General features: G+C 39.9%; 1 protein-coding gene and 2 pseudogenes across 1 annotated transcript; all 3 read right to left on the bottom strand.

Moving 5' to 3' along the window:
* Positions 1 to 45,173: 45,173 nt before the first annotated feature.
* Positions 45,174 to 47,985, bottom strand: LOC148938058 (uncharacterized). The gene has a single exon (XM_089073809.1). It carries the CDS (start codon positions 47,983 to 47,985, stop codon positions 45,196 to 45,198), a length of 2,790 nt encoding a protein of 929 aa, XP_088929935.1. The 3' UTR covers positions 45,174 to 45,195.
* An 81-nt stretch (positions 47,986 to 48,066) lies between these two features.
* On the bottom strand, positions 48,067 to 49,647 carry LOC148938057 (uncharacterized; annotated as a pseudogene).
* A 19,959-nt stretch (positions 49,648 to 69,606) lies between these two features.
* On the bottom strand, positions 69,607 to 70,946 carry LOC148938056 (uncharacterized; annotated as a pseudogene).
* Between the last annotated feature and the right edge of the window lie 1,143 nt (positions 70,947 to 72,089).

Here is a 72,089-nt window from a genome sequence, read left to right as displayed (position 1 = left end):
TCAGTACGAACAGATACATCACCAGTAAACGTACGACCTTATCGTTTACCGGAAAAACATAAAGACGAGGTAAATAAACAAATTCAAGAAATGTTGAAACAAGAAATTATCAGACCGAGCGTCAGCCAATGGAATGCACCACTATTAGTCGTGCCCAAAAAGACAGACGCGTCAGGAAAAACAAAATTACGAATTGTAATAGATTTCAGAAAATTAAATGATCTCACAATCGGAGATTCATTCCCGTTGCCCAACATAATGGATATGGACTTGATCAGCTGGGCAACGCGAAATACTTCGCAACACTGGATCTCGCATCAGATTACTAGATATCAATGACGGAGCGAGATAAAAATAAAACGGCATTCTCTACACCACACGGTCATTATGAATTTAATAGAATGCCATTTAATTTAAAAAACACACCTGCAACCTTCCAACGACTAATGAATTCAATTTTAACGGGATTGCAAGGAATTAAATGTCTAGTGTATCTTGACGACATTGTAATATACTCCTAGCCTTATAGAACATAATAAAAGATTAAAATTAGTTCTCCAAAGACTAAGAGAGAATAATCTAAAGCTCCAACCGGACAAGTGCGAATTTTTACGAAAAGAACTAGTTTATTTAGGACATATAATTACGGAAAATGGAATTTCGCCAGATCCATCAAAATTGCATTCCGTAAAAAATTTTCCTATGCCCAAAAAGGTAAAAGATGCAATCATTCATCGGATTAGTCGGATACTATCGAAAATTTATCGAAGATTTCTCACGAATAGCAAAACCATTAACAAAACTCACGAAAAAAGGAGAGAAATTTGAGTGGACCGAAACACAGCAAAATGCATTTGACATACTAAAAAATAAATTAACGACGGCACCGATATTAAAATATCCCGACTTCACGAGAAAATTCCTCCTAACCACGGATGCATCGAACTATGCAATAGGAGCCGTCTTATCGCAAGGCGAGGTAGGTCAAGACCAACCCGTCGCGTATGCCAGTCGTGTACTAGCTTCACGAGCAGGACAGAATTATAATACAACTGAAAAGGAATTATTCGCAATAGTATGGGTAGTAAAACACTTCAGATCTTATTTATATAGGACAAAAATTTTAAATAATTACCGACTATAAACCGTTAATATGGTTATTTAACGTAACAGATTCCGGATCACGTTTAATCAGATGGAGATTAAAATTGGAAGAATTCGATTACGAAATAATATATAAAGCTGGGAAAGCAAACGCTAATGCTGACGCATTAAGCCGTAACGTGACAGCAATAACAGAAGAGCAACAAACTGACTGTCGCGTCAGAAAAGCAGTATAAAGAAGAAGAAAAGAAATAAATATTATACGAATACCACAATGCATCTATAGGACACCAGGGCGTTGAACGAACAATAAATAGAATACGATTACACCACAACTGGCCAGGATTAAAACAAGATGTTGAGCAATACATCTCAAAATGTGAACATTGTCAGAAAAATAAATTGCAACGACGCGCTAAAACACCGTTAATGATAACAGATACGCCAACAAAATCATTTCACCAGAGAAATGCGCGTTAGATATCGTAGGACCATTGCCTGACGATGGGAAACAAATATATATTAACATTTCATTTTCATTTCTTTAATTTAACTAAATTTAGCAAAGGAATACCAGTACAAAATCAAGAGGCGACAACAGTAGCGAAAGAATTTGTCACAAAAATTATATTAGAATATGGAATTCCAGATAAAATATTGACCGACCAAGGAACAAATTTTACAAGCGAATTATTTAAGAATACGTGCAAATTACTAAAAATACACAAATTACAAACGACGGCCTATCATCCAGAAACAAACGGAGCACTCGAAAGATCACATCGGACATTAACCGAATATTTAAGACATTATATTAATAATGATCAGACAGACTGGGACGAATGGATACCGTATGCGATGTTCGCATATAATACGACACCGCACACCGCTACGGGATTCACGCCGTTCGAATTGGTCTACGGGCACCAGGCACCACTACCTACAGCCCTAACTAGCTCACCGAAATCATTGTACACATACGATGATTATGCGCAAGAACTCCGTGAAAGAATACGAGCCGCGAATCAGATAGCGAAAGAAAACGTAAAAGAGGAAAAACAAAAAGCAAAGGAAACCTATGACAGAAAAACAAAAATACGCACATTCAAAATAAGAGATAAAGTCCTATTACACGATGAAACAGTTCGACGAGAGAGATCGAAAAAACTAGACGCGTTATGGATCGGACCCTATACAATTTTAGAAAAAATAGGCGATTTAAACTATAAAATAAAAATGGACCGCCGAACAATAAATGCGAACCGAATTAAACCGTCGTCGAAAATTAAAAAAAGATAAAAGAAAAGCACATAATACAAAACAAAAATATAGAAAAATAAAAATAAAAACATGGGGACTTACCGAAGAAGAATCCCAGCAGGTCCGGAAAATAATCCAATCACCAATATTTCAAAGTTACACTTGTTGTGCGGGTCGTTTCGAAGGATCGGTCCAGGAGTCGGCGGGGAAGACACATTCACTACTTCTTCTTTATTTGAATAAATTTTATTAAAACTTAATACAGTTTGTCTTTACTAGTTCGGACCGCGACAGACGTGACGGCACACGGATCTCGACGAGTCCTCTCCTCATATCGGTCTCCCGTTTTTATCCTATTCCGGGCGGCCGGTCCTTGCCGTGTCGTCAACTTGGTTGTCAGCATTCGCGGTATATTTCTGGGTCGCGCGGTGGTTTTCCGCGTAAGGGCCGCGCAACCCGGTTAACAGTTGCTTCACGTCGAACGATTACATCATATTTGCGCGATTAGCACGGTAGCGTTGGTAATCGCCACCGCTTAGTAAAATAATAATTCATCGGATAAAATATCGCTTGCCGCAATCCGCTTTGTCAGCGGTGGGCGCGATTGCATTCTCGGCGCTCGCGACACACTACAAAAAATCACTACAACTAACAACTACACTAGTAAATAACTAAGTACACTACAAACTATATTACACTACGAGTGTACGAGTCATGCACAATATCAGGCCCCAGGAGAGCGGCCCCTCGCCTGCACGGGATTGGCCGCAGGGTCATTCCCCATATCGTCCTCGTCCAGATCGGCGGCTACCTCGATCATCCGGGTCTTCCAAGTCATCGACCTCCACGTCAGCGAGAACAGCATTAGGCATGGACACGAGTAACTCGTAAAGTTCCACGGACCACGGCAACTCAAAGATCCTACCGGGAGCATCATCGGTGGCGAACCAGATATAATCGCCACAAACATGGAACACACCGTTAGAATAAAAACGGTTGACGATTGACAACCACTCGCGCACGAGACGGAAATGGGCCTGAGCGGCAGAGTTGTCCATAAATTCGTCGACACCATCGTCGATTTCGATGTCGAAGCCTTCGTCATCGGACGATGCTTCCGCCGCGGCTCGATCGTCAAAAACCGGATCGCGTCTATAATTCCCCTGGGAACCCATTATGTCGACACAAGAAAGGTACTTCGACAACTGATGAGATGCAGCCAGAAAGCTCATCGCAAATGAATAAAATATTAGAAGGGTATATCTAACACCGATATCACACGGAATATCTAATACCGATATAATAAATAGGACACCAAGAGAAATGATAAACGTTATAAAAAACAAGCTCAACAGATTCACAGGAGAATCTTTTTAACTAAGATAGTGAAATAAGAATAAAGTAATATTACGCCAGGGAATATGACAAAAAAGAAACGCCGAATTCGAGCACCGTAAAATTTTCAAAAAAAATAAAAATTTTTTATTTTTTTAACATTGCAGAATAAAGATATGGATAACCAATAGAGAAGAAGAAGAAAAACTACCATTTGAAGTAGAGAACTTCAAACACTACCCCGGAATATACTTCGAGGAAATAGGAAAACTAAACATAATCGAGTCATTCTGGAAAATAGTTATAAAAATAGATATCTCACCAATCGAAAAACGAACAGAGCAAATAGAAGAATACATTCTAAAAACGTAAAACATATGCACTATGTTACACTTCGCAAACAAGGGGTCATGTCATAACTATAATATCATAGTTGAAAACAATTACCAGCGGTTAAAACATTTAACAAAAAGAATAAACTTTCTGTATAAAGCACAAGATACAAAAACGAAACGAGGGCTGATAGATGGAATAGGAACTATTGCCAAAACATTATTCGAAACAATGGACAATGAGGATAGAAAACTAATCAATGAACAATTAAGTATCTTACATAACAAATAACAAACAACAGAGCATATAATAAAAAAATCAAATTAAAATCATAAACGCGACGATAGCGCATATAAGTAATCACGAGAAAATAATCCAAAATAATGAAAACATTTTAGCTAACGCAATCAAAAAATTAGAAATGGCACTAACAATGGAAATAAGTAGCGAAAATATAAAAGAACACTTTATAATCACCAACGCAATACTTGCCGCTGTGACACAAAGCGCGGAGGACACACTAGAATACCTAACTGCGATAAAAAATGGAATACTACACCCACGACTAATACCGTTAGAAGAAATAATGAAAAATCTTAAAGAAGCAACCACACAAATACCACAAGAATCATATTTTCCATTTAAAATAAGGGAAGAGGATTGGCTTACAATAGAAAAAGTAACGACAATGAGCGCGCACTGCGACAAAACAAACGTCTACACAATCCTACATTTCCCTAATTTCACTTCCACTATACGAAATATTAAACATAATACCACTACCGGTACCATACAAGCAAAACATATCCGTATTAATTGAAACGAACAATCCATTAATAGCTTTGGATACTGACAGACACATGTACGCAAAACTGACTCACGAAAAGTTAAGACAATGCAAGCAAATAAATACAAACTACTTGTGTGAACAAATCTTTCCAATTAGAAATGTAATATGTCAATCTGTGTTATCGTAAGCTTGAATCTCCCCTCCTCTCGAACCCGGACACCGACGAGCCGATCCGAGGCGTCGAGGTGACCGCGTCACAATGTAAAAAAGCGAAAACTTCGTACCTCCGTTTTTTTTACTAACGGGGGAGGATGTTGTAGCCAGATCTACAACTAATAATAAAAGTAATCCGCATGGCAACAAAATTAATCTGCATGAAATTCGGAAAAAGTCTTTCGAAAGACGACACAAATGCGATCGCCAAAATTGCGATCAGTCTTTCGAAAGACCGCAGAAATGCATCGCGCGAGAATATTGCGAAAAGTCTATCAGCAAATTCCTCAATTTGTTGATCGAACCAGGCGTGATATTGAGCAATCAATATCACGCGATCAATCGACGTAACCGATCAGAATGCTGATCGGGCATCGACCAGTCTATATAATCGACCCTACAAGGCAGAATTGGGAGAGTCAAGAATAACGTGTCGTTCGGAATCATTATTATAAATATCGCGCAAGATATTACAAAAGCGCGACGAAGTTCACGCCAGCCGTACTATCAGCATCTCAAGTGACATACTCGGTCGTCGGCCGCCAGAGGAACGCGATACGCGTCGAGCCGCCCGCCGACGTTTAACCGTAAAATAATAAAATAAGAAATACTAATCTCAAGAATTTGTGCATTTATTAAATAAACCAATTAAAATAAAGAAAGTATTAGTGTATAGAAGAAGATCCCTACATTCTTTTGATCCTGCTCGGAGTCCCAACTCCTTAGGCTTAACGAACTCGACTATCCCTATTATTATCGTTGTAGCCCATCCAGGATACAACAATATTCAGATTGATGGATTCCATTCCGGACAGCAACCAGAATCCCGCATGCAAAGCCATAAACCTATCCTCGTTCAGGTTCTTAATGCTTCATGATGGAAAATACTCGAGTGATCTAGGGATATTTTTATTTTCATAGGAGATTTTCATAACAATGGATTTATCATCTGACCCATTAAAGTCATCCAGGATCTTCCATTCCGAAATCAAGTTCATCAAATTTCCGGTGCATCATGCCAGATCTACCGTGGATTCTCTCTGCACCCTACAGCATGTCCTAATTCCGGGGTTGTTTACCAAAATCAGTCCAAGACCGCAGGTCCAATCAAAAAGTAACTTTCCGCGCATATTATTGCACTTGTCCCATGCATAAAAACGGGCATTAAGGTCCCCAGCCAATAAAATTCGATCATCCCCGACAGACGCCATGATGTCCAGAAGATTGTCCAAATATTTTTCAAATTCCCTAACTGATCGATTAGGAGAAAAGTACACACTGAATAAAACAAAACCGATGATTCTAATTGCTACAACATCAGGAGCAGAGGCCAGCAAATGCCAATTAAACAAAAATTTATTGTTAATATATAGAGCAGCCAAAGGAGGACTATCATGGGAAGTGTACCAGCAATCATCGCGACTACAGGTTAAATATGGCTCCGAAATTACAGCCACGTCAATCTTTTGTTCATTAATCGTATTCATAAGTAAGTCTTGCGCCACCGAACATTTATTTAAGTTGATCTGTAAAATTTTCATCGCTATTCTAAAGGAATAGTCTCCATATTATTATCATTACCAATGGTATTATTCTCTTGTGGACTATTCAACTGACTTCTTTGAGATGACAGAGAATTATTAAATGATTAAATCTGCTCTGAGATTACATAAAGGACCAGGCAATACAGGCGAATAAAACTCACTACCGGCTCTGTGCCCGCAAGATAAGCCTCTCTTCTTACATATAGGACAATGGATTTGGACGACTATTGCACTTATTTAACTTGTTGAGAGATGAAGCATGAGCCAGATCTGTCCACATTACTAGGACATCTATGCCTGGTGTGGCCCCTGGCAAAATATTTGAAGCACCTGATCGGTCTGACTGGAAGCAAGTCCACTTTCACGTATTTTACCCAGCCAAGTGTAATGCCACCAGCATCAGCGAGCTTCGTCGCAGCCTGGAGAGAGCATTGCAGCCAAACGATTCCCAGGCCATTTCTGGCAATCCTGATCGGACCAATTCTCACGCTGTCACGAGAACATCCTCCCAACGAAGAAACCTGTTCCCTATTTCGTTTGCAATTACCGAGTCGTCGAATCCGGTAAGCCTGATGTCCGCAGTCCTATTAGGTCTACTAATCTTCATCTTTTCGTCGTTTATAACGTTCTTCATTTTATTCACTAATAAATCCGCTTTGTTAGAAGAGTCGCTGCTCCTCACCTCCAGCAGCACCCCTCCAGAAAGTACCTAACTCTAGTGTTCAGTGCACTGAACTCCTCCAGCGGGATTGCCTCTTTCGCTCTTTCGAGGATCGACGCATAAGAGGGTCCTCCATCCTCTACGACAATCGAAATGGCCGCAACATTTGGTGAGTACGCTTTAGGCTTGTTTCTCTCATTAACTCGAGAACGTGTAACGCGCTGCGTTCTCGCATAATCACTATCCTCGTTTCTTTCAATCACTTGGACGCTCCTTCTGGCAGTATCGTTTCCTAACTTCCTACGCTTATTCCTTCTTACCATCTCCCATCTCTCTGTGTCATCACCTCCAAAGTCCGATGACGATGCAGGTATATTATCCGCCAAAAAGGACACTAGACGTGACCTTATGAAACCTTCTCTTTCCTCCTGACGAATTTCCAAAGATCTCCCTGTCTCACCTCCTCCACTCACACTAAATCATCCGCGAGTAATGCTTTCATGATATCTGTAAAACGTACCAGAAGTTCATTGGCTGCCTCCCATTTCCCTCTCCTTACCATGTTTATTCTATCCACATTCTTCCTCTTCTCTTTACTAATATTTATTTCTTTTTCAGGTGCATCACCTGCTGTATAAGAAAAATTTCTAGGAGCGTTCCTTTTTAACTGAGTCCCGCCACCCGCGTCTAGTCGTCGTCTCAAGGCAGCAGAAAACGATGGTTGTCTTGTTTGACTCTCTTCGATGGAAGATTTCCTATTATTCAGTTTGTCAGTGAGCGACTTAATGGATTGTCTCAGCATCCTATTTTCTTCTTTAATTTTGTTAAGTTCCTCCTTTAGCTCTTGATAATGCTTGCCATGTAAATCTTCTTTTTTCTTACTATCTTTTCTCGCAATCAGGTCTTCAACTGCTTCCTTCGCCGACCACAGGTTGGTTTTCATCGCTTTGCTGACCAGGCTCTGCAAAGAGCTTGACTTTCTTCGACTATTTTCTATTTCTAAGCCATCAGCAGACTCAAACAATTTTTATAATAATAACAGTTCTGCAGTATAACACAATGCAAGTTCAATCAGCAAAGAAAAGCACAACGTAATGTCCGATGAGTGCAGGATTCATTCGTATAGTCTCTTCCACCGTAAGATAAGGAAAAATAGTCATTGCCTGATATAGATTATACAATGGACACATCACACTGCAACAGGTAACATATATTAATTGGCTCATTTAATAAATATGACTACAAAATAAATAAAATCATTTACTATCGATGCACAAAGAAGATCCACAGATAAATAATCAAAATACTAAATAGAAACATAACAAACATTCAATTATAGCTATAAGCATGGAAGTCAAGATGTCTCACTCATATAAAATCACAAATATCTAGTGATAAAACACTTTCTCATAATAGATCAATCAAAATTACGACTTTAAAGTCCAATCTCCAAGTCGATTCTTGAGTGAGCGTAATTAAAGTCAACTATTTCATAATTAAGGTAAATAAAACGTAATAAACTAAAATAAATATTAAGTATTGAATGAATCAGTGCTACATAGCCCATCGAAAAAGACGAGTTGCAGTGTAAAGTAATAAAGATACAAACAGAACATTACATATGAATGGACATAGAGAAGTATTGCAGGTCAAAGTAGAAAGACTAAGTCGAATGATTTAAATCAGAAATTAAATTATAGTTCGAAGGTAACTTTCATATGATCCGCAATACATAAATGCGCGATCAAGTGAATCAGAGCTACCAATTACATAGCAAAAAATTTTTAAATATTAACTTGTCCACAATATGGATATCGATTCCGGTATAACACATCCCAGCACGATATCCCAGGAAAGGTGTACTCATCTGCACTCAGGGTGATCAAACCGAACAGACTCATAATTAATATCTTACATCCTAGAGGACGTACCTGGTGTAGTGTCATCATTATTACGAACAGATTCATATCATGTTCGAGGAATCGATTTACATGGATACTCCTAGATGGTGCTACCTGTATTTCATTAGCATATGCCTTCTCTTGTGATCAAAAATTGTAAAATTTATACTATGCTATAGCTAGCACATAAACTAGCACATTGTGACATAATGACTCATTTAAATATTAGTACTCAATAATCGCTCATTACTTACAATACAATTATTTCAAAAACATGATATATCCAAATCAAATAGGCTTTACTCAAAATTATTATTCAACGTATAAAATCATCTTATCAGTTATAGTCATTATTTAATTCTCATATGAAATAACTCATGACAGAGAATACTGAATTAATATTTGAGACGACGTGATCAGCTATTTTTCTTAACAAACGCTAACCAACTAAACAGTGACACGTGGTGCGGATACGGGTATAAATACCCGACAAATTTTGGGAAAAGAAACCAGTCCTATCCGCTCCTCCGACCTGTCCGTCACAAACAACCGTTCCGACCAGAACAGCGAGAGAAGATTCTCTCATATCTCTCATGAATACCGAGCGTTCTCCGTATGCCTGTTCTATCCTTTCTCGAGAAATCGGAGTGTTCTCAACTTTCTCGCTCCGCAACGAATACTGAGCGTTCTCGATATTCTTGTTCCTTCCTTCTGGGGAAAAATCGGAGTGTTCTCAGATTTTCCTCCTCCCGACAGCGTTCTCAGTATTGTCGCTCCATCTCATCTCGAAAGTCGGAGCGTTCTCGGACTTTCCCGCGACATCCGCCCCACACGGCCAGCGTCAACGGTTGCCTAGCAACGCACACGCGCGGACCCGGTTGCCTGGCAACGCGCTACCGATACTCCCGGCATCCGGCATACCCGCAATCGAATCGCGTTACGAAGCGACCGGCGAAAAAAACGATAACGAACGACCGCGCAGCGAGAGGCGTCACGAATTACTGTAAATTAATTAAAGCCCGGCGGCCGCAACGCATCTCTCGAACCCGGCATCCGACGAGCGATAACCGAGCGCACGTCCCCGCGTCCGTGTCCGAGGAATAAAACCCGAGCGCGCAGGGACCGTACCGTTCAATACCGTACAATTCAACGTATCAAAATCATCCTATCAGCTATAATCATTATTTAGTTTTCATATAAAATGACTCATGACAGAGAATACTGAATTAATATTCAAGAATTAATATTATAAAATTCACTATACTGAATAAACAATATACAAAATCTGCAGCGGAATTTCTATGCAACACAGTATATCCAACTGTCAACATAACTTATAAGCTGAAGTATTATTAAAGCATATATAAAATATTAATTGAATACTATGTAATAATTATGTCTGTCAAAAATAGTATAATAAAAAAGGTATTTAATAATAGAATGTTGTAACCCGGATGGGCTACAACGTTAATTTTTAGAGATAGTCGGGTCCGTTAAGCCTAAGGAGTTGGGACTCCGAGCAGGATCAAACGAATGGAAGGGAATCTTGAAATCACTAACACACTTTCTTATGATACTTGATTTATTTAACAACTGCACAATTTCTTGGTTTTAATTATTGCTTATATTATTTCTTTCACTCACGGTTAAACGTCGGCGGGCGCGTATCGCGTTACTCTGGCGGCCGTCGACCGAGTATGTCACCTGAGACGTTGACAGTACGGCTCGCGTGAACTTCGCTGTGCTCGTGTAATATCTTGCGCGATAATTATAGTAACGATTCCGAACGACACGTAATGTTTGATTGATTCCCGACTCTGACTATTCCGCCTTGTGTAGCCGGTTATATAGTCTGATCGATGCCTGGTCAGCATTCTGATCGTTTGCGTCGATCGGTTGCGTGATATTGATCAATCAATATCACGCTCGATTTGATCAAATTTAGGAATTTGCTGATCAGCTTTTTCGCAATGTTCTCGCGATGCATTTCTTCGGTCTTTCGAAAGACTGGTCGCGATTTCGGCGATCACACATTTGTGTAATCTTTCGAAAGACTTTTCGAGGTTCGTGCAACCTAATTTTGTTGCCATGCGGATTACTTTTATTATTGGTTGTAGGCCTGGCTACAACAAGAATTTAATAAGCAAAAACAAAAAGTAATATCGATATCATCTTATAATAAGAAGCATATACATATCTTCATTAACCTACCACTGCAGAAACAAAGAACACAGAACATAAACAAAATATATGCGATGCAAGCGATAACATTAATTAACATTGTAATTGCTGTAAATACAATCCGAAATATATTCCAATAACCGCATCATCAAATGTATGCCAATCGCTCAGAGACACACTCGCGTGAATAATCCTTGCACCACATATATCTGCATTTAAGACACACGTACACACAAGAAACATACTGTTCCGAAAAAATAAAATAAATAAAAAATCATGGCAATCCATGCAGCTAACACATTCCGGATAGACGGACTTTAGAATAAAACAGAGCAGCCATCCAATACATTACACCATAGCACTCTCCGCCATATAGCTATTCCATGCCATATTTAATTTTTAGGAAAAAGCACCGCTATAATGTAAAGACACTAGATCACAGCATATCGTTCCAGAATATATTACTATCCACCTTGTCGTTTAGCCATATTGTCTTTATCGCGGACGGCATTAGAAAAACCGCCATCTTGGTTGTCACGTTCTCGAAATTAATGAATTAGAAGAATAAACCAAGTTTCATTAATATAACTATCGTTCAACTAACATAGGCCATTGAATATCACTAATATTTTCCGGAAAAAGCACATAATAAACACGCAAAGAATGAATAAAAGAACAGAACAGGTGTCGGCAGGGGCAGATCACTCCACGATCACTTGAAAAATCAAATTCCATATAATTAACAAAATAAGTAGTTAGGATTAACAAAAAGTATATCGTTACGTTACTCATAATGTTGCGAAATTATTAATATGTAAAACAGAACACAAAATTAAAAATAAAAGTAGCTCAAAGAACACACTTGGCGGAGCGCGATAGAGACACGTCCGCACAGTATTACGGCCCCTGCACGACTTCGCTTTCATACCTATATCGATCTTGGTTTTGGCTTTCATCACTGCCCAAATAGCTGCAGCTGCAGTTTTCTCGCTCAGAGTCGAATCCCTCATGATGACGCGTCCTAGGCTTTATCGGCGAGTACCTTGTCCGCTACGTGTCTGTTGACGAGATCGTTGCTCTGAGGATACGCAATGTCGTGTTCACGGCACGCCGCGTCCCAATGGATTTATGCCCGTTTCACCTAATCGATTCTTCAGCCGAATACCCGGGCCGCAAAATTGATAGCCGGAAATATGTAACTCAAAAGGAAGCGCATTTATAGCTCGATTGAGCAGACCTCCACTGCAACCTACGTTTGACGTTGCTGCTGCTGACATATGCTACAATCTTTTATCTTAGATGTGCGTACGTTGCCACGGTTGGTTATAATGCTCAACACAGCGACGATAAGTTCGAATGTCCAAATTCGTCTTTATATGATCCGGAAGCTTGTTCTACACATGATCGATACATTCACTGCACGCGCATAACAGTACGACTTTCGATATATATATTGCAACTGTTCAGCGCTCAAGTCCCAAATATCAGAGGGATGCAACAGCGCGAGATACATTTTTGCAACTGAGCGATTCGCGGTTTCGCGCGTCTATAAATAGGCGTTCGATCGAAGCCTAGATAACGCAGTGTGAACATGAAATTCGTGCGGCAGCCACTGACGATACGCGTCGCGAATTGCGACGAAAAAGCGCGAATGATGAGGGACATCGCGACGGAGCATAAGCACGATGAAATGCTACCGAGTATCGCGCCATCATTTGCGGTCGAATTGCGATAAAACCAATGTTCTCATAAGCTTGCTCAAAAGTCCGCACGCTGTACGTTTCGAGAACGTGTACGTATAATCGAAATCGCTGCAACAACCAAAATATCGATATCTCGAAACTTTGTTGACATCGATCGACGAAATCGGCTACTTTACCAGGTGTATGCATAAGTTTTTTCCGGTTTAACTAAGAGATGTCGCCAGCGAAAAGTACGCAGCGTATTAATTTGACACATACATCATTTTGTTCGTCTGACATTTAAAACTACAAACACACACAAGTTGAGTCCGCCAAAAACTAGCTTCTTTGTTTTATCGTTCAGTGATCATGTCGAGTTTTGTGCCTGAAAAAGAACATTTGCGGCACGCATTGCTTTTTTTATTTAATCAAAAGAAAAAGGCTGTTGAAAGTCATCGTTTGCTGGTAGAAACATATGGTGAACACGCTCCATCGATTAGAACATGTGAGACATGGTTTCGACAATTAAAAGTGGTGATTTCAATGTGAAAGACAGTGAGCGCTCTGGTAGACCACAAAAATGCGAAAACGAGCAATTGCAGGAGTTATTGGATGATGACCTAACTCAAACTCAACGGCAATTAGCAGAAGCATTATATGTATCACAAGAAACAATCAGCAGACGTTTATGAGCAATGGAAAAGATCAATAAACTCGGTAAATGGGTCCCACACGATTTGAATGAACGTCAAATGGAAAATCGCAAAGTCATTTGTGAAATGCTGCTTCAACGCGAAAGGAAATCATTTTTGTATTGAATTGTGACGGGTGACGAAAAATGGATTTATTTTGAAAACCCGAAGCGGAAAAAATCGTGACTTTCACCTGGCGAAGCCGGTCCATCAACACCAAGGCCAAATTGCTTCGGCAAGAAGACCATGCTCTGTGTCTGGTGGGACCAGAGCGGTATTGTATATTATGAACTCTTGAAGCCCGGCGAAACCGTTAATACACAACGCTATCGCCAACAAATGATTAATTTAAACCACGCATTAATCGAAAGATGACCGGAATGGGCCAGAAGACATGGCAAAGTGATTTTGTTACACGACAATGCGCCGTATCACACAGCAAAATCAGTGAAAGACACCTTGAAATCGCTTGGATGGGACATCCTTCCGCATCCGCCGTACTCCCCAGATCTGGCGCCATCTGACTATCACCTCTTCGCATCAATGGGGCACGCGCTCGCAGAGCAGCACTTCAGCAATTTTGAGAAAGTTGAAAAATGGCTCGACGAATGGTTTGCCGCAAAAGACAAGCAGTTTTTCTGACATGGTATTCATAAATTACCTGAAAGATGGGCGAAATGTGTAAAAGCCGATGGCCAATATTTTGAATAAAAAAAAAATTAATTTCCCTTAAAAATTACGTGTCTTTTTTTACTAAAAAACCGGAAAAAACTTATGCATACACCTGGTACATTCTCCAACAACAATGATGTCATTCCACCGAGCGAGGCACGACCCAATTCGATCTTTGTCTTCGATGACGTTGTATGCAATAAGCAAAATGCAATGAGAGAATTCTTCTCGATGGGCCGTCACTCGAACGTCGATTGTTTCTATTTCTGTCAGACGTATGCGAGGATACCTAAACATGTGACACGCGACAATGCGAACCTGCTGATCCTATTCAAAGAATAGTATTAACTTGAAATATGTTTACAACGATCATGTGAATATCGACATGTCGTACGATGAATTCTGTGCGTTATGTCGCGATTGTTGGCAGCGCGAGTACGGATTTCTAGTGATAGATAAGGACAGTTCGCTTATCAATGGGTGATACAGAAAAGAATTTAACATGTTCGCGGTATCATAACGCGATTAGTCGAAATCGATACGTCAAGCAGGCAACATGGATAACATCAAAGATCGCGAGAAAATAGCGAAACAGATTGCGAAAACGAGCGATTCGATTCGCAAAAAATATCGCGCTTTGAAAACTGGTAGCTGAAGATGTAGCGTTGGAAAGACATTTCAAGCCCATTATTGAACCTCTGAAACAAATTGTTGAAAACATCGAGAAATCTCAGCTGATTAAAAAAGAAGCCAATGTTGCAAAGGATATCGGTATTAAGAAAAAGAAACGTGAAGACAGTGATGACGACGATGATAACATTACAATTAACAGGGATTCGTATTGGACGGATGTTAGATGGTTGAAATTAAACCGCCTAAAAAACAACGTACAAAACAATTGAATGCCACGTCAGATTCATTCACGTACGAATCTACACCGAAAGAACTGCTGCTGCCGAAAGAATCATTTAAAGAACCACCGAAAATACCTTTGTACGAAACAAAAATGTTTTTGAGACAAAAAAACGTCAGCGAACCATCACCGAAAACAACCATCAAATAAACTCTACAAACGCGAAGAGGAAGCGAGGTGCTTCATGGTCAGCTAAGACCGTTGGGACGAAAGTACATGGGCCTTCTTCTCGGTGACGACATAGATAAAGCGATCGATAATGTGTACGGTGTTTATTTTGACAAAAGTACGATGCTCGGTGACAAAAAGTTTGACGTTGACAAAGATGACTCCATAATCATAGACAATGTGAGATACAATGTGAGGTACACCAGGATTATACGAATTGATCTTCAAGAGATTTCCCGATGAGGCTATATTCACCAAAGATAACAAACAAACGTATAAAAGTATAAAAGTATACTATTAACAACGAATGCTCATAGACGTGGCCATAGCGCCTATAATCCCATCATGGGCAACAAGAGATACAAGTACATTAACATCATCGCTCTGCTCATATCTACATATAAGAAAAGCGGTAAAAAGGGTGCAGGTATTGGCAATATACCATCCGCTATGAAATTAAACGACAACAAGAGCGATTACGTGCATTGGGATGATCTCAACGAGCTAGTGGATCGACTCCGATTACTCGATGCTTCGCATCGAGCTGGTAACAACGCTCACGACAACGAGATGCTGTTGATCATCGAAGAACTTCGCGAAGCCGGCATTATTATAAATTAATCGCGTATCGACGAAACCAGTCGATTGACGTCAGTGAGGAAAAAAACAATTTTAAATCGTATATCTTATTTACTATTAAACATCGTCGAAACATGAGATCTAATGGACGTGAAAAAAATGTTAGCTCCGAGAGGTGACTCGTTGAGGAATTGCACGCTCCGGCAAGGAAAAATTTTCCGCGAAGGCGTGTCATAATTCGGGGATTTCGACGATCTATGGCAGGCTGATATCGTCGAGATGCGTCCGTATTCGAGTTTCAACAGAGGTCATCATTACATACTCACCGTCATCGATGCGTTGAGCAAATACGCCTGGGCCGTACCGCTCAAGAGCAAGGAAGCGAGACGACTAACTAAGATAATTCAAGAGAGTGGAAGATGCCCGAGAAACTTGCAAACGGATATGGGAAAGGAGTTTTACGCCGATGTGCAGAAACTCTTGAAAAAACACAACGTTAATCATTATTTCACGTATACGCTGCTGAAGGCATCGATCGTCGAACGATTCAGTCGCACGCTTAAGAACGACATGTAAAAGATGTTTAAGCTCAACGTCACTTACAAGTGGATCGACTGCATCTCGTGTATCAGATTACAACGCGCGCAAACATCGGCATGCGACCCGCTGACGTAACTTCCGCGATCGCCAAAAAACTCTTGGAGACGGTGTACAGCGCGATAAAGATCGCAGGTCCAGCAAAATTCAAAGTAGGCGATTCGATACGCGTGAGCAAGTACAAGACAGTTTTCGAAAAAGGTTGCGCATCGAATTGGACCACCAAGATATTTAAGATCGTTAAAGTGCAGCATATTAATCTTGTAACCTATCTGCTCGAGGACTATCGCGGAAAAGTCATTGCTTTCTATGATCACGAATTGCATCGCGCGACTCATCCGGACGTGTATCTCGTGGAGAAAATACTGTGCAGGAAAGGAGACGAGGTTTACGTCAAGTGGTTGGAATTCGATGGATCGCACAATTCTTGGATAAAAGCAGTGTGATTCATTTTTTTATTTTTACAATTAAAAATAAATATACAATGTATAAATGTATACAATCTTATTATTCCTTTCCTTCAATTACATCTTCGTAAAGTATAAAAAAACTACACGTGTAAATATAAAAAATTATTAAAAGTATAAAAAAATGTACAATACAAGTACAATACGTGTACAAAAAATATAATATAAAAAAATGTATAAAAGTACAAGAAATACGTACATACATACATACATACATACGTACATACATACATACATATATACATACATACATATATACATATATATATATACATATATACATACGTACATACGTACATACGTACATACGTACATACATACATACATACATACATACATACATACATACGTACGTACGTATATACATATATACATACGTATATACGTACATATATGCATAATATGTGCATATATGTAAATTACATATTGTCACACTCGCGGCGGTTTTACTTGCGTCACTCTCTGCAAGGAAAGGAAGAGACGGTTAGAAAAGAAATACACTTTATTAAACACTAAGCACAGGAGCGATAACAAGAGCTTTTCACAGTTTAATAATAATTCGCGACACAGCTCAAACTCGCGCGCCGCGCCGAATACTTTCTCGCTCAAATAAAAAGGGAGAGTGTGCGTCACGGCGGGGCTCGACCACGAACCAGTCGTGAAAACTCGTAATTATTTTGCGAAAAAAATACCACCTCAGCCAGGAATTGAACCTGGATCTCCTGCTTACCGGGCAGGCATCTTATTCCTTCGACTACCTTCGAAGCATGTGATGATATTTATCGCAAATAATGTGTTTAGAATAACATGTCAACAATATAATGATACACATATATATGTATATTACAATATACATATATACATGTATTCTCTCGAATCCCCACGACCGGTACTCCAAAGAGATGATGATCTTATTCTCTTGATGGATGCAGGTCGGACTGCAGCGGCGACACCTTCCAACGCCATTGGCAAATATACAAATAATCCTCCTAGAGCACGACAGGAGAGATTGCATCAAGCATGGCTCAAGCCCCCGAATAAGAAGGGAGGGTGTGCGTCACGGCGAGGCCCGACTATGAACCAGTCGTGAAAACTCGTAATTATTTTCGCGTAAACTCGTAATTATTCGCGCGACGACTTTCTCGCCAAAACAACGCTTGACAACCACTTGACAGTATCGGCAAGGAACGATCTTCAGGCTGGAAATGTATGAGAGTAGCGTCGAGCACCGTTTGATCGTAACACTATTAAGAATTCTCGTCCATATAAATAGTGATGAAAACTTTTCAAAGAGTCAACTATTGCTAACAACTCTCTTCGAGTTACACAATAATTTCTTTCGGTTTTACTTAAAACCCTACTAAAATAAGCAAACTCTCTCCTTTCCTTCTTGAATCTGGAATAAAACAGCACCAATGCCATGATTCGAGGCGTCAGTATCCAAAATGAATTTTCCTGTCTCAACTGGAAAAGATAAGACGTGGGAAGAAATCAAACATTGCTTAAGCTTTACAAATGCCTCCTGAAAATGTTCATCCCAAACAAACCTACACTATTTCTCCGTCAAGGAAAATAGGGATTTTGCAATTTGCGAAAATCCTCTAACAAATTTCTTATAATAGGAGCATAACCCTAAGAAACTACGAACTTGCTTCTTATTCCGCGGAACAGGCCATTCCTGTACGTTATCTTTTCAGAGTCAGTAGAGATTTCTTCTTCCGAGACTTCATGTCTTAAATATTTAACTTTTCTTCCAAACAGGGAACATTTCTTTGGATTTATTTTTAAATTTGCTGCCCTGAGAAGAAGAAAAATTCCCCGTAAATTAGCCAACATCTCTTCAAAGATTTTACTGAAAATTACAACATCATCTAAATAAATCAGATTTTGTTTAATATCTGATGAAGAATTCTTTTCATTAATCTCTCAAAAGTCGCCGAGGCATTACATAATCCAAATGGCATCACAGTAAATTGCCACAAACCGTTATCTATTGAGAGGTAATGCCGTTTTTTTCTTATCTTCTGGATGAAGCTTCACCTGCAGTATCCACTTTTCAAATCCAACATGGAAAACCAAGAATTTTCTGATAATCGATCAAGAAGATCATCAATTCTTGGTAATGGGTAACAATCCTTCTCAGTAATTGCATTGAGCTTTCTGTAATCCACACAGAACCTCAATGTCCCGTCCTTCTTCTTCATCATAACCGCAGGTGAAATCCAAGGACTGTGGGATTTTTTAATTACCCCTTGCTGTTTCATCTCTTCAAGAATTTTTTTCACCTCATCTCGCATCTGTAAGGGAATACGAGAATCTAAGAATCTACTTAATACTTGATTTTTCTACAGAAATTGAGTGCTCTATTACCGAACAATTTCCCGTTACAATATTTTCCGAAAAGATATCTTGAAACTCTTTGAGAAATTCAGAAAAACTTTTCTTTTGCAAATCATTTAACTCTTCCGAATTCCTATTGAAGAAATTCAATAAAAATTCAGGAATTTTCCTTTCTGGGAGACTAATACGAAAACAAAATAGGTTCCCATCTTTTCTAGAATCGTCATTATTAAAGAGCGAATTAAAGATCCTATTCTGCCCAACTTTAACAAGAAAATCTGCTTCCAAGATGCATTCATCCTCAATTTCTGCTACATACATCGGAAATTCTAAGAAAAACTTCCCTAACTCGACGTTTACATTTGTTTTAAAATCAATGGGAACTTCTTGCCCAGTTGGATATTGCTCAATTTTCTATTCCCTACCCAAAACTGTTGCCTTCCCGGCCTAACCAACCTTTTATTCAGAATCGAAATATCTGAGCCCGTGTCAATTTTGAAAACACAATTTTGATCGTCTAATCTTCTTTGAAAACAAAAATTTCCTGCTTTCCCTTAAATTCCCGAAAGAAAAATTTCTTTCCCTAGCGGTATTACATTTCCGCGCCGAGTCCTGCGTTACACCGCTGCAAAGCTCGGCGAGCTCAAGTTTCCTTTCCCTGAATTAACTAATGAAAGACACTCTGTTCGAAAGTGTCCCTTAGCTCCACATTGCTAGCATTCGTTGGCTTCTCTTTTAGGACCGGAAGTTTCCTTTTGTTTACTATTAAAATTACTAACTTTCCCGCGATTTTGCTTATAATCACGTGCGAAAATTTCTCCTTTGTTCAAAAAGTTCCGTTCGTATCCGAACTCAAAATTAATTTTCCCCTTTCGATCTCTCTCTTGAAATTTGGGAAAACTATTTTCCTTAATAATTTTTACCACTATGACTCTTTCCACAGCGATTCCTCAAAGATGTATGCCCTTCCATTTGAAGGGTCTGCTTAATAAAACCGTTTGCCAACGCGACAATAAATTGCGAGCACGTAATTTTATCCGCGCCAAGAGAGCCGGATAGGCTAAACGCTCCAGGTCCGAGCCAAGCGCAGCCAATTTCTCCCCAAATTTCTGCTTCCGATTTATAAACTGCATGTAATAATTTTGCGCCGAAAGTTTTTCCTCAAAACTCTAGTCTAGAGATTAATTCGCTATATTGCGAATTTTCCAATTCCGTTCCCCCCTCTAAAACTGAACGCGCCTTCCCCCTCAAACAGAAAACCCATACAACCACTTTCTCCGAATTCCCCCGATCTATTTGCCCGAGCAATCAATTCGAATTGAGATAAAAATTCCCGCAAAGGAATATTCATATATATCGGACTTTAATTTTAAACCGAGACCGAGACTTAAAATTAGATTTGACTAGCCTGGTACGGGTGGTTCATGCTCTTCGGACTGCCACACCGATTCTTCCTGCTTTTCCGTTCCGCGTTGCCGCTCCGCTCGCTCCTCTCTAAGAAGGCGAAGCTTCTCAATGGTCATTCGGAGAAACCATCTCCGAGCTTGGAGTCGTTTCCGGTTCCTCCGTACGCACTCAAGCTTTCTTTCTAGCCGAGACAATCCGTCTCCCCGACGTTCCTTCCTGTCCCTCCTCCGTTTCCTTTTAATTCCGCTTGACGCTCCGCCAAGTTTTTCATATCCCAAACGAGCCCCGTGTCATACTTGCGACGGGTCTACTCGCGTCACTCTCACGCAAGGAAAGGAAGAGATGGTTAGAAAAGAAACATACTTTATTAAACACTAAGCACAGGAGTGATAACAAGAGTTTTTCACAGTTTAATAATAATTCGCCGCGACACAGCTCAAACTCGCGCGCCGCGCCAACGACTCTCTCGCCAAAACAACGCTTGACAACCGTTTGACGACCGCGTCCACAAGGAATGATCTTTAGGCTGAAAATATATGAGAGTAGCGTCGAGCGGAACACCGCTCGGTCGTAACAATATATAAAAATATAAAAAATATATGTACATTGTATATACATGTATATTATAACGAAATCCGCCAATATCTCCACGATAACATTTCCGTCGAATCCGGTATGATGTATCGTTTGTCATCGTACGGACTCAGAACGATTTTCGACTTGGACACTGTATATACTTAGTGTAACTTGGATCTTATACATGACACGACGAGTCATTTCGATCTTTTCATTCAAGCACCGCGTGTAATCGTCGAACGTTATTATTCGCGCTACGATGTTATTTTTTACACCTTTCGCCTTTTTGGTATCCTTTTTACTCTCAATCTTTACCATGTACATCCACGTACATCTTCGCTCTGAGTCCGACGAATTTCGTTATTATCGTACCATTATTTTCGTCCTTCATTAGGCCGGATACTTTTTTATTCATGAGAGACATCCCATACGCATTGTCCGGCGAATAATCGTATTGAATCTAGCGATATCGCGTTTCATCGTCTCATACACGTCATCGCATTCGATGTGATATATGAGACTATCTATGTCGGTATACATGATCTTACATTTGTCGTCATAGCGGTAACATGTACTCGTGGTGAAATTCATACAAGCAGATTTTCAATATATCGAATATACACATACCCACATAAATAGGTTTGTCGAATTTCACCTCGAGTTTATGCAGTTCGACGGCGATTAAGTTTTCCACAAAGATGCTGCGGCTGTGGAAATTTGGTTTCGCGATCATTGCCTCCGCACCATACCGTTCATCCCATTTTGTTATCAATTTTACTTCCACGCGATTCCGAACATTTTCCATTGTTTTACCGAATAGCGCGTTGTTCATCAATTTGTACAAATTTTTCTCAAAATCGTTTTTCGCATTCTAAAATATTTATTGAGTTCAATGTAATTGCGGAGATAGGCGGATTAAGCAAATTGTAGTACGCGATGTATCTTTGCAATACGAAGATCATGGCATACGAAAACCATGCATATATTGCTGCAGGTTGCGATAGTGGATGATGTATCGCTTCTTGTCATATAACGTCGCGAGAAATTTATCCTGCCGCGTGCAGGATGGTTTATTCTCGTCGGACAAAAAGGTAAGTTAATGTGTCGATCGTGCAGATGATGCGGATACTCGAGATCATAGCCTCGAGAATATAACTCGTAGGCGAATCCGGAGCGATCACGCTCGCGTCAAAGTTCGCAATGTCTTCAACCCATCGAAATTCGGCATAGGGCAGCGATTGACACATCGCCCATCCGTACAGATTGTTCACGTCGTAGTATATCTCAACACGATGACGGTTTCGACGGTCGTACGAACGCATGTATTTGTTATTGGCCTGCGCATATCTGCCGGAACATTGACTGAGGCCACCGCGTATACCGCACTCTATAAACATAACCATATCGATATTGGTGAGCAACTCAAATTTTACGCGTATGTTACAGCATGGTGTCCCATGTGAAACCTGGCTATGTGTAGTAATGAACGGGATCAAGACTATAACTTTCGATAGAATTTTCGCGGAAATTTTCAAAAACGTCGATCAATAACAAGACATCGGTTTTTAAATACAGATCGCTGTACTCGTCTAGGGTTTCAATAGACAATCGCTGCCAGACGTTCGCGGCGCATAATCGTTCTCCGTATTATCGGTCAATGAGTTATAGAATGATTCGCGTGGTAATAGGCGCATGTCCTGCAGCTTATCTGCGCGATCCATGTATTCGTAGGGAAAGACCTTTACGCGTCAACAAATCAAAATCTTCGTTTGATAATGGAAAATTCGGAACGTAAAATTTTCAATTTTTCTTTCGTTAGAAAAAATGCCAATTTATCAATGCTGGTATTTAAAAATTTGTACGAATCGATAAACCGCGATTGTACGCAATTTCGTGAATTTAATTTCTCGGCGTTAATTTATCTTTAACGTGTTTTGTAAAAATGTATTTTTCTTTTGTTATCGGCAGCATGTTGATCCTCCGAATGCCCTAGCTATTTCTATGATGACAAAATGCGCGTAACTGGATAAGTTGTGAAATACTATGGGAATGCAATATGAATCTTTATAATTTAGATTACAATTTGAATGCGCGAGACCACGGTAACGATCGGTAAGGTGGTAAGGTGATTGCGTACCCGCGTGTCATCACAATAATAACGCAAATAATTTTTCACAAATGTGACAACGCGTCGCGCTACGATATGCCTCCCATTGTTCTCTCGACAATGTTTCCATAGGGACATTGCAGATAACAAAATTTTTATTCGAGTGTTTATGCGAGTTGCTGAACGAATCATGTAACGCAGTCTTCGCCGCGACGAAATCGATACGCTGATAACGCGTCGTCGTACGAGCATCGCACGCACGTAGTATCTGATGCTAAATACGTCGTGTTGATAGGTGTACGATGCGTCTTTCTTCTCTGCCGGTTTCGTTCGCCGTAGTGCCACTCCAAGTCCGCGTATACGACGAAAGGAAGTCGTTCTTTATTTGTGTGTTCTTGAATGCGAGCCATTTGTCGTCCTCGCTCGGAAGTCGGATTGCGCAATTGTTCACAATCCACCGTATGCGATTGCAATTTCTCGGATGAATTAAAATAATGTAGACATATGGAAAAAAAGGAAAACATGACTTTTTAATATTTAATAAACATTTATAAAAATATTATACAATTTTTTTGTTAGAATGTGTATATATACCGGTCGCAAAAGTATTTCTTGTGTCCTTTTTTGTTTATTTGCGAGCTCACCAGGCAGATTTTTGATGTACGTTTTGATGAAGTGTTACGGGTTTTGATGAAATGTTCCGCGTTGTCGTCGCGCGGATCCTGCACGTACAATAGATTTGCATGTTTCTCCATCTTTTTATCTGTCAACCATATCGGGAGTATCTCTTTTTCCCCCTCGAAGTTGTAGACGATGATTGAGATGTTCGAACTTTTTAATTTGATTCAACGTCATCGGAAACGTAATGTCTTGGAGATTTAACACTGTCATATAATACGGGTACGACAATTCCCGATTCTTATGCTTTTCGGTCGCATGCAAGACGCGACCATCGACTACGTGAAACACGCATTATCCTTGGATCGTATGTTGATCACCGCTCGCTTTAACATAATTTCTCGCGGTAATTCGATGTAACATCCCGTGTGTAGAGGATTATATTTGTTTATGTTTACTGTAAGATTCGCAACAGCGTCCATCCATTGTCGCGTTCTTGAAACTCTTCGAGCGACACAAACGTGGGTTCGATGACGTGCCACTCGTCCAAATTTGATACTCGAAAAACCTACTTTGATCCCGCGCGCCCAATGACCTATTATATATCATCTGCAGTTTTCTTTGTCCCTCTGTCTAAACTATCGAAGCATCATCATACGTTTGCAAGTCGAGTCGCAATTTGTTTATCTATTTGTTTATAGCAGCCGAATTATCAGCGCTTCTCTTAACATGCCACGACACATACAGTCGTCAATGCTACTTCTTTGTCTAAATCGGAGCGTCGTCGTCGTCATCATCGTCGTCGTCATCATCGGTCTTCCGAATTGCAATTTGTTTATAGCAGCCGAAATATCGATGATTTTCTCTTAACACGTCGCGATATGTACATCGATTTCCACGAAAAGCCATCTTATCGCGGTTTTTTTCCTAGAAAAAATTTAAACACGCGATTTTTTTTAGCAAACATATTTGCCATATTTGTCGCTACATATTTGATCACAATAAAATTCCTAGAAAAAGAGAGAGAGGGAGGAGGAGGGAGAGGAATTAACGATTTGCTATGTCAAAATTTACGCGATCAGTCCTCCATCGAACAATCTGCATGAAAAGTATTCCGCTCCTCTATCATTCGTTTTTACAAACAATCAACACGCAATGTACTTCGCCAAAGGAAGCAGCGCATTGTACGATGGTGAAACAAAGAAGGAACGTAACGCGTAAATTTCAACTACATTTTATTTCTTTCTCTTTTTTTTCCAATATTGTGCAACATAAAATATACGACTGATGTTTGAAAAATTTAATTAAAATAAAAAATTTTTAATAACATTTTATTTGCAAAATAAAAATGTTATGGCGCTGTATATTTGTGAATTTTTATCATGGTGCGAGTGTATCTTTAAAAATATGAACAATTTATATATCATTGGACATTACAAATATATAATGTAATATATTTGTACATTATTTATATATATAAATATTATAAATATATTTTACGTATTTGCACATTGCACTCTACCAACGTAGAACTTCGTTGGTCATCGTTTCGATTCTGATATTTTTATTGTATATATGATTGAAATAGTTAACAAAACGTACAGAGACATATTTGCGAAAAGGACTATACTTTATTGTATTATTACACACACACAATTTATTACATAATTTATTCTTTTTTTTACTGTCGCACATCAAATTTATTTCTGATAAATTTATTTCTCGAAGTCGGTATAATATAGGACCGATGCGAGGCGTACACACACACACACACACACACACACACACACACACACACACACACACACACACACACACACACACACACACACACACACAACGCGCGCATCACACACAAGCGAGGCACGTACATGTGCGCTCGGCGCTCGACACTTTTGATTGGCCGAAGAGAATAGAAATCATCCTACTCTCTCGCACCGATGCGCTGTAAGTAAAGAATAGGAATATTGTACTCTCTCGCGCTCTCGACGTGTATGAGAAGGAAATAAAAAATTATCGTACTCTTTCGCGCTCCATGCACCGGTCGTCGAGCGTCTTTGACGTTACCTGGTCACTGCTCGTTATTGTTGATATATATAATATGAATTAAAAAGAGTAAGCAGATATAAAAATAATGTATAAAAAAATTCAAAAATTGTTATATGCTTTATTTGTCATAATGACCTGTTATATAATTTTATAAAATTATAATAACTGAAGAGTCTAATAAATGAGTGAGAATAAGTACGAAATTATTTTCTTATTACAATCTTATTGTATATATTCCGACTCTTAGAAATGGAAAATTTATATTTCAGATAATTAATTATAAATTTAACAAGTTGCGCATATTTTTGCTTATATCAAACAAAAAGGAGAGAGAAAGAAGAAATAATATAATTTGATTATTTCATTTATCGTTCAATAAATGTCTTGTCGAATTTGTAAGTAATTACTCAAAACTGTGAATTTCTTGAAGATTTTCGAAACATATATTATACATTTATAATGAGAAAATATTTATACTGAGAAAATATTTATACTGAGAAATTTCATAGACATTCTTATTACACAATTATAATTTTTATACATAAAATTATATACAATTATATATAACGATTTTCGTTTCTCTTCATGCATTGTTAATGTCTGTTTATTCTTTTTAATTCTTTCGCTATACTACATTAGCAATAATGAACGATAATCAAAAGACGCTGGACCATCGCATGGTGCATCCTGCGCGAAAGAGTACGATAATATTTCTTTTTCCTTCTCTTACGCGTCACGAGCGCGAGAGAGTACAACGATATTCTTACTCTTTACTCACGGCGCTTCGGTGCGAGAGAGTAGGATGATATTTCTATTCTCTTCGGCCAACCCAATGTTGCCGAGCGAGGAGTGCACATGTACGTGTCTCGTCTTTTGTGTGCGTGAACCCGCCGTGATATGGTCAAAACAATTAGAATCGAGACAGAGCATGACACGAAGTTACGTGCTCGGAAGAAAGCGCTCTTTTCATAACTATTTTATCCACAATTATATTCTTATAATTACTGCCATGGTGAAAAATATTTTGTCAATATCAGAAGCATCTATTTGGATGGTACTGATAAAAATTATAATCAAAAACGTCTGTTCTGACGGTACTTGCAAAATAAAATGAATGCGCAAAAGCATCAGTTCTGCTAGTACTGGTTATTACAAATAAATTATCTGTAAACAATCAGAAAGACAAAAAAAAATTATCAATTGCATTCTCATAAGAATAAAGAAGTCCATTAGTAGTAATACTAGGCCGGTTCTAACCCTGGTCCTCCGAGAGGGGAGTCCGGGGGGGAACGGAAGGCGCGGGGAAGAGGGGAGGGGAAAGTCAGAGGCGGCGATCCTTTGAACTGAGCCATGGGAGAGGAGATAAGATAGTAGGATTCAGAAGGGGATATAAACAAGTGAATAAAAAAGTAGATAAACAAATAGATAAACAAGAAGATAAATACATAGATAAACAAATAGAAAATTGCGACTCGAAGGACATGACATCACGGGGAGAGGGGGGAGGGGGGTAGTGAAGAAAGACGAAACGAGGTGAGATAAACAAATAAAATAAGATAGCAAGGCGATATAAACAAAATGAGACGGCGAAAATGATATAAAAAAATTGGACAGGATGCGTGGACATGACGTCAGGGGGGGGGGCGTCGCCGCCACCGCCGCCGCCACTGAGTAAAAAATAAATATCTCTCTCGTATACCTATTATCTCTTCCGTTGCAGTTTTCTCTCTCTCTCTCTCTCTCTCTCTCTCTCTCTCTCTTATGGCGAATATCTTATGTTATTTTTCTAATTATTTTATGGTGGGGAAGAAAGAAATGAAATACATGTTTTTTGCATATTATATATGTTTATATTTTTAAACAACAATTGAATACATTTAAGTGTGAAATTTTTTTATTCACATTTTTCTTATACACTAAAAACTAAAGCTAACAGCTCGCAATCAACGAGTTGACGTCTATCGAATGTATCGCAATCACGTATCGCATTTGGCACTTCCTCGGGATCTGTTACAACAGACGCGATGTTGGAGAATCGCGTATATTTGGTATCGATCGTATCGACGAATCTGACGAGCGATCGAACGTCACATCAATACATTCGTCCAGATCAAACATACGGCGCAGAGTCGATTCGATTATCGTTACGCATACGTTCAAAGATTCAAGACGTACGAGTGTAACGTCGTTCATCTAGTAAACTCTGACGGTTAACGGTCCGACGCTTATAAAATTATCTTTGTAATCGTTTCGCAGCAATTTGTAGATATTCCATCACTGCTCATAGAGTTCCTTCCACGTTTCGAGAGACAGTATCAATTCCTGTCCCCGATGATCTCCCAGAGCGATCTCCACGTAGCTCGATGGACCAACGTTGATTCCAATTTCCAGAAATTTGTAGCCCGTGGCCGTCAGAGTGTAACATCTGCTCAGTAAGCGCACCGCGCGACGCTCCACCGAAATACTATGGAAATTAAATATATAATATTGCACAATATTGGAAAAAAAGAGAAAAAAATAAAAAAAATGCAGTTGAAACTTACGTGTTACATTCCTTCTTTTGTTTTTCGCCATTGTACGGTGCGCTGCTTCCTTTGGCGGAATACATTGCGTGTTGTTCGAATGATGGAGGAGCGGAGTATCTTTTTTGTCGTGCAGATCGTTCGATGGAGGAGGAGAACTGATCGCGTAAATTTTTGACATGGCAAACTATTAATCCCCCCCTCCTTCCTTCCCCTCCTTTTTTTCTAGGAATTTCATTGTTGCAATCAAACATGTAGCGACATGTTCGCAAAGGAGCGCGATGACAAATTTTTTTCTAGGAAGAGCTCGCGAAAAGATAGCTCTTCGTAGAAATCGACGTGTCAAGAGAAGTGCCGATAAAAGCTCCGGCTGCTATAAACAAATGGGGGAGACCTATGATGATGCTCCGACAAAGGGATAAAGAAATTGTCGATGATATATAATCATGGGGTGTGTGCAGGATCACAGTAGATGGAAGTCTAATGTGAGAGAAAAAAAATAGTTGACGATGAAAATGGATAATGTGTTAAATATAGAAAATGTGTTTAATATGGATGAGGAAGACTTTGTGAATATAGTGGACGAAGTGTTTGGAAATGAAGAAGAAATGGAGATTGACAATATTGACATTGATATTGAAGACGAAGAGCACGCATTGTCTGACGATAGTAATTACGTAAGTGATCAAAGTGATGACCTTACGGATTACGCAGAAAAAATTGTTATCCGTTCGGAACTCCTTGCATTGAATAATAATAAAAAGTATTGTTCAATACAATTTTATTATTCAACTGGTAGTGCACTAACTCTATGTGCCGAATGCATGGTTCGTTTGGCGGACACTGATATTGGAGTACTGTATGCCCTTAGAAAGCACGAGATAGATACTTTCAATGTGACTCTAAACAGCCGATTTTGCTCCAATTGTCAACAATCCGTCTATGTGATAATGCCATGCAACATGTGCCCAATTTGCACAAATTGAAAAAAGACAACATTGTGAACGAGTCATATGCAAGTGCTCCGTGGAAGAGTGTGATGTGATATAAAAACAATATGGAAAGGATTGGAAGAATTAACAAGTTCTCCGTTATGGGACTCAATTTCTCATCTACCAGTGAACGTGGCGGTGTATTTTATAAAGAGACTATACCCCAATTCCCCATTTCCCGATTCTTCGTCCAAGAGTTAAGGAACGCTACAATTCGACTCTCTGTTTCTCCGCTCCTTCTGAGAGAGCGGAAATAATTCTGGAGGCATGCACATATTATCATTATAGAGGACACGCATATAATATATTACTACCCCTCTCGCGGCAAAAAATAGCAAAGATTGCAAGAAGCGAGGATAATCATATATGGTTGTTCTATTCCCATCAATCTCCGGACATGTCGGAAATACAACGCTTTATATACTGGCTTCGAGTTAAAGCAGCTATAGAGAAAAGGAAAAAAGAAAGTAAAAAAAAAATGTAAAATTGTTTTGATGAGACAGTACAACAATTTAAAAGAATCAATATTTCGCAATATGGAACATATTGCGAGTGAAACGCGAGCTGCTGGAGCAGTGCAGCCAAGTCGCTATCTTGGTGGAGTGTTTCGCGTGGTTGCAACGATGTGAGGAGTGCATCGAACAACTCGAGGAACTTAGCCGTGTTAAACGTCCTCGACTCAAGACATTACGTTTGCAAGACATTACGTTTCCGATGACGTTAAATCAAATAAAGAAGTTTGAATGAATCAATGACATCTCCATTAACGTTTACGGCTTCGAGGGAGGAAAGAAGATTCTTCCGATACGGTTGACATCAAGGAAGATGGAGAAGCACGCAAATCTATTGTACGTGCAGGAGCCGCGTTGCAAATAGACAATCTGTGATGGCGAGGATCGCGCGACTCGCGGGTGCAAAAGTACAACTAGAAAGACGTTTCGTGCACGTTGGTGGTGAGTACGCGAGTAGAGACACTGGATCTCTCGTTTGGCGCGAGATTGATACGGCATTTGAAAGTATATTGACAAGTGCGGTGATCAATGTGGACTATATCGAGCCGCGACAATTTTTAGAAGACGCTGGTGGTGTAGTGCTCGAGCGAATGCGAGACATTGTACAAAGACACGATAGTGTGAAAGTGAACACTGCATTTAACGGCGAGTTTGTGACGGGCGATAAACGCGCGAACAAAAGTATAAACACTAAAAATAGTGAACTCTTTCGAGTGTCAAATTTGGACGAGTGGTACAAGCAGTACATTATCGAACCTACGTTGGCGTCGCTCGAAGAATTCCAAGAACGCGACAGTGGATGGGCGTTGTCGCGAATTCTAAATTTGACTATAAAACGTGAACAATTATAATCCAATACATGCGGGATGTTACTTCGAATTACCACGGGAAATTATGTTAAAGTGAGCGGTGATCAATGTACAATCCAAGAACAATGCGTGTTTCGTGTGGTCGGTGATCGCGGCTCCGGCATCCGGCTGAAAGGCACACGGATCGGGAATTGTCATATCCGCATTATACGACAGTGTTTGCAAGACATTACGTTTCCGATGACGTTAAATCAAATAAAGAAGTTTGAATGAATCAATGACATCTCCATTAACGTTTACGGCTTCGAGGGAGGAAAGGAGATTCTTCCGATACGGTTGACATCAAGGAAGATGGAGAAGCACGCAAATCTATTGTACATGCAAGATCCGCGTGACGACAACGCGGGGCACTTTGCGTACATCAAAGATCTGTCCTGTCTTGTGAGCTCGCAACTGAGTAAAAAAGAACACAAAAAATACTTTTGCGGTATGTATTTTAACAAATTTTATTATTTCTCTTATAAAAAAAATTGTTTTTATTTATTAAAAAATCATATTTTCCGTTTGCAGATGCCTATATTACTTCAGTTTGTCTGAAATATTGCAGTCACATACAACGAACTGCGAAAAGATGAACAATTGCGCCATCCGACTGCCGAGCGAGGACGACAAGTGGCTCGAATTCAAGCACCACACGAATAAGGAACGACTTCCATTCATCGTTTACGCGGACTTGGAGTGCGTATTACGGCGAACGGAACCGGCAGAGAAGGAAGACGCATCGTACACTTATCAGCAACACGAGGTATTTAGCATCGGATACTACGTGCGATGCTCGTACGATGACGCGTTATCGATATATCGATTTCGTCGCGGCGAAAACTGCGTTGCGTGGTTCGTTCGGCAACTCGAAGACTTGGCGTATCAAGTAAAAATTCTGTTATCCGCGAATGTCCCCATGGAAACGTTGTCGAGAGAGTGGGAGGTATATCGTAGCGCGACGCGTTGTCATATTTGTGAAAAACCATTTGCGTCGGACGACACGCGGGTACGCGATCATTGCCATCTTACCGGTCGTTACCGTGGTCCCGCGCACTCAAATTGTAATTTAAATTATAAAGATCCATATTGCATTCCCATAGTATTTCACAACTTATCCGGTTATGACGCGCATTTTATCATCACGGAAAAAGCTACGGCGTTCGAAGGCAGGATCGACGTGCTGCCGATAACAAAAAAAAAATATATTTCGTTTACAAAACATGTTCAAGATATCACCGAGAGATCAGATTCACGAAATTGCATACGCCTGTGGTTCATAGATTCGTATAAATTTTTAAATACCAGGCTCGATAAATTGGCATCTTTTCTAACGAAAGAAAAATTGAAAATTTTACCGAATTTTCCACAGTATCAAACGAAGATTTTGACTTGTTGACGAGCAAAGGTGTCTTTCTGTACGAATACATGGATCACGCGGACAAGTTGCAGGACACGCGCCTATCACCGCGCGAATCATTCTATAGTTTGTTGACCGGTAATACGGTGTCAGAGAACGATTACGCGCACGCCGCGAACGTTTGGCAGCGGTTCTCCATTCGAACGCTCGGCGAATACAGCGATCTATATCTCAAGACCGATGTCTTGTTATTGGCCGACGTTTTTGAAAATTTCCGCGAAAGTTGCGTCGTGAGTTATGGACTCGATCCCGCGCATTACTACACATTGCCAGATTTCACGTGGGACGCCATGCTGAAACATACGCGTGTAAAATTTGAGTTGCTCACCGACATCGATATGGTTATGTTTATCGAGCGTGGTATACGCGGCGGTCTTAGTCAATGTTCCGACAGATACGCGCAGGCCAATAACAAGTACATGCGTTCGTACGACCCGTCGAAACCGTCGTCATACCTTATGTACGTCATATCTTTGACGTAAATAATCTGTACGGATGGGCGATGTGTCAACCGCTGCCCTATGCCAAATTTGATGGATGGAAGACATTGAGAATTTTGACGCGAGCGCGATCGCTCCGGATTCGCCTACGGGTTATATTCTCGAGGTCGATCTCGAGTATCCGTATCATCTGCACGATCGACACACTGACCTACCTTTCTGTCCGACGCGCGATAAACCACCCGGCACGCGGTAGGATAAACTTCTCGCGACGTTATACGACAAGAAGCGGTATGTCATCCATTATCGCAACCTGCAGCAATGTACGCGCCATAGTCTTCGTATCGCAAAGATACATCGCGTACTACAATTTGCTCAATCCGCCTGGCTCGGCGATTACATCGAACTCAATACACACTTTAGAACGTGAGAAAAATGATTTCGAAAAAAATTTGTACAAATTGATGAACAACGCGGTATTCGGTAAAACAATGGAAAATGTGCGCAATCACGTCGACGTTAAACTTTTGACCAAATGGGGCGGACGGTATGGCGCGGAAGCAATGATCGCGAAACCAAATTTCCACAGCCGCAGCGTCTTTGTGGAAAACTTAATCGCCGTCGAACTGCGTAAACTCGAGGTGAAATTTGACAAACCGATTTACGTGGGTATGTGTATACTCAACATATCGAAAATTTGCTTGTACGAATTTCATCACGAATACATGTCACCACTGTATCGCGAGAAATGTAAGATCATGTACACCGACACGGACAGTCTATATCACATCCAGTGCGACGATGTGTACGAGACGATGAAACGCGATATCGCTAGATTCGATACGAGCGATTATCCGCCGGACAACGCGTACGGGATGCCTCTCGTGAATAAAAAAGTACCCGATCTAATGAAGGATGAGAATAATGGTGCGATAATGAATTCGTCGAACTCAGAGTGAAGATGTACGCGGTGAGGGTGGACGGCAGAAAAGACATTAAAAAGGCGAAAGGTGTAAAGAATAACGTCGTAACGCGAACAATAACGTTCGACGATTACACGCGATGCTTGAATGAAGATATCGAAATGACTCGTCGCCAGTCGTGTATAAGATCCATGTTACACCAAGTATGGTGTCCGAAAATTGCTCTGAGTCCGTACGACGACAAACGATACATCGTACCGGATTCGACGGAGACGTTACCGTGGGGACTTGGCGGATTTCATTGTAATATACATGTATATACAATGTACATATATTTTATATATTTGTATATGTAGTTTATATGTATGCATATATGCACGTATGTATCATATATCTATGTACGTATGTATGAACGTATGTATTCTTGTAGCTTTATACGATACTGTTATATATGTAGTATAGATGTATGTATTTTTTGTAGTTTTTATATGTAATTTTACAATAAAATTTAGCTGTTCAAATTTTATTTTATATAATATATAAAATTTATAATAGCAACCAAGATCCTGCTTGCTGAGGAATTAGCTTTAATTCTCTCTTTGATTTATTTAATGTATACTCGGCTTAATACATATATTGTTATGTATTGATAATACATGTAGTTTTACATGTGTTTTCGTAATTTGCATACATGTATAGTTTAAAAAAATGTAATGGAAGAAAAAAAGATTCTTTATATACATTTATATCTTTATTTATTTTTTAATACATTGTAAAACAAAAAAATGAACTAAATCATACTGCTTTTGTTTATCCACGAATTGTACAATCTATCGAATCCCAACCTTGTCTTCCTTCCGTAGTACTTTCTCCATGAGATACACGTCCAGATGAGTCGCGCGATGCAATTCGTGCTCGTAGAACGCGCCCGCGATCGATTTTCCGCGATAGTCCTCGAGCAGATAAGTTACGGGATTAGTACGCTGCACTTTAACGATCTTAAACACTTCGGTCTAATTTGGCGTGTAACCTTTTTCGAAAACTGTCTTGTATTTGCTCACGCGTACCGATTCGCCTACTTTGAATTTTGCTGGACCTGCGATCTTTATCGCGCTGTATACTGTATCCAAGAGTCTTTTGGCGATCGCGAAAGTTACGTCAGCGGGTCGCATGCCGATAGTGCGATGCTTGCGCGCGTTGTAATCTGACACGAGATGCGGTAGCGCGTCGACCCACTTGTAAGTGCCATTGAGCGTAAACATCTTCCATGTCGTTTTTAAGCGTACGATTGAATCGTTCGACGATCGATGCCTTCAACACGTATACGTGGAATAATGATTAATATTGTGTTTTTTCAAGAGTTTTTGCACATCGGCGTTGTAAAATTCCTTTCCCATATCCGTTTGTAAGTTTCTCGGGCATCTTCCGCTCTTTCGCATTATCTTAGCGATAGCGTTAGCCGTCTCGCTTCCGACCTTGCTCTTGAGCGGTACGGCCCAGGCGTACTTGTTCAACGTATCGATGACGGTAAGTATACAGTGATGACCTCTATTGAACCTCGAATACGGACGATCTTGACGATGTCAGCCTGCCACAGATCGTCATATCCCCGAATTATGACACGTCTTCGCGGAAAATTTCTCCTCGCCGGAGCATGCAATTCCTCAACGAGGAACGTCGTCGCCTCTCGGAGCTAACATTTTTTTCACGTCCATCGGATCGCATGTTTCGACGATGTTTAATAGTAAATAAGATATACAATTTAAAATTATTTTTTTCCTCACTGACGTTAATCGACTGGTTCGTTTCGTCGATACGCGATTAATTTATAATAATGCCGACTTCGCGAAGTTCCTTGATGATCGACAGAATCTCGTTGTCGTAAGCGTTGTTACCAACTTGGTGCGAAGCGTCGAACAATCGGAGTCGATCCACCAATTCGTTGGGATCGTCCCAATGCACGTAATCTTGTTGTCGTTTAATTTCATGGTGGTTGGTATATTGTTCACGCCTGCACCCTTTTTATTGCTACTTCCATATATAGATACGAGCGGAGCGATGATGTTAATATACTTGGATCCCCTATTGTCCTTGATGGGATTATGGGCGCTGTGACCACGTCTATGAGCATTTGTTGTTAACAATATACTTTTATACGTTTGTTTGTCATCCTCGGTAAAAACCGCGTCATCGGGAAGTCTCTTGAAGATCAATTCGTACAATCCTGGTGTACCATTGTATCTCACATTGTCTATGATTATGGAGTTATTTTTATCAATGTCAAATTTCTTGTCACCAAGCATCGCACCACTGTTTTTATCGAAATAAACACCGTATACGCGATCAAATGTATCGTTTTTTCCATTATCATCGAAGAGAAAGCTTACGTACTTTTGCAATAGTCCCAGCTGATTATACAACGCCTCTTGACCTTGTTGCGTTTGCAAAGTCCGTTTGATGATTGTTTCGAATGATGGTTCACTGATGTCTTTTGTTTCGAAAACATCTTCCCTTTGCAGGAACAGTGGTGTTCTTTCAGTGGGTCTTTCGATGGTTGTATCGGTGTAGACTCGAACACGAGTGAATCTGACGCGGCTTTCTTTCGTTGTACGTCATTTTTTAGACTGCGGCGTTAATTTCAACTATCCAACATCCGTCCAATATGAATCCTTGTCAATAGTAGTATTATCGTCGTCGCTGTCTTCACTTTTTTGTTTTTTCTTAATACCGAGATCCTTTACTTCTTTTTCAAATCGATTGAGATTCCTCGGTTTTTTCAACAATCTGTTTTAGAGGTTCGACGATGGGCTTGAAGCGTCTCTCCAACGCTGTATTTTCAGCTATTTTATCAATTTTCAACACGCGATATTTTTTGCGAATCGAATCGCTCGTTTTCGCAATCTACTTCGCTATTTTCTTGCGATCTTTAGTGTTATCCATGTTGCCTGCTTGACGTATCGACATCGATTAACCACGTTACGGTACCGCGAATGTATTAAATTCCTTTCTATCGCCCATTGATAAGCGGACTATCCTTATCTATCACTAGAAATCCATACTCGCGCTGCCAACAATCGCGGCATAACGCACAGAATTCATCGTACGACATGTCGGTATTCACGTGATCGTTATAAACATGTTTCAAGTTGGTACCATCCTGTTTGAACAGAATCAGCAGGTTCGCATTGTCGCGTATCAGATGTTTAGGTATCCTCGCGTACGTCTGACAGAGATAGAAGCAATCGAAGTTCGAGTGGCGGCCCATTGAAAAGTATTCTCTCACAGCATCTTGCTTATCGCACGCAACGTCGTCGAAGATGAAGATCGAATTGGGACGTACCTCACTCGGTGGAATGATGTCACTGTTGTTGGAGAACGTAAAATAGCCGATTTCTTCTTCTATCGATGTTAATATATTTTCCAAGTATCGATATTTCGATTGTTGCAGCGATTTCGAGTATACGTACACGTTCTCGAAATGTACACCGTGCGGATTTTCGAGCAAGCTTATGAGAACGTTGGTTTTATCGCAATTCGACGGCCCGTAAATGACGGCGCGTATAGTACTCGGTAACATTTCACTGTGCTTGCGCTCTGTCGCGATGTCTCCCATCATTCGCGCTTTTTCGTCGCAGTTCGCGACGCGTATCGTCAGCGGCTGCCGTACAAATTTCATGTTCGCACTGCGTTATCTAGGCTTCGATCGAACGCCTATTTATAGGCGCGCGAAATCGCGAACCGCTCAGTAGCAAAAATGTATCTCGTGCTGTCGCATCCCTCCGATCTTCAGGATTTGAGCGCTGAGCAGTTGCAATATATATCGAAGGTCATACTGTTACGCGTGTGCGGCGACTATATCGACTATATCACGTGTGGGACAAGCTTCCGGAGTATATAAAGGCGGATTTGAAGGTTCAAATCTATCGTCGCTGCGTCGAGCATTATAATCAATCGTGGGATCGAGATCATATAGACGGTCCTGCACCGAAGATAAAGGATTGCGCATGTCAGCAGCAGTGTCAAACGGAGGCTACATTGGAGATCTGCTCAATCGAGCGATAAACGCGCTTCCTTTCGAACTACATATTCCCGGCTATCAGTTTTGCGGCCCGGGTACTCGGCTGATAAAGCGATTAGCCAGAAGTGAAACGGGCATAAATCCATTGGACACGGCGTGCCGTGAACACGACATTGCGTATTCTCAGAGCAACGATCTCACCGACAGACACGCGGCGGATAAGGTACTCGCCGATAAAGCCCTAGGACGCATCATCGCGAGAGATTCGGCTCTGAGTGAGAAAGCTGCAGCTGCAGCCGTTTGGGCAGCGATGAAAGCCAAGACCAAGATCGGCATGGATATGAAGGTGAAGAAAAAAGTCGGCAAAAAAAAAGAAACGAATACTTCCAACAGCGAAACGAGGTAGTGTGTTACCGATTTTACCAATTTTGGGCGCGCTCGGATCTTTGATCGGTGGAGCGGTCAGCGTGGCGAAAGCGATAAACGACAGGAAAGCCGCGTAACGTCAACTCGAGGAACTGCAACGTCGCGATGGAAACGCGCGGACAGGGACTGTATCTCGCTCCGTACAAATACGGACGAGGAGTAACAGCGAAAAAAGAAAAAAAACGCCAAAATGATGATAAAAATACCTACGGGTATAACCACCAACGTACAATTGGACCAGCTGGCGAAGCGTATGCGCGTACCATACTTTAGAGGCGTTTTTATGCGTGACGCATTACCGATTAGCGGCGCGCGTCGAAAAGAGAGCGGTATCGTAAATCTGGACGACACGACGGGTCCCGGCACTCATTGGGTAGCGTACGCAAAGAGAAACAATCGCGTTGTGTACTTTGACAGTTTCGGTAATCTTCGACCGCTCAAGGAACTGATACGATATTTCGGAGACGATGCTACGATAGAGTACAATCGAACGTCCTATCAGACGTACGATCAGAGCGTCTGCGGACAGCTGTGCTTGTGATTTCTTCTCCAAAACGGCCGACGCGCGAATTTAAAAAGTCCGATAAAATGTCGCGACGTCTCAGTATTCGTCGAAGCTTTTTCCATCATGTCGCTGACGCTTACGCTTTCTCGCGGCAAATTACTTTCCAGCCATAGATTTGAGCGACGATGACTACGAGCTTGGTCTAACAATTTTGGAAACTTATCACACGATACCGAATGTAAACGCTTCGAACAATACATTTTATTTTGGCAAAGACGACGCAGAAATTACGATTCCCGAGGGGTCGTATGAACTGCATGCCATAAATGAATTTTTGAAACGTGAGATTTTACGGAAACGTCCGCGACGCAATGGGCCCGAGGGTAACGCTGGTGACACCGCGTGCGACGATGATGAGATTGGAGAATACCTGATAGTGCTCCACGCAAATTACAACACGATGAGGTGTGAGATTAAATGTATCTACAGAATAAACTTTAACAAGCCCCATAACATTGGATCGCTGCTGGGTTTTTCGAGGCGTATACTGCAACCGCGAAGGTGGCACGAATCGGACGTGTCGATTAACATAATGAACGTAAACATTATCCGTGTAGAGTGCAACGTGACCGTGGGCGCATACAGCAACGACAAAAGTGTGCACACGATACACGAATTTTCGCCGAGCGTGCCGCCAGGATATAAGATATCGGAAAGGCCGATGCAGATCATTTATCTACCAGTCATCGTACGGAGAATTACAGAGCTAATGATACGCATTGTTGATCAGAACGGACGATTGCTCGATTTCAGAGGAGAAGAGATCACCGTCAGATTGCACGTACGACGGCGACAGCGATAACGCGAGCGTGACATTTGAGATGCTCGTGTTGAACGAAGCGAAGCATACACAGAGAGATAACGCATCTTTTACAAAGAAAACACCGATCGACAATACTCGTTCCGGCTGCGTCAAGAAGAGGAAGAAACTTAACGCGTCGAACGTCAAATTTTTACAAGCTTTAGGATTCGCGGTGCGCGACTTGTGAAATGATTGATATCCTAAACATCGAAGATGAGCCAATCTTTGATGATCGCATCGTCAAGATTGAGACTCATGCGTACAACCCATTCGGGTACAGCGATGAGATAAGAATATCCATACAGCAACAGGATCTGTACACATTGCCGTACGAAAGCTTTCTATATATCGAGGGAAAACTAACGAAGAACAGAGTTGTCGAAGGATCTGATTGGGAAATAATTTTGTCGCGTTCTTGTTCGATGAGATTCGATACAAGCTTGATGGTGTGGAGATTGATCGTAACAGAAACGTGGGCATAACCAGCACGCTCAAACATTACGTAACAACATCATCCGACAGAAACGTGATTCTGAGGAATGCCGGCTGGAATGCGCGTACTAACGCGGATGGATATTTTAACTTTTGCGTACCTCTCTATGCACTGTTGGGATTCTGCGAGGATTACAGACGCGTGGTAATCAACGCTCGTCACGAGTTGATCTTGATACAATCGCGTAACGACAACAATTGCCTGATGGGAAATTCGACGTTGGATCCCATGGTCGATTTATTCAAGATACAATGGCGAATACCGCTCGTGTTATTGAGCGAGATAAAAAACTATCGATGCTGCGCACTTTGGAGAACGGACGATATTTGAGCATGGCTTTTCGCTCGTGGGATCTGTACGAGTTTCCGCTGTTACAGCGTATAACCAAGCATTCGTGGGTCATCAAGACCGCTACTCAGCTCGAGAAGCCGCGATACGTCATCTTCGCTCTGCAAGCAGGTTGCAAAAATGTCATGGTTGAGGACACGAGCCGACGACTGCAACTTAACCAACGTAAAACTCTATCTGAACTCGGAATGTTATACGTACGACGATATGAATCTTGATTTCGACAAAAACAGATGGTCCGTGTTGTATGAAACGTACGCGCGTGTTTGCAAGAGTTAACTACGGATACGAATATCTCGAACCGAGTCTCACCGTCACGTCTTTTCTACATAACGGTCCATTCGTAATCATCGATTGTTCTTGATAAAACGAATTCAAGAGCACAATCATGGACGTGAGATTGGAATTTGAAACTAAGGAGAATGTACCGATGAATACCACCGCGTACTGTCTTATTATATACGATCGCGTGGTTCACTACAATCCGTTGACCAATGTTGTACGCAAGATCACCTAAGAGCATCGCTGACACATGAGAGAGAGAGAGAGACAATAAAATCTACGATACATCGAAAATCGACCGCAGTCTCCAAAAATTGCTCGTCATAGTTGTGCTAACATTCGTAGATCTGCAAGGTTTTCTCGTTGGAGGACAGTTTGTTGTAAAGGAGTTTGCCGTTCTCAGAAAACGGACCATTCTCTCTCACTACATTTTCGCAAGCCCTATATGGCATTTCCTCGCAAGTGCCGACAAGCCTCGCGCACGCTGGGTGATACGTCATCACCATAGACTACGATGAGACGACGGAACGATTTCATACAGCAAAGCTAAGAGTTTGATTACAAAGGCTGTGCATGGAACGGAAGACGACGACGACGACGACGACGACGACGACGACGATGACAGCGATGCTGTCGTATATGTCAAGGGACATGAAAAACGACAATGGAATTTGCTATGGACGATGAGCGCGTGTACATCGAGACTCTGGATGCTGATTACGAAGACGTAGATTCTCTAAACAATCTGGACGCTGATAATATTATGCGATGCGGATATCACTATATTAATTGCGCATTACAAAATGTATTCAAATTATTTAATTGGTGGTCAGATAACCATGAATAAAATAAATATGATATACGAATTATGTTTTTTTATTTCTTTCCTATGGGTTGATAATTCTAACGGTCAACCGCTTCTTATCATATAACGCCGAGAAGTTTATCTTGCCGGGGTGACTCGCACGCGTCGGGCAGGAATGTAGGTCAGTGTGTCGGTCATGCACGTGACAAAGAAATTGAATGACGATTTAAAAAAATGAAAAATTTTTTTAAATATTTATTAGGTGTACAAAAAGTTCTGAGCTTATTTTTGTAAAATTCAATCTTTATTCAAAAACAAACAAAAAAATATTAATCAGCGAAATATTCCCCGTTTGCATCAATGATCTTTTGCCATCTTTCGGGTAGCTTGCGAATTCCTTAACGATAGAAGCTCACCGGCTTCGAAGCGATAAAGTCATCAATGCATTTTCGTATCTCTTCAAATCTCACGAAATGTGTATCAGCCAAATAATGCTGCAGCGACCGGAATAGGTAGTAATGGAAGGCGCCATGTCTGGGCTATACACCGCGTGCGAGAGAAGTTCCCAGCCTAACGAAAGATATGGTTCTGAGTCGCTTTCGCAACATGTGATCGAGCATTGTCATGAAGCAAGATCACTTTACGACGTCCTTGGCGAGTAAATGGCCTCTTTTCTTCTAATACATTGCTTAAATTGGTCAATTGTTGGTAGCGGTCTGCCGTAATTGTTTCATCTGGTTGTAACAACTCGTAATAAAACACACCTTTCCAATCCCACCAGATACAGAGCAAAACCTTCTTGGCGTGGATATTAGGCTTTGGCATCGATATCGAAGGTTGATCAGGGTCAACCCATGATTTTCTACGTTTAGGGTTATCATAAAGAATCCACTTTTCATCGCCTGTGAATGATTTTGTGCAGAAAATCTTTTTTCCGAAACTTTGAAAGCAAAGTGAGTGCAGTGTCACGCCGACGATTTTTGTTGTCTTCGGACAATTTATGCGGAACCCATCTGCCTTTCTTCTGAATCTTTCCCATCGTATGTAAACGTACGGAAATGATTTGCTACGTAACGCCAAGCTGTTCTGCAAGCTTTTTTTCAGTTTGCGCAGAGTTTATATCCAGCAGTGCTTGCAATTCGTCCGTTTCAATCTTTTGAGGGCGTCCAGCACATGGTTCATCTTCAAGACTGAAATCTCCTTGGCGAAATTTTTGATACTATCTTTTACATATAGTATGACTTACAGCGTTCTCTCCATATGCAGCACAAATCATTGCAGTGGCTTCAACAGCATTTTTCTTCAGATGAAACGCGAAGTGGATGGAAAATCGAATATGCTCTTTTATTATTGCCATCGTGAACACTACTGATTTTTGAGGTTATCAAACGCCAAACCGTATGGCATTTTAGAAGGCCAAATGTCAACTTTAAAACCGCAAAAGGGCGGGAAGATATATAAAATTTAAATTGTTATTTCGGTTGTATGAAATCTAAAGCTTAGATCTTTTTTGTACACCTAATATTTAATGCAAAAAAATAAATCATACAATGCACTTTTATTTATTGTATATACATTCATTTGTAGATCTTTATTACTTATGTAATTATTCAATTAATTATGTAATTATTTAAAGTAATGAGAATATCTTGTAGAAAAAGTTCACTACACTTCTTCATTATCTTCATATGGACGTAAACCAAAGAGTCTCTGCAAATCAAATACGTCCTCGCGAGTAATTTCTTCCCATAAAAAGTATAAATACTCCTTGTGTTGGCGTCACTGCGTCACGATACCATATCCACCGTCGATGATTAATATTCATAAAACCATTAATTTTGATATCATATATGCATAAATACTACAAAAAGTAATAAAAAAATCTCAATTTCACACAATACATCACATATCAAATAAAAGGAAAAAAGACAAAAGAGAGTAAAAGAAAAAAAGGAGAAAAAGTTACGTACCCCATTCGGGTAGTGTATCTGAATTTTTATAAGATTCCGTACTTGCACGGTTTCCACAACTGAGATATCATCGAGATATAATGTCTGTCAAATTACAAAAATATTGAGTTTAATATTTTTTACAATATTCAGTTTAATAATATTTTTAAACATTAGAAAGATACATGTGAATAAATATACATACTGCTTCAGTTGGATAAGTAATTTTTAATAAACCTATAATATATGCCAAATAATCAAATTCCTGCGATGCCTCTTCACTTGCCATTTCTTCTCGTTGAGCGTTAGACACTACGCGATACTTTTGCGTTTTTTTTTTGTATGCAATCATGTTTTTTGTATGCACGTCAGCTTTCTCTCTCCATTAGACTTCCATCTACTGTGATCCTGCACACACCCCATGATCCATTATATATCATCGACAATTTCTTTGTCCCTTTGTCGGAGCATCATCATAGGTCTCCCCCATTTGTTTATAGCAGCCGGAGTATCGGCGCTTCTCTTGACACGTCGCGACACGTACGTCGATTTCTGAAGAGCTATCTTTTCGCGGGCTTTTCCTAGAAAAAAATTTGTCATCGCGCTCCTTTGCGAACATGTCGCTACATGTTTGATTGCAACAATGAAATTCCTAGAAAAAAAGGAGGGGAAGGAAGGAGGGGGGGATTAACGGTTTGCCATGTCAAAAATTTACGCGATCAGTCCTCCTCCTCCATCGAACGATCTGCACGACAAAAAAAGGTACTCCGCTTCTCCATCATTCGAACAACACGCAATGTATTCCGCCAAAGGAAGCAGCGCCCTGTACAATGGCGATAACAACAGAAGAAATGTAACGCGCAAGTTTCAACTGCATTTTTTATATTTTTTTCTCTTTTTTTCCAATATTGTGCAATATTATATATTTAATTTACAGTATTTCGGTGGAGCATCGCGAGGTGCGCTTACTGAGCAGACGTTACACTTTGACGATCACGGGGACAGGAATTGATACTGTCTCTTGAAACGTGGAAGGGATTCTACGAGCAGCGATGGAATATCTACAAATTGCTGCGAAATGATTACAAAGATAATTTTATAAGCGTCGGACCGTTAACCGTCAGATGAACGACGTTACACTCGTACGTCTTGAATCTTTGAACGTACGTGTAACGATGATCGAATCGACCCTGCGCCGTATATTTGATCTGGACGAATGTATCGATGTGACTTTCAATCGACTCGTCAGATTCGTCGATACGATCGATACCAAATATACGCGATTCTCCAACATCGCGTCTGTTGTAAGAAATCCCGAGGAAGTGCCGAATGCCATACGCAATTGCGATACATTCGATAGACATCAACTCGTCGATTGCGAGCTGTTAGCTTTAGTTTTTAGTGTATAAGAAAAATGTGAATAAAAAAATTTCACACTTAAATGTATTCAATTGTTGTTTAAAAATATAAACATATATAATATGGAAAAAACATGTATTTCTTTTATTTCTTTCTTCCCCACCATAAAATAATTAGAAAAATAACATTCGCCATAAGAGAGAGAGAGAGAGAGAGAGAGAGAGAGAGAGAGAGAGAGAGAGAGATTGATTGAGATTGATTAGACTTTATTTAGCTTTCTCAGCTATTTTGCAAATACACACTTAAATTATACTTAATATATGCTCTTTTAACATTCGCTTAAACATTTCTAGTTTATCACATCTTTTCATTGTGGCTGGCAACGCGTTGTACATTTTTACTCCTTCGTAGAACATACTTTTTTGTGCACTCCTTGTTCTACGAAATCTTATTATAATATCTCCGGTTTGTCGCGTTTGTCTATCATTTTTACTCCCCACTAGCTCTAATTGATCTTTTAATTGTTCCGGTAGCATGTTATTCACAACCTTAAAGATAAACGTACACACATTATAATATAGCCTCTGTCTTATGGACATAAACTGCAGCGTTTGCAGCATATGTTCCACCTTGGTATATTTATTACACTGCAGTATGACTCTCATAGCTCGGTTTTGCGCTTTTTGCAATTTGCTTAACTGCGTTTCACCCATGTCAATCAACAACGTCGCACAATACTCAAAATGAGGAGCTATAATTGTCTTGTATACCGTGCATCTGGTGTAAGCCGATACAGAACTACCTATTCTATTGAGAAAACTCGTTTTTTTCCCTATTTTCTTTAGCATATAATCACAGTGGTCGTTGAATCGAAGTCTATCGTCAATAATTATACCTAGATACTTCATCGTTTCCACACGCTCTATCTCAGTTCCATCCAAGCATTTCAACGTAATATTACCTCTTAGCTCTTTTCTTATACTTCTAACTATCATGTATTTCGTTTTCCCTGCATTCATTTTTAATTTATTTATATTCATCCACTTTTCTACTATAACAAACACCGTATTCATTTTTCTTTCTAATTCTGCGCTACTTTCTCCCTCCACATATATTAAAGTATCATCCGCAAACATTTTTATCTTACATTCTTCTGGACAGACTTTGATTATATCGTTTATATAAAGTATAAATAACAAAGGTCCCAATACAGATCCCTGTGGAACTCCATATTCCGTTGCCATTAATTTTGACCATTTATTATTAAATCGCACCTGCTGTGTTCTATTCTTTAGATATGAGTTTAACCATTCAAGGACTTTTCCTCTGATTCCATATTGATATAATTTTCCTAATAATCTTTCCCTATCTATCGTTTCAAACGCTCGCTTCAGATCCATGAAAATTACCCCTACTATTCTCCTTTCACTGACTATCAGTTTCCATTCGTCAACAATAGTCTGAATCGCTGTTTCACATGAATAGTGTTTCCTAAAGCCCGATTGATGTTCAGTTATAATACTATTATTTTCCAAATACCTTTCAATTTGCTCTTTTACTACCAATTCTAACACTTTCTCAAATATAGGTAACACATTAATAGGCCTAAAATCACTCGCCTTCTTGGCTTTATCTACTTTTGGAATCGGTATTATTGTGGACGTTTTCCAACTTTCTGGACAGCAACCATCTCTCAGGGAGTTATTTATTATATCAACAAATTCCTCTTTTATTACGCAAAACGTTGCTTTTAATATATTACTAGTTATTCCCTCTTCCGTGCCTTTCTTATTAGGCAGTCCTTTAATAATTTTCTCTAAATGTTCTACCGTGATTCCCTCAAAATTTTCCATAGTTACCGTATTTTCTATAGCATAGATAATTCTTTTACCTGCGCCTGTAGACTGATCCTCTATTATAGATTTTATTATACTATTAATACTCTGTATATAATATAAGTTAAATTTATCCGCTATATTGCACCCTATTGTACTATAATCTATGTTATCTAATATTTCAAAATCTATATCTTTTATTTCTTTAGCACATACTGGCTCGCCTCTAATAATTTCTTTTAAAGTTTTCCACATAGTCGAAGGATTATCCTTATTAAAATCTATCATATTTTCATAATATTCTTTCTTTTTCGACCTGATTAGTTTTACTACTGCATTCCTATTAACTTTAAATTGCAACCAGCTTTGTTCTGTATCGGCGTACACTGCTTGCCTAAATGCCTCATCCCTTTTATCCGCAGCCTCTCTTATTACATCTGAGAACCATTTTTTCCCTTCCCATACTTTCGGAATTCTAATTTTCCTCTTCGGTGCCATTACATCTAACGCATTTACTATACTATTGACAAATTTTTCTGCTCTCTCACTCACACCCATACATACACACTGCCATCCCTGGCTTTTCTGTAATTTATTTTTTACTAACATAACAAATTCACCTTCATCAAACTCTTTGTAATTCCTAGCGCTAAACTCTCTAAATTTACTTTCAATTTTGTTCACACTCACCTCAACTTCCAGCCACGCGTGGTCCGTAATTTTGGGTTCATGAATTACTTGCACTTTTTTATTACTATTAGCAAAGATTAGATCTATAATTGTTTGACTATCTTTCGTGATTCTCGTCGGTTCGTTAACATACTGTTTCATACCCAAGCTTAACATTGCCGTTTGCAATTTCTTCGCATAAAACGAGTCCATCATAAGATCTATATTAAAATCTCCTATTACCATGCATTCACCTTTTATTACTAATTCCTCTACTATATCCTCGAAAAATCTCATGAAATCCCCGTGCGATGCGCTTGGTGAGTGATATATTACCATTATCACTCCTTTATATAATTTATCTTTCACTTCTACCGCGACACACCAACAATTCGATTCTAATTTTTGTACTAACACCGTTTCGTAAATAATATCATTCCTTACATATAGAACAACGCCTCCTGTATTTCTATTCTCAGCATTACATCTAGTCATATTATAACCAGAAACGTTCACTTCACTGTCTTCAATATCCTCGGTCAATCTGGTCTCCGATAATGCTAAGAACGCAGGATTTATTTTCTTCATAATCTGATGTTGAATCTCATCCTTATGCGCTATCAAACTCTGTGCATTTGTATACAGTATAATTTCTTCTTTCTTCTGTAGTTGCTACTTCTCCTCCCAGCCTGCTCTCCTCTTCTCTTCCTGTAACGCCCTCTTAAAAGTCGGACATTCTCGGCTGATAGCTTCATGATCATCATTTATCTTCAAATTGTATGTTCGATTTTTGAACATACAGTTCACACATTTCTTCTCTGTCGCTGTACAGACACGCGAGCTATGATTCCCCGCGCATTTGCAGCATGTTTCTTCTCTCTTACAATTTTCGGCAATATGAAAATATCCCCAGCACTTAAAACACCTTTTGACACTGATGTGATTAAATGCAGGACACTTCTTCCATCCTACATTTAGTTTTGTTTTCTGCAATATCATCTCGTGTGTCTCTTCATCTACTTCCATTATTATTGATCCTTCTTCATTTCCTCTTCTTTGATCGTTATTCTTTACTTTGACCATTCTCTTCACAATTCGCATATTTACTGTATCTATTTTATTCTGCTTCTTTATCGTATTTATAAGCTCATTATCATCTAAGTTCATCTCTTCTAAATTTATGTTAATAATTTTTATTTTTGGTTTCGATTTAGACTCCGTCACTTTGTAATTCTCTCCCAGTTTAGCTTGAACTGTCTCTTTCAACTTTTTACCTCCTCTCCAGTTTCACATCCCATGATTACTACTCCTTTGCTTCCTTTTTTTAATTTTGTTACTCCCATTGCCATATTCTTTATATCTACCTTCTCTTTTATCACTTTTTTCGTGTCTTCACTTTCCTGTTGCAATTTCGGTTTAACAATTATAAGACTCTCTTTCTTCTTTTCTTTAACCGCTTCACTGTAGCTTCTTTGCGTTCCTCCCTTCGATCCATACTCTATTCCCTGTATCATTTTCTTCAAGTTTTCCATCTCTTGTTTAATACTTCCTAATTCTTCTTGAACTACTTCTTTAATCATTATTTTAATTTCATTTTTACGCATCGCTTCATCTTTTATTTCTTTCACAGTTCTTATAATCCAGTCTATTTTTATATCAATGCTTGACCCTTTATTTCCACTGCTCGATGTTGTGAACACTCCTGTAGATCCTGTAGATCCTGTAGATGATGTCCTATCTCTCCCTGCCGGTGCCGGAGCTTTCTCACTATCAGTTAAAAATTCCTCAAATGGGCCTTTACACTGCACGTACTCTTGATTTCTGTCGATAATTTTATGCTTATTTACACATCCTGGATGGTAAAAAAGCTTTGGGCAATTTTTACATTTAACGACTCTGCTCTTAATTGCCTTCCTACATGCCGAGCATCGATATTCTGCATATTCGTCGTCCATGCTGATAATTACCGGCCAAAACCGCTAGTATCAGCATAAGCGATCAGTCACCTGTGACCCACTTTCACACGTCAGCACTATTGTGTCCACGTATAATGTCTACTGTCTTGTGAGACTTCAATGTCTCAAATAATAAATTCACTGCTCACATCCACAGATCGCCGTATCCCGGCTAGATAACTTTCATATCCATCCTCGATCTACGGCGACATAACTCGAAATACTTATTTTACGTCTTTTCCCACTATTTACGCACGAAAATTCACTATTTTGACGGAGCGATGTGACACACGTCTTCTCATCTCGAGAGAGAGAGAGAGAGAGAGAGAGAGAGAGAGAGAGAGAGAGAGAGAGAGAGAGAGAGAGAGAGAGAGAGAGAGAGAGAGAGAGAGAGAGAGAGAGAGAGAGAGAGAGAGAGAGAGAGAGAGAGAGAGAGAGAGAGAGAGAGAGAGAGAGAGAGAGAGAGAGAGAGAGAGAGAGAGAGAGAGAGAGAGAGAGAGAGAGAGAGAGAGAGAACCGCAACGGAAGAGATAATAGGAGAGATAGATATACGAGAGAGATATTTATTTTTTACTCGGCGGCGGTGGCGGCGGCGGTGGCGGCCCCCCCCCCTGACGTCATGTTCACGCGCCCTGTCCAATTTTTTTATATCATCTTCGCCGCCCCATTTTGTTTATATCGCCTTGCTATCTTATCCTATTTGTTTATCTCACCTCGTTTCGTCTTTCTTCACTACCCTCCCTCCCCCCTCCCCCCGTGACGTCATGTCCTTCGAGTCGCAATTTTCTATTGGTTTATCTATGTATTTATCTTCTTGTTTATCTATTTGTTTATCTACTTTTTTATTCACTTATTTATATCCCCTTCACCGAATCCTACTATCTTATCTCCTCCCCCACGGCTCAGTTCAAAGGATCGCTGCCTCTGATTTTCCCCTCCCCTCTTCTCCGCGCCCTCCGTTTCCGCCCGCACACTCGCATCCCCTTCGAAGGACCTGAGTTAGAACCGGCCTAGTATTATTACTTCCATTCGATATTTCATACTACAGTATGATTCGAATAATAAAAATCAGAAGCGTCTATTTGGACGGTATTGATAAAAATTATAATCAGAAGTGTCTGTTTGACATTACTGGCAAAAATGTATGCCATAAAAATGTATTGACGATATCGATTATTACTAATGCATTAGTTGTAAATAATTGGAGAGATATCCACACACACACACACACACACACACACGCGCGCGCACACACACACACACACACACACACACACACACACACACACACACACACACACACACACGCACGCACGCACGCACGCACGCACGCACGCACGCACGCACGCACGCACGCACGCACGCACGCACGCACGCACGCACGCACGCACACACACACACACACACACACACATCTTCTAAAATTACATATTAAATCTAATATGTAATGTGTGATTTTTTAAATTGTCGATAATATCGACTTTTTAAATTGTCGATCATTATCGACATTTCTTTAATTCCATTTAGATGGCAGTAGTGGATTTAGTAGTAAGTGGATAGCCATGGCGCATCAAAACAAACCTTCACCACCTTCCCATTGGCGCCAGGGGCGTGGCCTTCGACCATCAAAAACTGGCAGCCACGTGGAAATGGAGCGTTCTGATTGGCTAACTCCGTAGCTGCTCGGCGCGTGATTGGCTCTACCCATAGTGCCCCATGTGTACGATTGAGTGTCGACATGCTAGACGAAAAAGTAGGGGAAGGGGGAGAAAGTGTCTGGGATCGGGGGGGCGTCAAAACAAAATGGCGTCTGCGAAAAGAAATATGGCGGGTCTGTAAAAGGAATATACTTGTCGAGAATGGAATGCGATTTTTTGTGACACGTGGGATGGAGCGAAGAGAAAAAAACTAATTTTTTGCGAGTTTTTATCGCGTGTATATGGAATATGATGAATCGGGTTTTCTTAGGACGAAAGATTTCTCGGGGCCTAGCGAATTTAAATTTCTCGAGTCGTTTGACATTTTTTGTATGGAGGAAATGTATAAACATTTTGAAAACGCGAGGTTTGGTAGAGTGTAATATTTGTTAGAATTATTTACCGAATCGTATGATATTTGGGGGAGGAAAACAGGAACGTTCAAGTTCGCATTAGAAGCTTGGAGATATACGAGGCTTTTATCCTATGACAAACACGCTAGTTAAAAAGATTTTCTACATATAAAACTCTAGATTTTTCTAACATTGGGATTTATACACTAGCGAGGTTTTCCTTAATTCTATGGTAAGCAAGCGAAAATATCTGAAAAATGATTGGATATTTTTAGCTTGGAGTTATGTAACTAAGATTTTAGGCCGGCGGGAAAAGAGAGTAAGACAGACAAAGACTGGAATTTATGTTACAAAAAATTAAGTTTATTGTTATATCATACATATTATATCGATTCATAATAGTGTTTCTTTATTATTTAATTATTCTTAAAAGTACAAGTTTGTATATGACAGCATGTTACATGAGATTTTTCACATTTCTTTATTCCGTGAAGAAAGATTTTACGAAATAATTGTACGATTAGCTTATCATTATGTTCGTAATCTTTGCTGAATATTTTAAGAAATTGTTTAAGCTTATAACCGCGAGACAAATAATAAAGAAATACGCAGCAATATTGTCCACAGGTCTGAGAAAATATGTCTTGTAATCGCATGATGTTCCATTTATGAGTAGTAGAGTTTCGTCATAGATTGAATCTGGAATCCAGGGTAGTCCGTAGCTATTAAAATACGTGCCTTCTCCGTGCTTGTCTAAGTAGAAAGCAACTTAGTGTTGTCCAGGACGATCGTGATTATCTGTGTTCGCGACGATGGCCGTCGATTTCATTCACACTCTCGGGATTCTGTTGGCAGGATACACACCGCATGTCCGACACTGAGATGATGCAACACTCGTAAGATTTCGAGCGAATTCATCTTTCGAGAGGAATGATGTTTGAGTTGTTTCTTGGCTCGCCGGTGTTGTTATATTTTTATCCTCTTGCGAGGATTATACGGTAGAAGCTTCCTTTTTTTCACGCTCCAGTTTCAATAGATCTTCTTTCTCCGCTTTTATTTGTTCGCACCTCGCTTGTTCTGTTTCTAATCTCTTATTTCTCCACGTAACGAGACTCGGAAAATTTCGTTTTATTGTAAAAACCTCGCTTTCTGTACTTTCACTGTCATCGGAACTTTCATTGGTAAATAAATTAGCGCTGCTTATGTCGCAGTTCCCTTCTTAAGATCGTATCCAGTATCTCTATTTGCATGCATTGCGTAACGCGCAATAAAATTTGTCGAAATTTCGATGAAACCCGTGATGGCCGCAGTACAATTCATGCTCTTCGCCTTCCGACAGGTTTTTGAAAGCAGGAGAGATTCCTTCTAGATTATATACGTTTCTTGCGAGTGTGTTTTCCAAATAATATATCTTCTCTCGACCTCGGGTGTATATGTAACGCGCTTACCGTGCAATTTCACGTAGTTTCGCCATGAAATGTTTGGAATTGACGTTCCGTCAAATCATTCGATTCCGTGAAAATTTCGAGAGAGCCAGTTGTTTTCTCGTTTGTATTTTTCGGGTAATTCGACAAATAGATATGGAGGCATCATAATGCAGTGACATATGAATGCTTCGTTAATAGCGACAACCGCTACTTCCTTCGGCATAAACTTCCCCTCAGCGTCGCGGAAACCTTGTATATCGATAATTATATCCATGATGCGTAGAATATACTTTCAATCTGTTTTGCACGAAGTGACGACGTTCGCGTCTAAAGCAAAACTACGGCTATTTTTTGTAAGTTTTCGAAGAAATAGAAATGAAAAGTAGATAACTATGGGAGGGGAGAAATTTGGGTATGTCTCATCCGCTAAAATCAACGATAATTTGACGCGAGAAATCGATCTCTAACTCTTCACGTTATCGAATTCTACGTAAACGAAACAATTAATCGTTGAGGTAACAGCTTGAGGTAACAGCTTTTTCAAATCGTACCTCTAATCGACTAAATTTCGATGTCTGACAAGATTCAACAATGTCCAGCGCAATTTACTGATAGATCGGGAGTAAGATCGGAACCGAAAAGCGTGAAACTTTTGGCATAATCTTCTCTGCTTATAAAATTCCCTTCGTTTAAAAAATGGATGCCTGTTCCTGAGAAGAAGATGTTGTAAGTCTCGACGTAGAGCGGATGGTCTTTTGAGAAATTCGGTTGCAGCGGTCTGCTCGGAATTTGCACGCCATCGGCATATAGCGAGAAGAAATTTATGCCGTAATTTTTGAAATTAAATGGATTTAACTTTCTGTCGCCGTTAAACGCTTTGTTATCGACTACTACTCGTTTCGGAAGTTGCCCGAGTATCGCGTTATCAATCGATTCTCCTACCACTCCGGCGTGAATCGTGAATGTTTTAACTTCAACTCGTATTAGAGGATACCTTGGTGATTGTTTTACTCAGCATTCTCGCATGTTCGAGTAACACTGCAGAGCTTATTTTTGCTCTTCTTATGAGTAAACTAGCATCTAGAATGCTAGTTGCTGTATTTTTGACATTGAGTTGCCTTCCATGAGGCAAAACGCATCTCTCGAGCGAACGAGTCTCATTCTAATCTCCACTCCGTTAATTAAAAATTTATCCTAATTAAAGACGTCGCAATGAAGATGACCTATTAGATCTACCGAACGTTTTTCCTTGGATGTATCGGGTGCGTGTCACGAGAGCTTGATTGGGGTTGTCCGATTTTAATAGCGCGTCTATATAACCGGGTTCGTCCGTGTCCGATAGACAGGAAGTCAGGTGGGAAGTTTTTGATGATGAAGAATAATTTAACAATGCTTTGATGTACGCGCGGTACGCGTAGGCGTTGTTTGAAGGTGATACGAGTTTTTGCTTGAAATACACGTCGATCTGGTTGAACATCGAATGTAGTAGATGATTCACAGGGTCTATTTTGTTTCCTCCTCCTCCTTCTCCTTCTCCTGTCGATGTTCCAGGACCAGGTAAACTTTCCACTCGTACGCGAAGGCTTAGCATGGTATGCGTGAGATCTAGATAATCTTCTCCGTGTTCGGGTACGACGAATTCTATAGGCGTGTCATCCGCGAGCGAGGTTTGTAATAAATCCATTGTAAACTCTCGATACTGATTTGAATAGGAGGTAAACTGAAAAGATCGAGCTCACTCTTTAAACACTCGCTCGAGTGGGTATGAAGAAAGGACATATCTCTCAAATTTACGCGCATCGATTAAGCGAATATTGGATACGGTGCGCTTTTTCCCACTATTTTGTCGATGTTTCGCTGCCTTTTTAATTTTACTCGCTTTCCTCTTCGATCATTTTTTTTAATCGTTTTTTTCACGCTGATTTTCGAAGATTTCTTTTTTTTACCGGCTTGTCTGCGTTTACGAACCGTGCTTCTTCCGGATTTAGTTGTGCGTGCGTCGTGCCCTCCGAAGGGAAACTGACCCGCTCGTATTTTCGCGGATGTTTTATATCCCGAGCTCTTCATCAAGTTACTTATATTTTCTTTGGCTTTTCTCTTAAGATTTCTGAGCTTTTCCGATTTTTTGAGCTGCGTTTTGACTGCTTCCTTGAACGGAGTGTTGTTTTCAACATCCTCTATCACGCCAATTCCGGCGCGTAAAGCTTCTTTCCTGACTGCGCGCATTCCCCTGCTTAGATAAGGAAGTATTCTTCTAAATAATCCTCCGAGGAAACTACCTATTCCATGATCGCGCTAATAGGCTAAACCGACGAAAATTCGTGGAATTCCGCCTCCCCTGTTTTACATTTCGTAATACTCGTCGTATTCCATGGAGATTTAATTTTTTCTCAAAGCTTCGTAGACTTTCCACCGCAAATGGTAATTAACGGACACGTCTAAAGTATAATGTTACTATCAACATTCCGGATACGAATGGTATTTTTTCTCCACGATTATCTTTTATATCTATTTCAATTTTATGGAATTTCGTTTGACGCAACGGAGTATATAGCAAAGTGGGGAAATATTTTACTAGATTCGTCCCGTACGTGTAATTACATCCAGGTATTTCGGTTGCAACAATTCGAAGAAATGAACTCCGCGTATCGCCGATTATGTAAGGTTCGCAAAGATCGCAATAAACGTACATTTTATCAGGGATACTGTGCCACAAGCTACAAGGTTCTACAGTCCAGAAAGATACAACGCGTCCAGTACCGATGCCATAACCGAGTTTCAAAAACGGCGTTAATTCGTTGGAATTAGGTAACTTGTGACGGTTTACCATTTACAATTTATTGTGCCTGTATCATCGATGTTGATCCTCAATATTTGGAAAATATTAATGAACGAGAGTACAGTTGTCACAATCGATGCGTATACGGTCATTACCACCCGCCTTTTTGTAGTTCGAAAGTAAAAGGCGAATCGCTGCGTCTACACTCTTTATTAATCGCGTAGATAAGATCCTCTGTATTTTCATAAACCCCTGCCTGTAAGTGCAATTCTTTCACCGTAAACTTATCAGCATCTTCTCATCCTTTACGCTCTTCAAATCAACAAATCTAATTTTATCATTTCGACGTACGTGAAAAAGACTGGAGGGAAATTGAATTTCGCTAAGCGCAACTTCCCATTCTCCGAATAAATGTACGCCGTGAGGCAATTGCATGGTGAAAGAAGAGCATGTATTTCCCGGGAAATATTTCTTACTGCTATCGCTCGGAAGAACCATAAAAATTGCTCCTCCTCCATCTTGGAGAAAAGTTAAACTCGAAGCGGGAATCCAACTGTCGAATTTACTGGGATACCCTTGCCAGCTAACTAGCAGCTGTTTATTAGCACCGCGTCCTCTGCTTTTTATCACGCGCTCGACGATAAACTCTTCCCCCCCCAAATTTTTACTGACCCGTGCTAATTCTTGTTTATAAAAAAATCCCATCGATGTGTTCACCCGATAAGTCACACAATTCGTACACGTGGGGTCTTCGCCAATGAAGAACGCGATAAACTCAAAATATTTTCTCGCTCCACCGCACTTCATATCGTTTCTCCAAAGTGGCTTTTGCTCTACTGACACAAACAAGATCGTTAACATCGAATTTAGCCTTTTGTTCTACTTTCGACGCCCCCTTCTCTCTTCTCTACGTCGCTCCATATTTTCGCGTGCGATGCGAGCATTTTCTCTCGTAACGGTCGCCGGTTGAATTTTGATGGACGAGTGACGAGTGTGATTGTAAGCGCGCACGATATCTTGCAGCACTTCGATGTAACGCATATTTTTATATGTAAAAAAGCGCTACATTCGCTCCTTCAACGTTTTATTGAAGCGTTCAACGACGGCGGCTTTGACGTCCGGATTGCGAGTTACTCGATAACATATGCCTCTTTCTTTTAAAAAATCTTGCATCGGTCGCGCGATAAATTCTTCATCCTTGTCGGTTTGTAAGTACACGGATATCGACCATTGCTTCTCGAGAGAATATATTTTGGAAGGCCCTTGTCACGCAATTGCTCGTTTTATCTCGCAATGGTTCTACCCAGACAAATTTACTAAGTACGTCGATAATCACGAGAAAATAAGAAAATCCGTCGTTGTAACTTTTGAGATTACGGAGTTCGATCAAATCGGCCTCTCACAGATCGTCGATATTCATCACGTTGTAACGTAATCGCGGAAATTTTCGTCTCGACGGACGGTGCAGCGTGTACGCGTCTTGCGATTCGAGCCAGCAAGCTACTTCTTTACGTAAGAAATTCGGTTTAGCGGCACGCGACAAGTTATCCGTTGCCGAATACCCCGCATAGTGCACTGAATTGTAATACAAATTTTCAAGCCTGATCATTTTAATTCACTCCTCAATCGAGTAAGCGTCTCTTTCTTGTCGAGAATCTTTCGTGAAGGTTATAGAGATATCATCTTTACGAAAACGCGGCGAAAGAAACAATGCGCATTTCGCTCGCTCTTCTTTTTTGGTCTTGCATTTTTGTCCCTTTTTCGTGCGTCGTACTCTTTTACTCGTCGCCGTTGACAGTTTTCTCGGTATTTTCGGAGTGGAACTCACTCGTAGTGATAATATCTTAACAAATGTGGTTGCTAACAATTCCTTATTTCAAGTACAGCCGGGGTGTTTGTCATACATAGTAATCGCGCAAATGATCTCTTCCTATTGCTTTCACGATTTTTCTCTCGCGCATCGCGTCGTTTATCAATTCCGTGATATTCGAATCTTTTATAACGTCACCATCGATAGTCGCGATTCCTTCCTCGTCCCAAGTAATTCTCGCGGGTACTGCTTTATCGATCAAATGTTTCAAAAGTAAACGCGCCTTGGCGCAAAAACTTTTCGGCATCTTTTTTAATATTTTTTCGACGCTTTGCCGTTCGCGCTTACGCAGAAACTCGACACGTAGTATATTACTTACTTGCTCATCAAGATAAGAAAATTTGCTCAATGATTGTGATTCGCGCGCTGGTTCCAACATGTCCCCCTCCTGTGCATCTGAATTGTTCTCATCGGCGGCATTACGCGTCGAATTTTCCTTTTGCGCTTTATCAAAATGGAGATATCGCCAAAGTACTTCTTTATATAATTTCCATTTCTCACCTACATCGCGCGGGGTGGGAGAATTAAGAATTCTGATCATATCGGAATCGAGCCGTGACAAAGTCGTCCTGAGTGTTTGTATGGAATTTAAATTTTCTCCATGTATCGTCTCCGAATTCTGCCGCATGGAGTTTTCACCGATGCCTATTTCTGATTGCTGATGTTGTTGGAGACGATGTTGCATTCTTTCGAGATTTTCCGTGGAAATCAAGACCATCTTCTTTACCCTTTCCATAATTAGATTTACTCTCTCTCTCTCTCTCTCTCTCTCTCTCTCTCTCTCTCTCTCTCTCTCTCTCTCTCTCTCTTCTCTCTCTGATAATATTCTATTCTCTGATAATTTTCGAAAATAGGAACGAAAGTATAGGCCCTATGAAATACGGTAAAAATCCGCCTCGCTGTAGTAATAGCCTTTTCTTACTTTTCCAATTACCGTCTTTTTTCGCTATGCGACGCAAAGATGCTTTATATTATATTTACCGATTTTTTTCAGATCGTTCGAGTGGGACATTACCCTTGAGAGTATTGAAAACGCACTCGCAGATACAACGAATGAATTTTTCATCTGCCTGACATAAGAAGAGCGTTGATTTTTGTTCAAATAACACAGCGCTTTGAGAAGATAGATATTTTTCTTACCGATCGAACGTTCTGCGATTTTTCTCGCATTAACCGAAGACGTTCTCTTCTTCATCGCGAGGAAGTTGCGCGACTGTCGCGAGAGAATGCGAGTACGATATTTTTATACGAAACTTCCGGAAAAGGATCTGCGCGATACGTAAACGTAATTCAGCGTATCATCGGGGATATATGCACGTATGAAAACGATACTCGTCGGGAGTCGATTGTTTCAGATCGAGCAATAAATATCCGTGGAGTCGTGATACGCTTCCTCGAGGAACTTTGGGATAGACTTGTCGAGTGAGATAACGAATTTGCGCGCGATCTCGTGTCTTTGCGCGACTGGTTATCTTTAACTCTGTATCCACCCGATGGAATGATTCCTATTTCTTCTTCGCGCAAAAAGTTTTTCCGAAAAACTCTCATGCACGTTGAAGCGATAGTTGTACATTCCTCGAATGGACACACGTTTCCCCGCTGTAAGAATATTTTTCTGAAGGCCATACATGCTCGTCGAAGGATATTAACGTCGGTGCGACAATATTCGAGTATTTCACGTTGAAAATCAAATACTATATTTTTTTCCGACATTTCCGCGTGCCACGCGAGAAAACGTACGCGTTTTTCTGTTTGCATTGTTTCGGGCGCATAATAACGAACATCAGGTAGTGGACCGACATATGTTTGATTATCAACAGTATTAAATAAGTGCGGAAAGATCTTTGTCACAAGTATCTGGTAACCCGAAGGCCTTTGGTAATTCTGACAAATACATCGGCATATAATTAACATTGTCGATAAATTTCGTGCGATTTACTGTTAGGACCATAATTTTTGTACCGTTTAAAATTATACGAGGTTCTAATCCAGAATAATTTTCTACGATGTACCGGAGGATAAACTGCGCGTCGAACGATTTCGCGTTATGCGCTATACAAATAATCCGTGTAAAATGTTCCGTTGGTCGTGTTGCGAATTCGACAAATTGTTTTACCGGATCCTGCCGAAAAACAAATTCGCGTACTCCGTACCAGTCGCAGCGCACCGACAAATTATCCATCCTTACACACGAATCGCAAATCTGATGTGCGACGCAGAGTGTCGGGACGTGAATTTTCATATCGGTTCCCTCGAGTGATTGATCTTGACGTGTCTCAAAATCGTAAAACACGAATGCCGTTCGTCCCTTATTGCGTTTCCGCTCATCCGTATTACTTTACTCGCTCTCTCTCGTAACTGCAGAAAAATCTCCGTCGGACTCGACAGCGGAGGATCTGTCTTCACGTGAGAGAGGTTGCATGTAACAAAGATGATTTATCGGTTTTTGCGAACTGCAAATTTTGCAAAAAGAACCGGCACATTCGTATCTTTTTGTCGCTTTTATAATCCGTCCGCAATCTTCGCAAAGCCGTATGGTATTGCAGACGCCGATGTTTTCCCGTCATACGACTTTGTCGCCCGATGATGTTCGAAGCATGCGTTTCCTAAGAACAACCGTTTGCAAGTCTCACACCTAACATTCGACGATTTTACGTTACTTGCACGGCGACGCTTTGTTACAACGAGAACATTTGTTTGAACAGCGGTGATCCCTTTCCTCACGATAACCGATATTACACGGTGTGGCGCCCTTGCCTCCTGTCGCTGCTCCGCCGCCTCGCACCCTCGCCGAACGCCACCATCCACCGAAGAAGCAGACGCTGGTGCCACGACTAGAGTGGTAACTTCCGCCTTCTTCCCCGTCGGCCATTACCACGGGCATTGTGTCGAGCGGCCATTACGTGTCAATCATCGGACACACAGCAGCAGCCACGCGTCTGGCTGAGAGAAGGAAGAGAGAGACTCCGGCATCATCATCGTCAACGTGTCACTGTGTCGTGACCGGTACGCGACCACGCCTGTGCAGTGTAAAGTGTCGTGTAAGCGTCGAAGTCTGTGCAGTGTCGCAGGTTCTGTCGCGCCGGCCCCGCGCGCCGCACCAGTTGCGCCGAGTGCTCGCCGCCTCTCTCACACTCTGTGCGCCTCCACCTCTCTCGCTTGCGCGCGAGACGCGAGTGCATTCGTGCTCTCTCTCTCGCTCGCGCGTGACCGGTTGTCATCTCGCTCTTTTTCTCGTGTGTAAAGTGTCTCTTTTTCTCTCGCTCGCGAGCGGTCGACCGAGTGTTTCTCTCTCGCTCGCGAGTGACGTCTCTACTCGCCTTTTCGCGTGCGTTTCATCCACGTTCCGTGTTCTATCCGCACCGCCTGGTCATTTTATTCGCGCTTGCGTTTGTGCCGTCATCAATTTCCGCGTGCGCTCCGTTTTACCCGCGTTGCGTTTCGCTCGCGTCTGTGTGTCGTCTCGTTTTCCGTCCGTATCGCGTCTCGTTCTAGTCCGCGTTTTTCCGAGCGTTTCGCAAGCGTCTTGCGTGCACACGTAGCGTGCGTTTCAGGCGCTCCGCTTTTCTCTTGCGAGCGATATATTTCAAGTACGTTCTTTCCTTTCTTTGTTCTTTGTGATTTCTTGTTTCTAGCGTTTCAGTTCTCGAACGTTCCTTCGTGTCCGCGGTGCCCTTGCTGACATTGTACGTTTTCGATCTCTTTGTTCTGATATTAGTTTTTAGTCGTTGTAAATATCGCGCTATTTGTTTTGTTAACCCTGCGATTTTGGTACGTTCTAGAATTAGCAGTTGAGTGTTCAAGAATAAACGTGACCGAGTCAGAACTTCGCGAGACGTTGCTGGCGACGGTCGAACAACAAAATTGTGGCGTGAATTCAATTATCTTGCCTACTCTTGCCTTTCTAATTTTTCAGAGAGCCTGCCTTCTTCGGTAAGGCAGCTTCAGCCTAACCATCACTGGCAGAGCAATTATCCGCTACAACGATATACAATAACCCCCTCTACTTCTCGAGGCTTTTAAATTTAAAATAGGACTATAATGTTGTTGTTGCTCATAATATATAATATTTATTCGATACAAAAGCTCACGTTCTAGAGAGGCGAGTATCGCGGTTCCGTCGAATAAAGGTCTCTCACCGCGCCCGAAAGTAGCAAAATTATAAACAATAATGGCGATATCGGATGCGGCGAGAAAGCGTTGGAAACATTCTATTTCCCGAATCCCGCAACCTTCCGGCGGAATAGTGACGCCAGCCTTCCTCGTCAAATCCAATGCGAGTTCGCATTGTAACGAGGAATTCTGATGTCTTACCACATTCCGCTCGTGAAGTTTCCCTGCACGCAACATACTGCGTTCGTGATAAATTTGCGCGGTCACGAGAAAGCGGGGAAAACATAAATTATCCGAATTGGAGATTGTTAAAATCGAACATTTCGCAACGTCTTCCCGTGTAAGTTTATTCGAAATGCGCCCATGATCTCTGGATGCCGCGACATTGAAAACGCGTACATTAAAATCCCGTGCGATATCGAGACCTCCGGCGCTTTGCGCTACTGAACTCACAAGGCGCCAAATATCCTCGCAAGTTAAGTCGCGTGCCAGCCGAAACGATAATCCCGCCGGGCCGTGCGTTAAATCTGCCGAATCGAATGTAAATTCCACGTAATCATACAGTTCGGAGGTATGCAACGCGTAGGGCATGAATTTCAGCGAATGCGTTTTCAAGCCAGTTATAAACTTCGACTCCTTCGGGCGGCGGACGCAAACGGAATATCGCCTCTCTTCCTAATATCGCGAAATTTCTAAAGCGGCGCGAATTTTCCCCGATTAATAGCAAATGATTAAAATTTCTGACCTCACCAATACGTGCTTGCTCCCTTTCCTCCTCCTCTTCCTCCTCTTCCACTTGTTCTTCTCCCGTCATCTCCTCCTCCTCCTCCTCCTCCTCTCTTTCTTCATCTGCTATTTCCTGCTGCTTCTCTTCAACCTCTCCCTCCTTCAAATTTTCCTGAGGTGGAAGCTCTCCTCCACGCTGCGGCTCTTCAGTGTTCGCTTCTGTGCAAAAGTTACAAAAAATTAGAATCATATTTTATAGAAAATACTTCGAGATTGCTTAGAATATTATGTTCGTATTTAATTTAGTAAACAAGCATATTTTTCTGAGGTACCTCGCCTTTTATCGCTAGCATCTCCTTCTCGCAGAGAGCTTTAGAGAATAGGGCTGGGAGGAATTCCTATTAAAAAATTCGATAATTTAAAATTAAATACGAACATAAATAAAAGAGAAATTAAATACGAACATAAATAAAAAGAAATTAAGAAAAAAGATTATACCAGGCGGTGTTTCTTTAATTTCCTCTTCGCCTTCTTCGGGTTCTTCCTCGCGTTCCTCCATTTCCTCCTCCTCCTCCTCCTCCTCTTCCTCCATCATCTCCTCCTCCTTCTCCTCCTCCTCTTTTCTGACATTTCTCTCTCTCTCTCTCTCTCTCTCTCTCCCTTCAGTATTCTTGCATAGTTATCGTCACGTCGAAAGAAAATTTTTTCAGCCCACGTGTTTATGGATAGGATAAAATCCTCGTATAACTTTAAGTTCGTCGTCGTCATTGTCAGAAACCTCTAGTGCGAACCTGACCGTTCTTGTTTTCCTCTCCCAAATATCATACGATTCGGTAAATAACTCTAACAAATATTACACTCCACTAAACCTCGTGTTTTTAAAACGTTTATACATTTCCTCCATACAAAAAATGTCAAACGACTCGAGAAATTTATTTAAATTCGCTAGATTAAGAAATCTTTCGTCCTAAGAAAACCCGATTCATTATATTCCATATACACGCGATAAAAACTCGCAAAAAATTAGTTTTCTTCTCTTCGCTCCATCCCACGTGTTACAAAAAATCGCATTCCATTCTCGACAAGTATATTCCTTTTACAAACCCGCCATATTTTTTTTCGCAGATGCATTTTGTTTTTGGACCCCGATCGGTCCCAGACACTTTCTCCCTCTTCCCCTACTTTTTCGTCTAGCATTTCGACAACCAATCGTATACATGGGGCACTATGGGTAGAGCCAATCACGCGCCGGGCAGCTACGAAGTCAGCCAATCAGAACGCTCCCACTAATTACCTAATTATCATCTCCTACGCCCACCGACCAATCAGAACGCTCCATTTCCACGTGGCTGCCAGTTTTTGACGGTCGGAGACCACACCCCTGGCACCAGTGCGAAAGTGGTGAGGATTTGTTTTGACGTGCCATGGCTACCCACTTACTACTGGCATTATTGGATGGCCGTCGGAGTTCGTCCTTCGTTTTAGGATCCCCTTAAAAAATTTCCAAATCGGACTTTGCGTAGCAATATCTCTGCTTGTAGGGCACGTAGCAGAAAAATAAAAATACTTTTATTATGCAAGTCGGATTCAAGCTATCGATCAAATCTATTTAGAACTTAATCAGTAGCCGTTATTGAGATTCGATAATTTCGGATGTTCGCATCTCGCTGACTCGTGTAAAGTCACACGGTAGTTCTCGGTTGACTTGACACATATGAATGAATTGCAGAATTAATAAAACGAAAATGAATTTATTTTAATAAATGTTATATGTTATACGTGAAATTATATAATAGTTTCTTAATTATGTCATTTTTCTCTTCAATAATTATTCAATAATTATTCTATCCAGTTTGATTTTTCATTTATGGTTTACATTGCAAATGTTTATCATATTGTTGCGGCCGTGCGGTATTCCGTTCGGCGCTGCTAAAAGAAAATCAATATCAATCGATAAGAGTTTGAATAGAGGATCGGCCCTTGGCAACGCGTCGTTCTCCGACTGTTTTGCAGATTTGACGACCGGATTCTGCGGTGGCCGGACGCGTTTCTGTACCGTTGGTTTAATAAAGAGCGAGTCTTTCTTAAAACAGTGTTCTTCTTTTCCGAAAGCGCTCCGCCGAGTATCGCGATCACGGGAAGTAACGTCGCGAACGCGATAATTTTGGGGGCTCGTCCGGGATCGAATTTTTCGATTCGTGTGTGTGTGTGTGTGTGTGTGTGTGTGTGTGTGTGTGTGTGTGTGTGTGTGTGTGTGTGTGTGTGTGTGTGTGTGTGTGTGTGTGTGTGTGTGTGTGTGTGTGTGTGTGTGTGTGTGTGTGTGTAAGAGATAATGGCGGAGCGACAAACAGAAGAGACGGGGACTGGACAGGAAGAGGCGAAAAGTCGGAGAGTAATCTCTGCGAGAAAAAGGGCCTGTACTCGAGCGGAAGGGCCGGAGGCGTCTCCGAACTTGGAGGAGATTCTTCGCTTAACGCTGGAGGAGCTTCGCTCTTTGAGGGAGGAGCTCGCTCGTCGAGAGACAGAAACATTTTCAATGCCCAGTCTGCAGGAAGAGATTTCGCAACGTCCGATATCAGGCCAGTCATTTCCTTTTTCAAATTTTAATTCCGACTTGAAACTTAAGCCCGATATTTACGACGGTAGTGTTCCGTTGCGCGAATATCTTAATTTAATTGCGCGGGCGAATAATTTGGGAAACGCTGAAAAGGCTGTTGTAATAGCGTCATGTCTCCGAGGAAAAGCGCGTGCGATTTTGGAAGAGGGCACGGATTTTGAGAACTCTCAATTTGAAAATTTGGTCGCGCGTTTAGAGCTACGTTTTGGAGAAAATTTATCCTCGCAAAATTATTATTATCAATTTACGAATCGAAAACAGAAATTCGGAGAAGATTTAGCTGCATTAGGCTCGGATATCGAGTATTTATCTCGATTAGCTTATCCTGAATGTTCTCCTGGAGTTCGTGACAAAATTGCTTGTTCTCAATTTGTAGTTGCATTGTCTGATGTGAATGTTAAACAGACATTGCAGCTAGAAGGGTTAACGTCTTTGAGGGCCGCAGTAGAAAAGGCTTTGGCTATTAAAATTATTAGGGAGAATTGTTTAAAAGAGCGGAGAAATTTTGATTTTAAAGAGGTTAAAGATTGCTCGAATTATAAGAGCAATCCTGAAGAATTTTAAGTAGAGATTTTCGGGGCCCGGTTTTCCAATTTCGACGTTACTTTTATTTCTTGTTAATTGTTTTGAGTTACTGTGTTCTGTTTTATTTTTCTTTAAGCTTCCTTCCGTCGTGAGAAGCGTCGTGGGGAGATCCTCGAGCCTGAGCACCAAGCAAGATCTTCAAGCTCGTACTTCAAACTGAGAAGAAGTCTGCCTCACCCCCGGTTTTCCGAGTCGTGGTTTTTCCGGGGGACGATGGGCGAATGCCGAGGCAGGGGCTTAGTGTGTCTTTTAGAAAGACGTAAGAGTCCACGACGATTACCCCCACTTTGCCCGAAAAATAGAAGAGAGAAGTGCGCAAAGCTTAAGACGAAGAGTCAAGAGTGAAACGCACGAGAATTTCAAGAACAAGATTCTTCTGAAGAGTAGAGAAGACTGGGATTGGAAGTAGCGGCGCCCGGTAACCTGAGGCAGCAGCCCAGGGTAGGGCAGGAAGTCGCCAGGAGCCCAGAAGTCTTTTTCCTAGGAAGAAGTTCTTGAAAGAGGAAGAATTGTCGGGACGACAATTTTATGAAGAGGGGGGCAGTGTTGCGGCCGTGCGGTATTCCGTTCGGCGCTGCTAAAAGAAAATCAATATCAATCGATAAGAGTTTGAATAGAGGATCGGCCCTTGGCAACGCGTCGTTCTCCGACTGTTTTGCAGATTTGACGGCCGGATTCTGCGGTGGCCGGACGCGTTTCTGTACCGTTGGTTTAATAAAGAGCGAGTCTTTCTTAAAACAGTATTCTTCTTTTCCGAGAGCGCTCCGCCGAGTATCGCGATCACGGGAAGTAACGCCGCGAACGCGACAATATGTTATTTTTATTTATCATGAAATTACTAATATTTCTATTCTATACGTCCATAAATTAACGTATAATCAGCACTATTAGAAAATGAATATTAATATTATTTTTATAAAGATTAACATTATTTTGACAAAAATACGTTCAAACTTTACATTAATTTTTCTATTCCTCATAGCAAAGAATTATAAATTTTAATACAAATAAAGAAAAAACGAATGCCAAAACAATTACCAGCATAGTTACTTTTTTTCGCGCGCAGGTTTAATTTTTTATTGTAAATTCATATATGTATCAATGCCGTGTTCATATATGTATACGTGCCGTTTATTTGTCGAATTTTATTATTTGATTTATTTCATCGTATCAGGAGTTTTAAGTAACTTATTTTATTTCTTAACTTATTTTCATATAATATTATTTACTTTAATACATTATGTATCGAGTTAGCCAAATAACATTCCGGAAAAAAGCCGAGTTACATATCTTCTTATAAGGGGTAGAATTTTTGAAACCGTTTTCACGAATGCGACGTAAAGTTTGTGCGATGCTGCTGTATTGCTTTCTCTCACTCGCTGTTTATAAATATTTGACAATTGCGACCTTTTCACGAAACTCCGACAATCTGCCATGTTCAGTGTGATTTCTTGTGAAAGGTTTATCAGTCTTGTTACTATCTTGAGAAAGATCTTGTTCTTAAAATCTTGTTCTTATAGAAGCTTAATAATTAACCATTATTTATTACACAATTATTGTGTGGCTTATCATGATGTTGTATGGTTGTATGATCTTTCGTGTGCTGTACATTATTCTTCGTTTAGTGATTCGTGCCACGATTCATGTAAGTTATTGTATAGTAATGAGCTAATTTAAACATTATAAAATTTCTATATATATATATATATATATATATATATATATATATATATATATATATTGTTAGATATATTGTTTCATCATTTTCTAATTTTTTTTTATGAATCTTTAATGAATCTTGAAAACCGTGTAACAAAGCAAATAAAAAAAAGTAAACGGAGCTTTTTAGATAATTGGCTTACTGATAATCGCTTTAAGTCTTGAATACATAAAGTACCGCCCGATAACAATCTTTTTTATTGCATTGTATGCAATAAATTGTATTGTATTGTATGCAATAAAAATTTTTTGTGCAGTATGAATCTTTTAAGGCAGAATCTGCGTATCACAAAAATAATTATAGAGAAAGTACATCATCATGTGATGTAAGTAATGTCGATGTAAGTTCGAGTCTAAATAAATATATCAAAAAAAGACACTTTTAAACAACAAATAAGATGGTTTGATATTGAAGAACTTAAGCCATGGTTGTGTGAAGCGCCACATGATATAAACATAGTTTTTTGCTGCATTTGTGAAAAATATATTGCTGCTCGTTTATCGAATATTTATCGACATGCAAATTCAGCAATGCATACACATAAATGTAATAAAAAAGGTATTGTTAATACATGTGATGTTAATGAAGATGATGAAACATTTTTGACATTTGATGAGCGGAAAAAGTCAGCAGAGATTCAATATGCTGCATTGATTGCTAACAAAAATATTTCCCTTGACACTGCACAAATAATTCTTAATTTTTTCAGAATGTAAAAAAAGATCCTATTAAACTGTATGAATATGGATCGCACAAAATGTACGAAAATAATTTCGAATGTTTTGTGCCCTGTGAAGATTGATCGTGTAGTAGAAAATATTAAAAACACGAAATTTTTATTGATGAAATATCAGATATCTCGAACGAAAAATGTTATCCATTTTTCGTTCGACATGTCAATTCTGAAACTTTAGATGTTCACTCGTAATTAGTTAAATTAATTGATGTCGATGCAAAAGATTCTAGTTCGGAAAAGTTGTTTAATATTTTTAAAATGGAAATGTGAAAGCTGCAAATTCCATTTTCAAATATTATTGACTTATTATGCGACAATGTGTCTGTGACAGGGAAACACTTATTTTTTAAAAAAAAGCTTGAAGAAATGTCTAAAAATTTATTGACGCTTTCATATCCATGTCATTCTGGTGCATTGGCTGCACATGTTCTAAAATATCTGAATTTTGTGAGGAATTTAAAAAAAAAATTCCTTTTAAGTCTTTTCAATAGTAGTTCAAGGCTATCTTCCAATTTTGGCGAGTTTTCAGGAATCGAGTCATAAAATTTTAAGATTATCCGATACGCGCTGGATTTCTCGTCACTCATGTGTTGAAAGAATTTTTTTTCTTGGAATACTATTAAATATTTTTTAATTGACATGTCTGTAAGCGAAAAAAGTGAGCCGACATGTACTTATTATTCGGAGGAATGTTTCATAACGAATAATTAGAATTGGATCATGAATTTTACATAATTCGTTACATAACCATGATTTTTTTGTTTGTCCTTTTATTAAAAGTAATACATTTGTATTTTGATCTTTTAATTCCAGAGATTGTGATAAAGTAATATTACGATAGAAGTATTATAATATTAAGAATTACAGATAGAATCGATAAAATAATTTTTGAGACGAAGTTGTATGCCTCGATTTGCCACAAAATGCACCTAATTTCTCACTAATTGTTTTATATTTAATAGACTCAAGCATAGTTCTGATTTCTTTTTTAGTAAAGCTAATATTTTATACATATTGCGAATATAATCTCGAATATGCATACAACAACGTATGATTTTTTCGGCTTCTAACTGTTTTTCAACGTGATTTTTAATATCAAGTTTGTTATAAATTTTCTTAATAGCTTTAGGATTATGAAACTTAATATTATTTCGTGATCAAAACTTTTCATATTTTTTAATAATATTTTTAATAATATCGCAATTATTATTTTTAACAAAAGTGGATTTTCAATTTTTTTTTTCATAATATCGTTTATTATATAACCATTTCCGATCATAATTTACTTCTTTTTGTCTATTTCGTTTTATTTCATTCATGTTGAAAATTTTTAAAATAACGTATTCATTTTTTTTGCGCGATTATTTTCTAAATCTCTTTTGTATCGAAGCACTTGTTTAACACGATTATTTTCTAAATCCCTTTTGTATCGAAGCACTTATTTAGGACGATTATTTTTTAAATCTCTTTTGTATCGATGTATTTGTTTAATACGATTATTTTCTAAGTTCTGCTCGTATCGACGACATTTTATAGCACGATTATTTTCTAAATCCTGTTGATATCGATGACGCTTTACAGCGATTGTCCAGATCCTGTATTGATGACATTTTCTGGTAAAATTATTTTTTAAATTTTCTTTATTTTGATTTTCCTTATTTTGAGAACATTTAATTATATTTCTTTCCGTCTGAATATTATTGACTAGTATGTAGTATTGACTAGTACTTCCATAACATTGTTTGAAGCACATTGCATTAACTGTAAAACTTCTGGATATAAATGTTGATCTTTATTTTGAGAATGCTTATTTTTATTTTGTTCGGTTTGAATATTATTAATTTTTTGTGTTAATTGTATTTCTTTAGAAACGCTTTGCGATAATTGTATTTTGTTTATTGTACTTTGCGTTAACTGTATTTTATTTAATTCTTGTTTAATAGTATAAATATCGCGACATTTTTTAATCAAGTCGCTTTCTGTTGTTCCATTTCATGTTGACGTATTGTTCGTATACGAATCGCTTCAGCTTCTCTCGCTTGTATTACTGCTAATGGAAGTACTTTTTGAACAACACCATATTGCGAGTCTTGAGGATGCTCAATTACATTCAAAAGTTTCAAAAATTTGTTAAATGCGATCGCATTAACTTATGTTCATACTTTACTTTGTCAGGTTTAATATTAAATAATGATGAAGTCACAAAAGCTATTGTGAAAACACCGTAATCACTACCATTCGGTTAATATTGCACAATATTGCACAAAATTTGACAGGATTTTTTACGAAATCATCTTTCCAAAAATCGTTTATGATGTTCGTGCGATCTTTTGTTATTTAAGGAATCATATATATATATATATATATATATTTTTTTTTTTCTATCGTAATAGCTACATACCCAATGTCCATCTGATGAACTTGATGAACTGTGTAATATTTGTATATGTTTTTTATCCATCGATATGGATGATATCAAGTAACTGTAATTTCCATATTTCAGATGCATATTGTGAACAATTTCGTAAAAGATTTTGAAAATGTTCCATATGCATATCTGTCAACCATCTACCCTGGACAATTATGTTTTACTCTGTAGGCTTTAAAGTTATAAATTTCTTTGTCTGTACAGATATTTTTATCTAAATTAATTTTTTTATACTATGTGTAAACAATTAAAACGCTAATAACAGTTGGTATTTTTCAGTACTTATGGCAGCCGTTATACAGCGCTAAATAGCTGATATTTTTAAGCGCTTATGGCAGCCGTTATACAGCGCCAAACAGCTGATATATATGTATTGTGGCAGCTGTTTTGTATATTATAGCGCTAAAAAACTGTATATATATATATATATATATATATACTATTGTGATCAAATATAAACGAGATTTTTAAATTTAAATTGCGCGGGTTCATCGATTCTGACAAATATTTTTTTGATTAAGTTGATAGTACTGTCTTTGACATCTGTGTAAAATTTTATGTCATTCTCTTCATTTGTTTAATAGTGAACGCTCGTTTTTGTGAATATCCAAAAGTATTTTTTTCGATTTTTACGATGTGTGATTCTGTTGGGCAAAGAAATTGTATTTTATTTTGTTTGCGGAATAAAATTTCTGTTACTGAAACGTTCAGAATGTTGCAGAAGGCTTTTGGTGACCAGGCTCTATCAAGACCAAGAGTATTTGACTGGTATAAAATGTTGAAAGATGGTCGAGAAAGCGTAGAAAACGAACCACATCAAAGACGACCAAAAACATCAACTGATGAACAATACGTGAAGCAAATCAAGGATTTGGTGCTCCAAAATCGTCGATTGACAATTAGAGAACTTGTCGATACTGTAACATTTCATTTGGATCAGTCCAGACCATTTTAAAAGACCATTTGTGCTTGAGAAGAGTCAAATCTCGTTTGACGAATACACTCAATTTTTTGGAAAAACAGTGTCGCGTTGAAGTGTGTGAAACAATGATTTTTGACTACCAGGACAAGATGAAACGCATAATAACTGGAGATGAGACTTGTATCTATGCGTACGACCCGGAAACAACCGACCAATCGAGCGAATACCAATCGTGCAAAAGGTGAGGCAAGACCAAAAAGATCGCTCCAAAGTTGCTAAAAAATCAAGGTTTTGTTAACAGTTTTCTTCGATTATCGTGGTGTGGTGCATTATGAATTCCTTCCGCCGGGCCAAACTGTCAATAAGGAATATTATTTGAGTGTTATGCGTCGTTTGCGTGAAGATATTCGCCTCAAGAGGCCAGATTTATGGGCAGACAACTCACCACGGTTTTTGCACCATGGTTTTTGCACCACGATAATGTGCCATCTCATACTGCACTGGTTCTTCGTGACCATTTCGCCAAAAACTCGACCCATATCGTTCCACAACCGTATTCGCCTTTTAGTACCGTGTGACTTCTGGCTATTCAGTAAACTCAAAAGACCGCTCCGGAGACACCGTTTTGAATCGATTGAGGAGATACAAGCCGAAACGAAAAAGGTATTGAAGGCCATTCCGGAAGAAGAGTTTTCAGAGTGTTTCGAGGATTGAAAAAAGCGTTGGCATAAGTGTATTGCATCGGGAGGGGATTATTTTGAAGG

The sequence above is a fragment of the Pogonomyrmex barbatus genome, unplaced genomic scaffold (genome assembly GCF_055798465.1).
Source record: "Pogonomyrmex barbatus isolate J1 unplaced genomic scaffold, ASM5579846v1 scaffold1, whole genome shotgun sequence".
NCBI classification, from domain to species: Eukaryota; Metazoa; Arthropoda; class Insecta; order Hymenoptera; family Formicidae; genus Pogonomyrmex; species Pogonomyrmex barbatus.
This window is presented reverse-complemented; position numbering and strand designations above follow the sequence as displayed.

Bases quoted from the DNA above. Each gene is read 5' to 3' on its own strand.
- LOC148938058 (XM_089073809.1), bottom strand. From the start codon at position 47,985: ATGAAGAAAATAAATCCTGCGTTCTTAGCATTATCGGAGACCAGATTG.